Source organism: Papaver somniferum, chromosome 1 (assembly GCF_003573695.1).
Source record: "Papaver somniferum cultivar HN1 chromosome 1, ASM357369v1, whole genome shotgun sequence".
In the NCBI taxonomy this organism is placed as follows: Eukaryota; Viridiplantae; Streptophyta; class Magnoliopsida; order Ranunculales; family Papaveraceae; genus Papaver; species Papaver somniferum.
The window spans coordinates 25,022,459-25,094,547 of NC_039358.1; the positions used below are offsets into that span (position 1 = coordinate 25,022,459).

The following is a 72,089-nucleotide window of genomic DNA, read 5'->3' on the forward strand; positions in this document are numbered from 1 at the left end:
TATCTTCCTCAGCATCAAGAGAAACAAAAATGTCCTCCAACTCTTCCATCCTCTTATCCAAATCACCAAATTCCTACTTGCTCCAAAGCTTAAGCTTAGGCTTTAGCAATTGCATGTTCTTACAAAAAATGAAACCATCTCCACCTGAAACATTAAAAGAAGACCAAGTAGTGGAAATAAAATCAATGAAATTAGGAAGAGAGTACCAGTATGACTCACAGTGAAATGGACCAGGACCTGACTTAACACCATCACAGAAAAGAGCAATTGGAGAATGATCAGAGCAAGGTCTTGGAAGTACTTGTTGCATAACTCTTGGAAACTGAATTTCCCAATCAAGACACACCACCAATCTATCTAATCTGCTTCTTATAATATGGAATTGATTATTTTTCCAAGTAAATGAAGCACCATTTAGAGGCAAGTCAATAAGCTGATTCCCGGAAATAAAATTGTTTAACTTTCTCATCCCAGCAGTAATCTCCCCTCCAGTAGTTCTTTCATGTATGAATCTAATTTCATTAAAATATCCTCCAAGTACCCAAGGCAAATTCCAGTAGCTTCTAACTTCTTCAATTTCTCTCCAGAACAGTTTTCTTTCGCTAGTATTATTAGAATTAGGAGCATAAATACCAGTGAAAATCCATTCAAATTTAGTGTCATTATTCTGACAAAGAATAGTGATTGAATAATGACCAACAAAGGAATCAAGAACAATGATTTTGGAGTCATCCCAGCAACACAAAATGCCCCCAGATCTTCCTACTGAAGGAGCATCAAGCCATTTCACATTTTTATTTCCCCAAGTTTGCCACACAATTAAATCAGTACATTGTTGAAGCTTAGTTTCCTGAAGAAGAAAAATACTAGGCTTCCAATCTCTAACCCTTTTTTTTAATAATATCTCTTCTATTCAAATCGTCCAAACGCCTTATATTCCAGCAAACAATCTTAAAATCCATAAAGAAATAGAAACCAATAAACCCAAAGAACAGAAAATGAATTAAGTAAATTTACCCTTTTCTGCTTTGAAGTTCTTTAGATGGTCTTTCATTGTATCCATCATTACTTCTACATTTTCTTCTTCATCACCTTTAAAGAATAATCCAAGTCTTGGACCCAATTTGATCATTTGCGCTACAATGTCCTCAAATTGCCTTCTTAAAACTGGATCCACCTTATTTTTCACCATTTACCATTGACTTTGAGATGAATTGTTTTCACCATTATTTTTAGAATCATTTGAGGAATTAACAGTAGAATCTTCTAGAAGTAAAACTCCATCAACCCCTGCATCTAGTTTTTGAAGATAAGGTATAGAAACCGCATTTTTCAAATATTCATCAACATCATACTGAGAAGAAAAATTTAATGTAGTAGCCGTTGAAGAATTAGAATTTAAATTCATAGTACCGTTGAGTTGAGGTGGCATCTTTAAAACTGGTGGTGGCCCCAAAATAGATTTTGAGGTGCCCTGATCCAATACATGAATTCTTCTAGCTTTTCGTTTTGGCTCCATTGTAGAATTCAAATTCAAATTTGAATTCCAATTTATAACCGCAGAAGAAGAAATATTCTTTCCGTTATTCTTCCCATTATTCTCGCGCGAAGATTTTTCTGGGCATGAAACTTTGATGGAATTACTCGGAATTAATTGAGTTTGTTGCACAGTTGGCCACCCAATATGGAAAGAAGAAGATATCTTTGACTAGTCAAAAATTCTCTCAATAGGGTTAGATGAGGAAACCCTAATTTTTTTGAATTTTTGATCAGGAATTCCATTGATGAACTCTAGAGGTCTGATAAGAATAGGGAAAAATTGATCCTTGAATCGTAACATACTTGTAACTTCCTGTTGATTAAAATCTTGGACCAAAATACGGATAGCTGAGGCATCTTCCCATGTAAGTGTTGATGTATGAACCTCTATAAGACCTCCAAACTTCATTCCAATCATCTCAAAGACTTCATCACTCCATAAATTAAAAGGCACCCCTTTAACTTCGATCCATGAACCTTCTGGGATTTGTGATGATATTGATATTGTATTAACCGATGACAACCACGGGACAAGTCGAATATTAACTCCTTCCACAGACCAAAAACCCCTACTGAGAAAGATATTTTTTTCTCTGATGACGAAAAAAAGAAAGCTTTATTCTCATCAAAGGGAAATATATCGAACTCAGATTGAAGAGAAAACCTTTCGACAATAACACTTCCTAGCTGACTCCAAGAAGTGACATGATGAGATGAATCAATGATGATAACATTTTCCCAGTTATTATCTTTTTCTGTTACTGAAACTTCAACAACGTCTTTTGACACTGCAAAAGCCTTCTTCTTTTCAATCAACTTTTCTTTCTCTGAATCTTGTGTTGCTGATGACTGCTCAGAAGAAACTTGACCAGAGAGAATTATTTCAAAGTTTGAAACAAATCTTTTCCATCTATCAATTCCTTTTGCAGCTGGCATTATTGTGAGATGTTTTTTCTTATTTGAAGAAATTGAAAGGCGAAAAAATTCCCCATACTTGTTTGAATCTCGAGCAAGAAGAAGATGTTCTGAATCTTTATGAAAAATCCAGTGCCATGCCCCGTAAAAATCCTTTTTTGATTCCTTCCTCATGATATTTTTTACCCAAATCAAAGCAGATATGCTTAAGTAAAACTCAATCAAAAGCTTAGTATTTCTAGTTTCTTCTTTGAAGAGAAAACCTCTAGAATATTTACTTATGACAAAAGCTTTGTATTCACATTCAACACGAACTGATGAGACCGAATTAGATTTCTTTTTATGTAAAACTGGAATCCAACCTCCTTCTTCTTGTGTTTCATTAGTATCTGCATCTGTTACTTCTGATGAGCTAGAGACTTTTTTTCCTGAAACCACAACAACCCAATTTCTTCCACCTCCGATTTGAACCTTATCTTGACCAATTTGCTTCCCTTGCTGCCTCCCTTGCTGCTTCCCTTGCTGATCATCCTCCTTCTGCTCCCTGCTGCTGCTGCGAAAAATCAAATACTGAACCATTTTTGCCGCGAGAAAATCGGACATTCTCTATCCTATGACTAATTATCCCCGATTCTAAGAGTGTTTGTAACGATCACAATCTCTCTAGGTAAATAACCTTAAACTATTTGCTAAGTTTGCTTTTACAATAATTAATTGCCTCACAAACTTCTCTCCAGGTCTGTGTGTTCAACCTCCTTTTCTAGGTGTAAAACCACACTCTCTAGATTGTCTCAGCTATAAGCTAAACATCTCTATTTATAGCTTTAACGTTTTCCCAAACCTTATAGGAATCTATTTCCTTATCTAGGAATAATTCCCTTTCTAGCTATATTTCCCTTTCTAGGAATATTACCTTGTCTAGGAAGTATTTCCTTATCTTGGCATACTTCCTTACTTTGGTTTGGTTTCCCAAATCTCTTAGGAATTTATTTTCCTTTTATAGGAATACTGCCTTAAATCAGTAATCCTTCTTAAATTACCATTCTATCCTCAATACATCTTGAGGATCACTAGTTCCCGGGGAGAGAAAGATACACATGTATCACCTGGCTTAGAGTTAATCCCTGACTCAGACCCGTTTAAGCCAGGGAACAAAATCCCCTGACTCACATATATTTGAGTTAGTTAAGTCAGATCTTACTCAAAAAAACAAACACACTGAATCAAATCCAGATGAATCAGATGATTTCAGCCAGATTCGACCGAGTCAGATCCAAAAAAGACTAACATGATGGAAAAGAGAAGGATACATGATGGAGGAAGAAGAAAAGGAAGAGAAAGAAAGAGCGTGATGTGATTTTATTTCACACGTTTGGCAGACGATATTTCCGGGTTTTAACTTTTAAATGGTTTTTAGACATCCAGTTAAATACTTTCTCCAGCTAGACCCGATTAAATTCTTATGCGGGCTTTGGACCAAACTCCCAAGCATGATTTCCTATTCTAATCGAACCGTAATTTGGGTTAATACTCAAAACTTTTGTTGCATGCTGAACATGATAAACGGAGGTAATTAAATAGTAATAGTACATGATAAATTATCCACCAATTTTTCATAATGGTAAGACTGCCCTTAATTGATTAATATTTAATATCAGTGATTAGTTGATTTATGTATATTTAAATTTAAATGTAAATGTAAATGTAAATGTTTTTTCGTTTTTTCTTAATTTTTTTAAATTTTTTTATCCCCTCTCATTCCAAAGACATGTACAACAGAAAGCGTTTCCCACAAGCCCAAGTTTTTTTTCGTACTTTATTGATAGATTATATTTAAATCGAAAAACCAGGATTTTATGACAGCTACAGAGTGAAGTTTGGTTGACAATTGAAACAAATTATCAGCTGAACTGCTCAATGTTTTTCATTGTGAAGGTGTTGATAAATAGTTGGGCTATAATTGAACACGAAAATGTTAGCCGAACTTCACCTTATGAGAACTGCTAAGTTCGGGTGTCTTATTTTTTGCTCGAATCGCGTTGAACCCAAGTTCAACAATTACATAGTTAAGTTCAGTTGATAAAATGTGAACCAAACCTAGGTATGTTCTCCCAAAGCCTAGGCTCGGTTGACAAGTTATCTGTCGAACCTAATATTCTTCATATACGAAGAACACCCAAGGTTCAACTGACAAATTATCATCCCAACCTTGGTATCCTTTACGAAAACTTAGATTCGCTTGATAACTTATCAGTCAAACCCAGTTTTTGTAAATAAAAAATTAATTAAAAAAATTAATGATTTTTTCTAAATAAGAAGAATAATTAAAAACATAAAGGATAAAAAATGGTATTAGTGTAAGACAACCCTATTAAAAAAGTACGCCACAAAATTTTCTGGTACGTCCAAAGTTACGATTCATTGTAATGGGTAAAATACCAATAATCCCGAAAAAAAAAACAAATGTTTTACAACACTACTGGCTACTAGTTGCCATACTCTGTTCGTTTATTAGTTGGTGTGCCGAGGTTTGTGATCCACGAACGATACCAAAATATTTTAGCTATGTACTGCTAAAATACATTAAGGATGTGTAGACCGCAAAAAACTGTTTCCAAACCCATAAAAATATAAGACCATCTCCAATGAAGGATTTGTATCCTTATATTGGGGAAACGCTATCTCTTATGGGCTTGGGAATTCTGCTAAACTCGTACCCCATATACATGGAATTTGATTTGGGAAAATTAGGCTAAGGACCGATCCATGGGCTACCCATAATATCAAGCCCTTAAAAGAAATTTAAATCTAGTCCCCGAAATATTAGAAGATATTGATACCCTTATGCATATTGTCAAGACCATAATTAAATAAAATTTTAAATTTAGGCCCAAAGTTATTAAAATATAGTGTGATGATGTTCCAACCACCTCCGACCACCACAACCGCCGCCACCCACCACCGCCGACCACCACCAACATATGGATGTGTACACAGAAGTTACACATGCATATGGCATGTGTATCCAAAAGTGACACATTTATATGACATGTGTAATGCAAAGCTACACTTGTATATAGATGTGTACTCAAGTAGTTACACATGTGCACGCAGAAGTTACACATGCTTATGGTATGTGTAATGAGAATTTACACATGTGTATCTAGAAATTACACATGCATATCGCATGTGTATCTAGAAGTTACACATCCATATGACATGCGTATTTAGAAGTTACATATCCGAAAAAAACATACAAAAAATACATGTATTTCTTTTATATTCATTTATAAAAAAAAATTCTTCATTGATCAATTACAGTAGTCGGTTGTTATTGAACACAATAAACGAGTTTAAAACACTAGATACATAAAACGAAATCCTAGAAATAAGTTACAATATCTTTTAATAAAAATGTTCTCTGCACTTATTATCTTCTTCGATTCCAAAATGCTTATGTAAGTTGATGTGATGCTTACTTCACTTCTGAATTGTTCCATTCCAGTGCATCACCACAAAGGTCGTGACCCAGGAACTTCTTCAGATCAACCTCCTATCATACAATAGAAACATTATCATGCCAAACAAATCTAAGACGAAAACTTGTATAAACCACAAGTATAAGAATTGACCCAAAATAGTATAACTTACAGTGACATTCCAATGTGCATGATATACCTTTCCAAAAGGACCTGCAACTTATCAAACATACACTTCATATCCCATTGTTCAAAATGTGAAGAAACATTGGAGGGTAATGCTATCGGTAAAATTAAAATCATTCTGATTAACCAGTTCTCTGCTCCTAGTCATAAGATGGAACTATAAAAATAAGCTGTGAGGTGGAAGGTACTAGGAACAAGTAACAACAGTACATATTATATTACATGATATGATAAAATGAGAGTCTACATAAGCATTGTATCTCATGTCCAAGCAAGCAAAAACTAACTACAAGAGAACAAGTCAATTTGATGCTTACATAAACCAATTCACCTAGCAGTCTGAATATATTCCCATGTGATCTCTCATTATGCAACTTCATCCGTCACTGGAATGTTCCACTCTCATTTTGTTTGCAGAAAACTCAATATACAAACCTACTCAAACCCTTTCACCTTCATCACCAGTTCAGGTGCACCATTTACATAACCTTGTTGTTGGGTTCAACCACTATCCGGTATGAGGCATTTCCCAACATAAGCAGAAATCCTCTAACCACAAAGTATAATCATACTTAGAGCTACAAAATACATGTGTACACATCAAAAAGTATTAGCATATACAAAAGATACACATCCACATATCATGTGTAACTACCAATTTCACATCCAATTAGCATGTGTAACTACCAGTTACACATCCAATTAGCATGTCTAACTAGCAGTTACACATCCAAGTGTGTTGTGTTATTTTGGTGTTACCTTGGTTTAGTCATCTATTTCATTTGGAAGAGCGTGAAGGCCAAGTTTATCAGTGATCTCGGCGTCCTTTATTGCATTCGGAAAATCATGTTTTTTAGCAACTGTTAGCAAACACTAGAAGAACAACATCTCTCATCTCATCCTGCATATCACAATGATAAGAAAAACATCGTTAAAAATCATTTAGGCAAGCTCTAAACACTAATAAAAATATTTCTTGGCTCAACATTCTACCTCATTCAATATCCTATATAGTTCATCTTTAGCTTCAACCATACAATCACAATCGTTGTTGTCAACCACAAAGATTAGACCTTAGGTAATGTCTCCACAATAGTCGGATCTGAATTTTGCAAAAAATGAACAAAAACAGATTGAGAAAATGTTTGATAATTCCAAATATTATGTTCATACAAAGGAAATAGAAATGAATAAATACAAAAAATAACTGCATATAGAAATCTTTAAAATGTAAGCCAAGTTGTATTTCTTCCATATCAACCAAATGAAAAACTGAAAAACAATGAGGCCACATAAACTCTAGTTAAGTATTGATGTTAAAGCATCTAATCAACACTAGGTCGTCGATAAGCACATCAATTACGAACCACAAAATGCAAAGTATGCAAATCCATATTATTTGCATTTTGAAATGTATAGCATATGAGAAGAATCATTTAAGGATGGCATATATACATCCCTAGATACATGTGTAATCAGCAATACACATCCAAAATGCAAGTTTAACCATCAATTACACATCATAAAAATATGTGTAACTAGAAGATACACATGCTTTAGCATGTGTATCATATGTAACTAGTATATACACATGATTATAGCAACACAAAATTCACCAAAAGATAGGTTCCTACCAACAGGAGGTTCCAGAATTTTCCTATAATTCTATAGCAATTAGCATATAGTGACATAAATAGTCATAGATGATAATACGCTCAAAGTTCCTAGAGTTCAGCATAAATAAAAGAAGACAATTGATGTCGAGTATCTTAGTGTTTACCATTTTCCGGAACTTGCCGAGCAGTATAGTCCTGATGTAGGATCGTAGTAATATCCCAAACCGCTACTGTAACAGTGACTGAAAAAGGAAAAAAATATCAGGTAAGCATACTAAGGAGCGCATCTAACAATGGAGAATACTGAGCTAGATAAATTATGAATACACGTACGATACGACTCAATGAGAAAGAAAGCGAAAACCATTTCTAAGTGTGTGTGTGTTGAGTAATTACCTTCCATGAAGGCATTTGTGAAGATTGACAGTGCAGTCTCCAGTAACAACCTCCTACATTCTTCTCTCAATATTAACCAGATGACTTTTGATCTTCCATCATCTCCATTCTTCTTAGATTTGTTGTGCATCATCACATAACAAAATTCTTTGATTTGTGATTGTCATCAATTTCATCTGGTTTTGAAATTGTTTCAGCTTCAGATCTGTTCAAACAAATTGAACAACAACAATTGAACAAATCAACAACTGCATATCCACCACCAACACCACAAAAGATTCATTAATCAAACTCAAAATGTGTAGGCAAGATAAGCAAAATAAAAACACAAACAAATCAACAACTGGCTCTATTAGAATTATGAGAGATAGACGTTCTTATTAAATAAAGAATATCTTCTTAGCTGATTGAACTCAACTAGTATGATCAACAATTCAAACTTAAACAACATCAACAGAAACAACAATAATCTAAACATACCTAGATTCAAAAACCTGTTGATTCACGAAAAATCATGTTGTTCTGCTCCGATCTGAATAAAATCAACGAAAACAAAAATCAGAACCTAATCAAACTAAGAAAATAGAACTACTAAATGAGGAAAACATATTGAATCAAATTGAAAACCTTACCTGAAGTAGCTTCGAAACAATTGATTGATTCGAACTTGTAGATTGATGATCAATTGCTAAACCTATTTGAATCAAATCGATTAAATCTATAGATCGATTGAAAACTAGAATAATTCAACCAATACATGAGATATCTTCGAATCAACCGAAAAATATAGAGACTCAATTGTAACCGATAGAGAAGAAAGAAAACCCTAGAAAAATTGTTGTAGCTCTGATCCGAGATTCAGTCTAAAAACTAAAAATGAATGATTGATTTTGTTCTTCGGTTTGTAAATACGTAAACATCATCATCAGAGATTGATAGAGATAAAATCGTTTTCTTGCTCTTCGTAATGGTTTTCTTCGGTTTGATCTAAAAAACCTAATTTTCTTCAGAGCAGAGACGATAGAAAAAGAGAAAGAGAGAAAGTGAAAATGAAAATGAAATCTAATTATTAGTTTTATTACATATAAATACTAAAGGGCATTTCTGGTGTTATTGAAATTATGATTTATTAATAAGCCCTGAAATCTAAAGTTTTGGGCCTAGTAGTATCAAAATCTGAAAGTATGGAGTTGGTAGTGAAGGATCCATTTTGTGGGGTTTCTACATTTATGACCCGTATAGTAAGGGTTTACAATAGTTTTCACATAGACGAGGGAAATACATGAAATGTTAACTGATAGGTAAATAGTATGTCGAAAGGGGAATAAAATAACGATCGGTAAACATTTCACCGATTCATTTTTCCATCGACCAATTTAAACACGATCGATATATAGTTCAACGACCGACCATTCGGGAATCAATGAAATGTGCACTGATCGGTGCAGTAAATGAAGCGAACATCATAGAAACTGTTTGTACCCCATTAAAATGGTGCATTGTGTACAACACAAGCTATTCCATAACGGTGGTACACCGTTTATTATAAAACCCATTTGGTTTATGGTAGAAACATGTGGTTTATTAAAGAAACCCATGGCTTATTATAGAAGCCCAGTCAATTTATTTTGGAAGCCCATTCGGTTTATTAAAGAAACTCAGTTGCTTTATTAAAGAAACCCATGGATTATTATAGAAGTCCAGTCGGCTTATTTTGGAAGCTCAGTCGGTTTATTAAAGAAACCTTTGGCTTATTTTAGAAGTCCAATCGGTTTATTAAAGAGACCTAGTTGGTTTATTAGAAAAACCAATGGCTTATTGTAGAAGCCCAGTCGGTTTATTAAACAAACCTAGTTGTTTTATTAAAAAAACCCATGACTTATTATAGAAGCCCAGTAAGTTTAATAAAGAAACCCAGTTGATTCATTAAATAAATCCATGGCTTATTATAGAGGCTCAGTCGGCTTATTTTGGAAGCCCAATCGGTTTATTAAAGAAACTCAATCGGTTTATTAAAGAAACCATGACTTGTTATAGAAGTCCACTCTAGCTTATTATAGAAGCCCAAAAGTCTTATTTTGGAAGTCATTTTGGGATAGGCACATATCTTGGAAGATAGACAATGATCTTCCAAGATAGATACAAATCTTGAAGAGATAGACATGAATCTTTCAAGATAGATACAAATGTTGTGGGGATAGACACAAATCTTGAGAAGATAATATGGATCTTCCAAGATATTTTCAAATCCCATGAAGATAAAAAAGGATCTTGTAGGATAGACTCAAATCTTGAAGGATAAGTACAAATCTAGGTGGTTATTTTGAATAACTACAAATCTAGGGTTATTATGGAACTAGATTAGGGTTTTTTTTACCTATAAATAGAGGCCAATATCCAACTCCAAAGGTATGCAATTTCTATTCCGTTTCTCCACAACTCACCTGTTTAAGAACTCCTTCTGACTTTAGTATCGAACTGTCTTTGCAGGTACCCCCACCTTTTTCAGCATCAATCACATTTTTCATCAATATTTTTTGGAGAAAGTGGATCTATGACGAAGATTCAATCCATCTACACACATCTCGAAGAGTGTTGGGGTAAATATTTTTGCACCAACAGAAACCAAACAAAATTTCCAATAGCATAAAAGTGATTACAAACAACACATTTCCGACCCAAAAAAAAAGAGGCTACAAGCTTATAAATGTTAGTGTTAATAATTGTATTAAACTATTGGGAAGATAACTTACAAAAGAAAAAAAAAACTATTGGGAAGACGGTTCTCACTAAACTGTTTATCAATGGTGAAACTTTTTACGAATCACAGACTCGTTAAGCAGTGAACATATTTGACCACAATAAGATTGTTCCCTTAGTACTCTTTATACGGTGACTAGATTCCATGCCATCTCGGATTTTAATCTCAGACTTGATCTGAAGACCCCTGTTGGCTAGGGCTGCACAACGGTCGGTCAGTTCGGTTTTCAGGCGAAACCGCCGACCAAACTGCACAAGCCTCGGTTCTTACAGTTCAAACTGAAACTGAACTGTTCACTTACCTATTCGGTTTTAAACTGAACTGACACGGTTCGTTTATTGTTCGTTTTTAAAACTGAAACTGAACATCACCACTACCCTGTACCTATACATGCATTCAAATAAGAAAAACTGACTTCAAACTATGAACTGTCACCTGAATTAGATAAACTGATACACAGAGTATACTAAACTGATAAATTGACACACACTGTCTTAAAACTGATACACAAAGTCTTCAGCACCAAGGATTCTAAAATTCAAAAACAAGTCTTAAAGTTTAACATAACAAAAGAAAGGGAGCATCAAAACCAAGTAAAAGACTGCATTTGCATTTGCATCAGCATGAGCTTTAAACCAGGTAAAAGACTGCAGTCCAGCTCAATGGAATCATCCTTTAAATCTTCAACCTTCACATCTCTAGCAATGGACCTAAAATCTCTACAATACAAATTTTAAGTCAATACAAAGAAGAAAAGCAATACAAATAAGAAAAGAGAATGATTAAAACTTGAAAAACAATAAGAAAAGAGAGTTCATTACCATCCTCAATGCTAGTATTATCATCTGGTACATATTCGGATATGAAATCAAGGGAAACAGGCTGCTGTAACCAGCTTTGCACACAGATAAGTGCCTCAACGGTCCTGGAAGACAGTGAGCTTCTCCATGGAGTAAGGATTCGTTTTCCTGTGCTGAATGCAGATTCAGATGCAACCGAAGAGACTGGTATTGCCAAGATATCCTTCACCATGAGCGATAGTACCCTGTACTTGGTACTATTAGCCTGCCACCAAGCCAAAATATCAAAATCCTTTGTAGATGCTTCATAATCATCCCTCAAATACCTTTCAAGTTCCGACCTTGGCTGAGTACAATTAACATTCATTCTTTTCTTTTTCTTCCTTGACTCAAGCATATCCTCAACACTTACTTCTTGCACACAAACTACTGAGTCATCCACATCTGCAACAGTTGAAGACCCAATACCTTCCTCTGCATTTGAATACATGGTCTTGTACTCTTCATACAGATTTCCCATATCTTGTTTAACAGCTTTCAAAACAGTTAAAACCCTGTACTCATTTTGCTCATACAAACATTCAAGATCAAACTTCAAACCAGACTCTTTTTCTCGAGATCAAGTAACTTAGCAAAAAAAACAAAAGAGTTTATGTCATCGTACTCCCCTCAATATGTGTTGTACTTCTGAAACATGAGATCGGCCATCCTAGAAATGTGAGGATCTCCTGTAGTTTCTCTAAGACGAACCAGCTGTTCATGTACCAAAATAGGAAACTGCTTACTAAGTTAGATAGAGGTGGTGGTACTCTTGAATCTTGATGGAAGTGGTTGGTGAGGTGAGTGGTGGTGGTGGAGGCGACTCTGGTAGTCGAGAGAAAAAAAGAAGAAGAAATGCAATGAAGAGAAACTGTTGGTCTGCTGCTTATAAGTTTAGAGTTTCATAGTTTTTCAACGGATATGATTCATCAAGGTATAATATATCTACGGTCATTATTAGTCGGCTTAGTCGGTTCAGTTCGGCCGGTTTCCATGGTCAAACCGTAACTGAACTGACAGATCAACGGTTTTCATGTTAAGAACTGCGATCGACCTTTGGATGAACGGTTCATATCGGTTCACTCGGTTCATATCGGTTCTGTGTAGCCTACTGTTGGCTTCGGGAAGGGTCCATCTCTGCCTTACTCATGTGTCTTATTTATTTATTTATTATTTTTATTTTTTTAAGCAACTCTCTTGTGTCTTACAGGTTTCCACTTTCCAGGATTGTTTTTTTACGGTTTCTCTAAAAACACGCGCTAAAATAAGGGTACCAACTCTTAAATTAGTGAATTTCCAGAGGGGCAGGAAACTGCAAATCTCAAAATTCAATCCTATCAGCATCAGACAGACTACACGCCTCCGGAGTTAGAGAGAGAAAGAGAGTCAATGATTTCTTCTTTTTCTCTCTCTATGCAGCTTCTTCTCCAAGTCAAATAAACCTTCAAATTACAGTCAAAGTTTTGTCTTTGTCAATTCTGTCGTCTCCTATATCTTCTTCTCCTCCTCCTTCTCCTTCTCCCTTGAAATATCCACGACTCACCATCACCTTCTTCTTCTTCTTCATTTAAAAAAAACCCTAGGCTTTTCTTTCCTTCCAATTTGCACAATCGGAAACCCTAGAATGCTCCAAATTTGAGTTGTCTGGTGGATATGTTTCTCTTTTGAGGTAATTTTAATAAACCTTAGCTAAAATATTATCGATTCATGTTTCAATTTCCTGAACTAAACGGAGAAGTTAGACTCAGTAGATCTGTAACTTTATTTTGTTTGACCTTAGTCTCTTGGGTCTTAAAAAAGGATTTACTTGGTTTAATTTGAAGAAATTGTTTGGAGGTCAAAATTAAGAGTTTCAAAAGACGGATTGGATTGAATTCAAGGAGTTAGTAATCATTTTGGAATCTTTATTGATGCTGGGTATGTGAGGAAATTGAATCTCTGGGGGAATTTTTGTGGAGGTAGGAGATGGTATATAGTGATTGTAATTTTGAATTTGTAAGCTGAGAGTTAGTTTTAAGTTTTAGGATGGATGGTTCTCAGGGAGGTACAAATTCCCCGCCTCCTTTCCTTACAAAAACATATGAAATGATCGATGACCCTGCCACAGACTCTGTCGTCTCGTGGAGTCAAACAAACAATAGCTTTATTGTGTGGAATCCACCAGAATTTGCTAGGGATTTGCTGCCCAAGTATTTTAAGCATAACAATTTCTCGAGCTTCATTCGGCAACTTAATACTTATGTAAGTGAAGCTGAATTATCTTTCTTATTGATTTTAGTTGTTTCCCATGTTCTGTTTAATCTATTATCACTGTGAAGCTCATTGATGTTGTTTCACTTTTCTCAGGGTTTCAGGAAAGCCGATCCTGATCAGTGGGAATTTGCAAATGAGGAGTTTATAAGAGGTCAGAAGCATCTTCTAAAGAACATTCATAGACGCAAACCAATTCATAGTCATTCCCTTAATAATCACCAAGGGCAAGGAAGTTCTTCTGGATCGCTAAGTGAATTAGAAAAGCAGGAATTTGAAGAGGAAATTGAGAAATTGAAACATGATAAAAGCTCCCTTGTATTTGAGCTACAGAAGCACACACAGGAGCAGCAAGTTATGGAGGTTCAAATGCAATCTATCGAGGAGCGTTTGTACGTAATGGAGAAACGCCAGAGGCAACTGATGGCTTTTTTGGCTCAAACTATGGGGAAACCTGGATTTGTCTCCAATCTTATTCAGCAATCAGAAAAGCATAACAAAAGGAGAAGGTTGACTAAGCCAGATTACTTCCACGATGAAGCTGATAAGGAAGAGACAAGAATTGTAGTATTCAAGCCTGTTGCTGCAGAGGACTCTGACCTTATTGCTTTCCCTGTAGTAAACAGGGAACCACTTGAGAAGATGGAATCAACCATGAATTCCTTGGAAACTTTTCTCTGTGCAGTTGGTCAAGTTTCTGGTGAAGAAATGCGAAATACTGCAGTACCTTCACAACCTTCTGCTGTCTTTTCTAATGAAATAAACACATCCTCAGGAGAACCAGATATAGGCTTGCAACCCCCATCACCCAGATTGCATCTATCATCGTCTTGCTCTAGGGATATCCATTCTTCTCCTGAGTTGGCAGAATCAATAAGTAATGTGGAAAGCCGTATTATCTCTGCTATTCAACTCGTTGTAGATGTTAGACCTAACGAATCTGGTATTCATGTTAATTCCAGACCAGCTACTTCTCCAGAGGTCTACTCTGCTAAAGAACCAAAAGTCGGAACCACTGCTCCTGTACTAACAGGGGTTAATGATGTGTTCTGGGAACAGTTCCTAACTGAAACTCCTGGTTCCTCGGATACACCAGAGGTTCAGTCAGAAAGAAGGGACATTGATGAGAGGAATACTAGTAAGCCTGTTGATCGTGGGAGATTTTGGTGGAATATGAAGAATATCGATAACCTTACAGAACAGATGGGCCATCTCACTCAAGCCGAAAAAACATAATGCTGGTTGATTTCAACCCTTGAAGTGTCTCGGTTTCGCCCGTACTTTATAAACATCAAAGAGGTACAATTTGGTTTGATCTTTGTAGTATATACACACTCTCAATTTGAGATTATTGTTCCAGTATTACCCATATGTTGTCTATCAGTGTCAAGGGTTTCACCCCTTGTTGTTCTTTTGAACTCTATGTACAGTGCTTATTTACATTAGGCTTTTTGGTTCTGAGAGGTTCTTTTTCTTTTTTATTCATTGAGAAACATGGTTTGAGCATTCCTTAACTAAACAAAATAATTTACTTAATATGTAATCATGGCTTTTAAATTTTAACTTGTACTTTTACCCATGTCTTGTGTTTTCAGGATAAAAAACAGATTGTTCTCATGTTATATCATTAGTAAGTTAAGACTAGGCGCTTTGGTTTATGTTTTAGAGCATTCCATTAATCAATTTAATCTGATACATTTCTTGGGTAGCTGCAAACTAGAAAGTTTACTTGAGACACCAGAGTGCTTGGAGCTAAACGTAGAAGCCAATGTCAATAACTATCTTGGTGAATCCACCATTGAGGAAATTATTAGCTCGAATCTCTTTCTGTAGTAGCTTTTGTGTGACATAACTGCAGCATATTTTATTATTTTACTCAGCGATTGCCTTCGGGAGTGATGCAGTTTGGAGGTTTAGATCATTTACATTGGCCATTTACCGTGCTTAGATTATGTTCCTGGAGGAACACAACAAAGACTTTTGGGGTAAGATACTGCTGGGTTACTTATACAGATTGGGCACTAAGATTCAATATTAACTTTAGTTCGTAGAAAAACTTCGCATCTTTTATCATTGACGGACTTTTCTGTATGTAGTTTTAATGTTTATGAGATTTTGTGTCTGTGACTCCTCACTGGAACTTCAAGATGAGATGTTAGAAGAAAGTTCATATTACTTTTACATATCCGCCTCTAGTTGTACTTTTTTAGCCTCTAGTTGTACTTTCTAAAGAAGTACAGTAAAACTTCAATAAATTAATAATGTATTAATAATGTTGGGACTGTCAAATTCTATCAATTTAGCGAAGTATTAATTTATCGATAAATTAATAAGTTATTAAATTATCGAAACATTCTAAGTTTAAGTTTCAAAAATAAAAGAAAACGAAATATTTAAATTAACTTAAAGTTTTCTCATAACAACAGATATATTTAAGGTAAATGGGAAAATTAAGTTCATAATAAATCAGTGTCCTTGCGAGGCAATTAATACTGCAGTTTCGTCATGGACAATATATGTTCAACAAAAGTCAATTGCAAATTGTTTCCAACGTTGTAAACTTCGGTCACAAGAAAATGAAGATATACCAGTACTCGTTGAAGATGAAGGTATTAATGAACTTGGATTCATAATCAAGGAGTTGAATTACCGTAATCAAATAAATGCCGACATTTTGCTATACTATCCAGGTGAAAATGATAACAACACGGAAATTTGGACAGACGAAGAAATTATTGGGAGTGTTATATCAAATCCCCAAGAAGAGGATCTAAAGGATGATAGTTGCGTTGTGGAGCCAGATTCTCGTAAAAAAGAAATTTTATCAATAGTAAAACTAAATAATTTCCTCCTACAATTTGAAAAAGGCACTCCTGAAGGGACTACAAAATATCATAGATAAAGTCCAATGTTACATTTCTTTTTTTTTTGAAAATTACTTGTATTGCAACAAAAGAAAGTTACACCTGATTTTCCAAACTGTTGGTTTCCCTTATCTCTTCTAACTGGGTAGAGATATTGGTATCTACCAACAGATTGTTACCCTTAATTTGAAAGCTAGAATTGAAAACTGAATTTGAAAAACATAAATCCTTCAATAAAACAAAGTTTAGGAATTGCGGCATTATCAACCAATGTTGTTTATGTATTCCTCGTTTGCGCTCTTCTTTTGCCAGATTGTCTGCAACTTCATTGCCTTTCTTATTCTTAAACAGAAAACCCAAAAAAATTTCACAAGTCCTCAGAACTTTCACAGCTTCTGCGACTAATCCTTGGCTCCTCCAAGAAATGTTACTTTGCTTGTCTTGAGCCTAATGAATCAACCTCTGACAATCACCTTCCACCCAGAAGTTCTTTAAGTCCATGCTCTTTGCCCAAGTTGTTGTTTCCAGCAGACTCAAAGCCTCTGCTTCTTCTGTTGTGGCTGCACTGAAAGTCCCAGCTGTAGCTTGTATGGCATCACCTGTATCACAACGAATAATTATACCATATCCAGTCGGAGTACAAGAATCAATCCAAGAAGCATCAAAGTTAACTTTTAGTTGATTTGCTTGAGGTTTTGACCATCCTCTATTATTTGTGTCATTCTGAGTTTGTACTACAAATGAGGAGATAGAGATTACTCCCTGTTTTAAGTGTCTCAAGGGAGCCCAAAATGCCATATGTCTCTGCACAGCAAGCGAGAGTTGTAAACTAGTGGTTGATTTGGATTGGAAGATTCGAAGACATTTTTCCTTCCAAATCAACCAATATTTCGTGGCCATAACTTCTATTGCAGAATTTTCATATTCCCCTGTTATCCAGTTAGAGTACATTTGTGCAAAAGAGAAATCCAAATCATTACTAGCATTTATACGTACCACAGGAGGCAATAAAGAAACAAATTTCGCATATGGGCCTTCAAAGAACAGATGCTTTAGAGACTCACATTCATGCTCACAGAAAATACACTTCATGTCTATAATTGTCTTGTGCTCAGCTAGTTTTTTCCTAACAGGTAAAGCATTATGTATACACTTCCATAAGAAATTTTTTATTCTTTGAGAAACGTTTAAGTTCCAAAAAGATTTCCAAAAGAGTTTAATATCAGGATCAATACTATCTATCGCAGGATTTTTAAGTTTTCGGTACATTGAATTAACAGTAAAGTTCCCATCATTTGTAAGTAACCATCTTAGTCTATCATTTTTCAATTTACCTTTTGTATCAGTGAAGATTCTAATTCCTAAAATCTTGTCTGCAATTTTCGGAGCAAAATTGTTTCTAACTTTCGTAACATTCCACATTTTGGTATTTGAGTCTATCAAGTCAGATACAAGTGTTAAAAGGTTTAGTTGACTACCACAATAATTTATGAGATTTTGTTCCATACCTGGAATCCATTTATCTGTCCAGATGTGGATTGGCTTACCGTCGCCTACCTCCCAACAACTGAATTTGTGAATCAGAGAAACTCCCTGCATAATGCATCCCCATATCCACGAAGCATTATAATGCTTCTTGGAATGGAAGATATTTGAGTTTTTAAAGTATTTGTTCTTAAGAAAAGTACCTAAGAGGGTGTTCTGCTGAGTTGCTGTCCTCCAAGCAAGCTTAGCAATCATCACTTTATTCATTTTGTTTGCTTCTTTAAAGCCTAGACCTCCAACTTCTACTGGTTCACACATGAAACCCCAACTAATATGATAATAACCCTTAGAGTTTTTTTTTGTTTACCCCACCAAAAATTTCTTTGAACTGCATCTATCTTGTCTGTGATTTTTTGAGGCAGAGAAAAGCACCCCATTTGATAAATAGGCAAACTAGACGACACAGAATTAATTAGGACCTTTTTACTTGCCTTGAACCAAGGTTGTACCATTCCAACTTTGCGCTTTGTTTTCCATATTAGTAACAATCTTATCAAAAGTCTTGATTTTTGATCTATCAACAAATAAAGGAGCTCCTAAGTAAGAGTCAGTAATGCTTATGTTCTTTATTTTCAAAAGCCTAATCATAATTCTTTGATGTTTAGAATGGATTCTTCTACTAAAAAAAATACCTGATTTAGAGAAATTTATGAGCTGACCAGAAGCATTACTAATTTGATTTATGATGTTTAAGAGATTTTTACAACTCACAAGGCTCGCCTTTGAAAACAGCTGACAATGGTCTGCAAAAAGGAGATGAGAATAGGGATATTATGCCTGGATATTTTTATTTCAGTTATATGTTTGGTTTTTTCCTTAGCAGAAAGGAGCCTAGAGAAAACGTCCATACAGATTAGGAACAGGTAAGGAGATAACGGATCTCCCTGCCTTAACCCTCTGGTAGGAGTGAAAAAGTCACCAAGCGAACCATTTAAAAGAACTGCTATGGAGGCAGTAGAGACACATTGGTGGATTAAACTGCACCACTCATTACTAAAGCCGAAAGCAGATAAAGTTTGAAGTAAAAAGTTCCAATTGACCCTGTCGAAGGCCTTGGACATGTCAATTTTAATACCTAGTCCACCATTTTTTGTTTTCATTTTCTTAATTGAGTGAACTACCTCATGAGCCACCACAATGTTGTCTGCAATTTGTCTAGAAGACAAGAATGCAGATTGGAAGAGAGAAATCATGTTTTCTAAATGAACTTTTAATCTATTCGCTAATAGTTTGGAAAGAATTTTATAGGGGGTATTACTCAGTCCTATTGGTCTGAAGTCGCCAGGAGTTTTAGGTTGTTTTATTTTGGGAATCAAGAAAAGAAAAGTCTCATTCAACTTTGGGTTAATTTTTTTCGTTACAAAAACATTTTGAATTATCGCAACTATCTGGTTCCCGACGAGAGACCAATTATGTTTGAAGAAGCTCACCGGGAAACCATTTGGTCCCGGAGATTTATTCGATTTCATTGATTTAACTACCTTCCAAACTTCATCTGAAGTTGGTATTTTTAAAAGGTCTATATTATCTTGTTCAGATATAACTTTAGGAATTAGATTCATAAGTTCTTGGTAAGGAACATTCGGAGATTCAGTAAAGAGAGTTTCGAAGTGAGATTTCAATTCCTCAGTAATTTGGGATTTCTATTTCAAAATTTCCCCATTTTGGTCTAGAAGACAATCTATTTGATTTCGTTTCCTTATTTTTAAAGTTTTTATATGAAAATACTTTGTATTTCTTTCTCCAAGTTGAACAAAGTTATCTCTGGACAATTGTTTGTGATTTCCTCTTGAGTATCGTAAAGGTTTTCTAGGTCTAAGAGTTTCTGGTTTAGAAGTTGTTGTTTATTATGGTCTCTATTAGACGACTGAATTAAATCAATACTAGTTAGTAACTTTTTGATTTTCTTTTTAGGAATTCCAAAAACATCTTTGCGCCAAGTAGTAAGATTTTCTCCTAAGAGTTTTAGATTATTTAGCACTACATCAGTAACATTGAGCAAAGAAGAATCCCAAGTGTTCATGATTAACTGAATACAAGAGTGTTCTTTAATCCAAGTGTCGAAAAACTTAAAAGGGAAATTAAGATTATGGGCCGAAAAAGGAAAAAGGTTCAGCCTAATTGGACTATGATCAGATCCAAAAGAAGGATGATGGGTTAAAAAGGATTCATAGAAATGAGATATCCATTCATCATTTGTATAGGCCTTGTCAAGCCTTTTCTGAATGTTTCTATTGCCATCTCTATGGTTATTCCAAGTGAAAGAGTTCCCTTGAAAGCCTAGATCCGATAAGTCGGCTCTTTGAAGCAACCTTTTAAAAGGTTCAGCTTCCATACTATTGAAAGGTAACCCTCCCAATTTCTCAGCGGACTAAGAACCTAATTGTAATCACCAATTACAACCCATGACATACTTGAGTGGGATATTCTAATATATCTTCTAGAAATTTCCAAGATTCAAGTTTCGTATGTTTATAAGGGTTTCCATAAAACGTACTCAAAAGCCAGAAGTTATCATAGAAGTTTGTTTTGATCAAAACATTTAACATATTAGTGTTTGAATGTACAATTTCAAAGTGAATACCATCGACCCATGAAAAAGCAAGACCACCTGCTTTACCAATTGGGTCTACAAAATAGCAGTTAGGGAAATCAGTCAGTAGGTTTTTTAGAAAGTGCCTCTGAGACTTAGTCTCAGATAAAAATAAGATTTCTGGTTTTTCTGTTTTTATTATATGATCTAAGTGTTGCTTAGTTTTCTTTGTTCCGCACCCTTGGGTGTTCCAAGCTATAATCTTCATTTTGTAAGACAAGAAACTTTAATTAAACTAAAAGCTATGACCCGAATGTAAAGACCAAATGAATGTGGAGAAGCAAATATACACACAATATGTTTTCAGGTGACAAAGTGCGAAAATTGAGAAACTAAAGACAGAAAAGGGAGCTAATCTACAATTATCAAATCATATGAAATTTTAATTAACTAGAAAGCTATAAGAAGTTATGACCCTAATGTAAAGACCAAATGAATGTAGAGAAGCAAATAGTGACACAGTATGGTTTCAAGTGACAAGTATGAAAATTGAGAAAACTAAAAGACAGAACAGGGAGCAAGTCTACACTTATCAAAGCATATGAGACAAGATTGAATTCAACCATCAAAAAAAAATGTAACTTAATCTTAAAAGAACAATGTATATAAGAGGAGATTAAGATTAAGAAAAAGTACCTGAGCCCTCTGGTTTCCTTCATCAGCAGCCTTTGTTATGAAAACAATTTTCTCTTCAATTGGGATTATAACTGACACCAAATTTTTTGGTTCTCCGAAGAAAGACTCATATTGATTTCATTTTGACTCGAATTAGCCTCTAGATTTAAAACAGGAGGAGGAGGAGGATTAAAATGATTTGAAGAAAGACCACAAGGAGCAAAAGAGGCACCCGAAGTAGAAGAAACATTTGAAGAAGAAATTTCACTTGAAGAAGACGAGAAAGTAATTATGAAAGCAGGTTTCACAGGGATATCAACTTCTGGAGTGAAATATTGCTCATCAGAGAAGTGCGGAGATGAGAGATCTATAAAATCCCTATCAGCAGGAACAGATTCACCTGGACCATGATAGATGTGATTATTACACGCCGGAATAACTGAAGATGATTCACCGAGACAGTAATTTTCCTTTTCGACTAAGTCCCCTAAAAGACCGTCTGCCCTAATTTTGAAATCCCAATATGAGATTTCTCTATAGTCGGGTAAAGGAGAAAAGATAGGTGTAACTGGTGAAAGTTCCGAATATGGTCTCTTACCCAAATTAGACGGATATCCATCCATATCTGAATCCGACCCGACAAGAGAGACAGCTAGATCATCTGACTCAGCTACATCCGAAGAAATAAATAGAAGAGAGTGAAAGCTAAAATGAAAAACAAGTACATGCCACGTAAAAGAGAGAGACAAAAACCTATGCACTAGAGTTAATGCTTCCTATCAGAAAGGCAAATTAAAAGATAGGTGTGGATGCACATTCGTCAAAGCTTCTTTTTGGTCCGAAACATTTATCTTCTCTTTTACTTCTACGAAGGGCAGCAAGTGATAAACCCCTAGTTGTTACAGTAGAAATTCGATAAATTAATTCGCCCTAAATTAATAATTTCGCTAAAATAATATTTTTTACCGGTCCCGAATTGGGCCAGTGTATTAAATTAATAACTTCGTTAAATTTATAAGATAATAAAGAATTTAAGTGTCGAATAGGACCCAACACTGAAATATAAATTAATAATCGTTATAATAGCACTACATTATGATGCCTTACTAAAATAAAATTCCAAAATTGTTTGTTTCTTGTTCACATCTATGTAACATTGAAATATAAATTAATAATAGTTATAATAGCACACAAAAAAAAAAAGAAAAAAGAAAAAAAAAGATCATGTTCATCTGGTGCACCTAACTCTCGTTAAATGCCACAAGGAGGAAACCCATTTCATTTGACGCCTTCTAAATTCATTTTGGAGTTTCTTTGTACACTAGCTCTAGTTAAAATTAGGCCTGCACATCGGCCGGTCGGCGCGGTTTTTGGCCAATACCGGTCACCGAGCCGACGATAGGACGGTTTTCCAAATTGAAACCGTGGCCGAGCCGACCTTCCTTCGGTACAGTTTTTAACCGTTTAGAAACCCAAAAAATAACGAAAATCAAACAATTTATTAATCCATACATCAAAATTAAAATAGGTTGTAGGCATAAAATTCAACTTTAAGCTTCATCGTTAACGTTAAATGAATCAATCCATGGAAATGATTCCTTTACTAGTATATTTTTCTTCTAAACCTAAATGATTGAGAAGAAGAAGATGATGGAGAGCAGATCGTCGTGATGGAGGTTGGTGGTGTCTGTGAAAGCCTGAGAGAAGAAGAGGCGCTGAAGAGAAGAAAAATTGAGAGAGAATGTGATTTAGTTTTCTAGGATTAGGTTAAACTTAATATTATATATGTAGATGGAGGGTTAGGATTAAAAGTAATACAGAGATCAATGGCCAGAGTTTTTCCGGTTTATATCAGCTCGGCTCGGCCGGTTTTGGACTTGAAACCGTGCACCGAGCCGATAGATCAACGGTTCTGATTTTTAGAACCGTCACCGACCGTTGGATGAACGGTTCAGCGCGGTTTTTGTCCGGTTCTGTCGGTCCTGGTCGGGTTTGTCGGTCCGGCCGGTTTCCTATGCAGGCTTAGTTAAAATGAAACGAAGCACTCGGATGATTTCTACAATCATCACTCGAAAATAAAAATAACAATAAAAATGAAAGAATAGAAGAAATTGGAAGAATTTACCCATGTGCATTTCTTTTAGTTACAAAATTTGTTTGGCAGATAATATGGCATGGGTTTCCGTTTGTGTGGATATTTTCGGTATTGATTTTTCAAGATAAGATTATCACGATTTATAAAGACACCAGTATTATTTAGGACAAATAAATATTAACAGATCCTGACCGTTGGATCACTGAATTGGTATCACCCCGCTAATAGTGGTATCCCCAATTATAAATCATGAAGATTATGGACGGATTCACGGACTCTGGCTGGTTAGAAATAATCTGCCTACTTCGATCCTCTACTGTGAGCATCCTATTGAGATAAACCCAGCACGTGGCTATTGCTCATTGGCCATAGACATGTGTTTTGGATAAGATAACATTTGAACCTTCAAACCCTGCACCACCTTTCATTCTGTTTTCCCCAACTCTTTTATACTGAACTCAATACTTGTTTGGGTGTGACATCAAAACACTGCAGTGTTAGGGCAAACAGATTGAGTGAAAGAGATCAGAGATTCGGTGAGATAGTTAAGAAGAAATCAGATGGCTTCACTCACCATGACAACCGTATCCTTATCAGGGATAAACCTATCCGGGAAACAATCAGTCAATGGCCGGCGTGTACTCATCGTTGCAAAGGCATCCAATGCTAGTGAAGCTGTGCCAGCAAAGTTGAGTTACAACAGTAATGCTGGCGACAGCAACAAAGAAGGCAAAAACGCAAGAAGGGAGATAATGTTGGCAGCTGCAGCAGCTGCTGCTTGTTCTCTTGCTGGAGTTGCGTTTGCCGACGAGCCTAAGAATGGGAGCGCAGAAGCTAAGAAGGCATACGCACCCATCTGTGTTACCATGCCAACTGCTCGCGTTTGTCGCGGCTAAATATGAGTTTATTAAACATTCTTAATCTGTACCAAGGGGGAATGTACGTAGATTTACAATGTTCTTATATTTATGCAACTCTATCTCTTTGAACTGGTGAAACAAAAGCTTTTTAATGTTGTTAATTAGTAAAGTAGATGGCTTTAAAATAAATTAACCAACAAACCCATAAACTGTTAAAAATAGTCCAAAGAAGGTCTGTATAGGTCGGATTAGTAGTAAATTTACACAGAACATTGAAGATGAATCCTCCATATAAACTAGTCCGAAAAGTTTACAGCAAAAGAAAGAAGAAGATTTGACCAGTAGTCAATCCAGAAATTGACCATTTAAATAACATCTTTTCTTCTGTAAGTAGAGGGATGTGTGATCCACCCAGGTTTTGTACTGTTCTTATCAAAACAGACGACGAATGAGCAATAGTTCACATGTATTTCACTTATTCGCATTCGATGCATCCGATATAAGCAGCAAGCTAATTTAAGTTTCGAACAAAAACTAAAACGTTACAACAAATCATTACTGTATTATTACAACAATTTCCACACGTATTTCAGGGGCATTTGGGAAAAACCTTCCCCAATTGATCAAACTTGACGTTGTTGCATAATGCTTTTGCTTGAGTTTCTCCTGCCCGTACAAGGTTAATATCCTGTAGCACAACAACACTACAAGGAAAACTTTTACTACAATCAAGCTTTACTGCTGCAGCTGTATCACGTGTTCCTTGAACATTCTTGTACACCACACTTGATACATGTACAACTGATTCCTAAAAAGAGAAGATAAGATTTTACATTTGGAGGAGGATGTTAGTTGATAGTATTGTTAACAATGTACATGTGATTGTAAGAAATACCTGCTCATTGCAGGGATCAGCCTGATCACAATAGTTCTGATTTATGATTATAGGGTTGGTCACATTCTGCATTAAAATGTTTTGAAAGACGATGTTGTTTGCTTTGCCTTTTCCTCCCTGCAAAACAAATTAAATATGAAAGAATGAAATAACAATTGCAAAACTATTGGCACAATCTAGATAAAAGATCCCATCACCCTGTATTTGTTGTGCTCGGTCAAGTTTCTAGCTCCACCGTTGTACATAGTTGCAAAAGGACACACATCTATCTAAACATTAAATATAATTTTTCAGATATGAGTTACCTGCCATGTCTTGATCCTGACTCCGTTAGTGGTTCCTGTGAGTCTTGCTGTATCGACCAATATATTTGAAACATGAGCCTCTGATTTGCCAGCTCTTAAGCTTTCAATACTAACGTAATAAACAAAAAAAGAAAAAAAACGGAAATATAAGAATTAGAACATGCAAAATGTCAAGAAACTAATTAGGGGGTTAGAGCGTGCACAGTGGTACGATCAAAACCAAAGATCAAAGACCAAAACAAACGATCAAATTTGAGTTTAGTCTGTAGTGTCACGTTAAGGCAGTGGAGTATATTTAGTCGGGCGGATGTATAATCCACGCTTGCATGTGGAGCGTTGGTATAATCTTCGTTTGGGCCGGGCGGAGATATAATTAACGCTGCTTGTGGGGCGTTGATAAAGAATACGCTTGTTGTGGAGCGTACATATATTTCACGCTCGGAGAAGGGGCGTTTGTATAATCTACGCCTGGTGTGGCGAACGTATAATCAATGCCTGAATGAAGCGTTTGTATAATCAACGCCTGACGTGGGGCGGACGTATAATCAACGCCTGTATCAGGCGTACGTATAATCAACGCCTGACGTGGGGCGGACGTATAATCAACGCCTGTATCAGGCGTACGTATAATCAACGCCTGACGTGGGGCGGACGTATAATCAACGCCTGTATCAGGCGTACGTATAATCAACGCCTGTATCAGGAGAACGTATAATCAACGCCTGTTTTGAGGCGTAAGTATAATCAACGCCTGTTTGAGGCGAACGTATAATCAACGCCTGACGTGGGGCGTACGTATAATCAACGCCTCCTCTTCTCTCAGGCGTACGTATAATCAACGCTTGGTTTGCAGGCGTACGTATAGTGTTGGACTTCCATTAACACACGTATCTAGCACGTGTGGCATTAAAGCCCGGCCAATCTCTAACCACCACGTATAGCCCACGTGTTCACTTTCCCTTTACCCTAATCTTCTCCGTCTTCTTCTTTTCTTTTCTACCTCCTCTTTGTTTCTTTGTTTCTACCGCCCACAAACACAACACAACTTCTTAACAAAAACATCACAGTGAAGAGCAGTAAAAGAAAAGAAAAAACCAAGATACTTGATGAACCCGGGTTAAAAAAGAGGTATGTTTTTTTTTCTTAATCTCTTTTGTTTTATCCATATTGTTTGTATAATTTATTTAGGGTTTTATTTGTTAAAATTAGTTTATCTAAAGTTTGGTTTTAACGAACAAATAAGAATATGAAATTGGTTAAATTTAATTGGGTATGTGTGTTTTATGTTTTTATAGAGATTAATATGTATGTGAAAAAAACCATATTTGATGATTATGTAAATTTGGTTGAATTTTTTTTTAAAATAGTTAGAGCTTAAAAAAATTTGTGATTAATATTTGTGGGTATGTGTGTTTTATGTTTTTATAGAGATTAATATGTATGTGAAAAAATTGGGTATGTGTGTTTTATGTTTTTATAGAGATTAATATTTATTAGAGCTTCCACAGTGGTTGTAAAAATTTATTTGTGGGTATTGTAAAAATTTGATTTGTGGGTATTGTAATTTTTTTTGATTTATAATCTATTCACTAAAATTTATTAGAGCTTCCACGGTGGTATTGTAAAAATTTGATTTATATTTTTGGGTATTGTAAAATCCGTGGTTATGTAGATTATTGGATAGTTCTCACCCTTCAACTGTTTCAATCAACCTATTTCAATTGAGAGCTTCCTTTTATTGTTTTTCTTCATGTTGTCTGTTGGTAATTAATTTTAGTGAATATGGTTATCAATAATTGTAGTTATGTAAATTATTGGATTAATTTTAAATTATTGTAAATTATTGTAGTTATGTAAATTATTGGATTAATTATTGGTTTTCTGCATGTTGTATGTGAATATGGTTACCAATAATTGAATTTGTATTGTTTTTTATTGAATTTTGAGGTGATTAATTTTAGTTATGTAAATTGTAGTTATGTAAATTTTGGGAGTTACATATGTAGAAGAGCTAATTGCGTGAGTATGGAATTGATTTTTTAGTGATTTTTATGGAATCTTGAAGTGATTAAATTGGGTTGTGGAATCTTGTAATGATTTTGGAAATGCATCGGTGACGATTTAATTTGTGTTTCTGGAATTATAGAATTTGGAATTGATATGGTTTGTGTTAAGGATTTATAGTATTTGGAATATAAATGGTGATGGACTAATAAAAATATTCGTTAATGAGGGTTGGTCTTTTAATAATGTAACTGCATCTATATTGTGTGTGCACAGATGTTGAACAAATTCACAGCGCGTTTCAATGGTCGCGTGAAGACGAACAAGAAACAAAAATCTGTAGCCGAAGAGGATTATAACTTAATCGCTACTGGTACAATTAAGGAGGTTGATATTCCCCGGTTAGGGAGGTTTCCTATACTGCAAGATGATAAACCGCACGCTACTACGGACATCACATTTACAGGGGAGCACAAATTGAAGTATCAACATCGTGGATCTTTGGCATCGGTAATTCATCACTATCAAACTATTTCACAACACTGTCCTAGAGCTAAATATATTATTGAAAAAGCGGGATGGCAAAATTTACTGGACATACAATGTAGCGAAACCAACCATTCAATGGTTGATTATATTGCTGAGCGGTTTTGGGATACAACAAACACTTTTCACTTCCCATTTGGTGAGATGGGATTCACCCCTAGATTGGCTCATGTTGACTGGACTGAGTATCGGTGATGGGCCTGATGTTCCTTATGATTCGGGGAAGTACCAATTTGAACATGTTCGTGAGCATATCTTTCCGGATATCCAAGATGTCACGCTCTGTCCAAAAGCACCGTCGTGGGTTTCAAATTCAATTACAATTAAATATTTAAGGTCATATTTCATCGAAGACAAGTTGGTTGCGGCTGAAAATGATAGCACCCTGGCTCATAGAGTAGCAATTGCCTTTTTCATGTATGTTTTGGGACATTTTTTCTTTTCTAATGCAAAGACTTATATTGATGCTGGATGGTTAGCTGCTTTTGAAAATCTTGATGTAGTATCCACGTATGACTGGGGTGGTGCTGCGTTTTCGAAATTGTATGCGGCACTCCGTTTATCTGGGAGGAGACAGAAGGCACTATGTGGTCCATTCCAAGTATTAGAGGTATTCTTTCAATCTAGTTATTTTTCCTCTCATTGTTTATTTTTTGCTAAGTTATTAAATTGGCTAATTATTTTGATGGAGTAGTTTTGGGGGTATGAATACCTGGGCATATGTCGACCAGAAATCCCAGAGGCGAGTACAGAACAAAAATGGCCCGTATCTTCTAAATGGAATGTACCGAAGAATACAAATGATATTTTCCGTTGTAGGGATTTACTAAGTAAGCTTACTGCTGAACAAGTGACATGGCGCCCATGGGAATCATACAGAGAAGTTCTTGCATCTGATATGGGATGCACGGCTACGCGGCTATCAGACTCGAGATATATATTTTCTTACATGGGCATTGTGAGTTAATTTGTAAATTTTATTATATAACATACTTTTTTCCTATATAACATACTTACTAAATTCTTATTCCCTTTCTAACTGTACACACAACATGTATCTTGGTGAAAGGTGTTGGCGGCAAAACCATTGTACTTTCGCTGTTCCTATAAGACTACACACAGTTATAGGGGATATTGGCAATATTCAAGCCGAACGCCTAAAAAAAGAAGGTTTGGTCGATGCAACAGAGATAGTGCAAGTTGTTAAAGATTATGATATAATTTACAATACTGGACAATGGTAACCAACTCCAAAGATTACGTGACTCATCCTATTTGGGAAGCCCAAACATATGGGTATGTCGGTGACTTGTATACGGTCCCAATTGAACAACCTGTTGAACATGTACATATCCCTCCTCCACATCTATTATCCCACGTAAGTGTACTTTCGACTTTTTATTGTACGTTCGATTTTTGTTGGTATATTTGTACTTATATATTTTATTTTTTCTTCACAGCATGAAGCTTACACATTATTTCAAGAAAATGCTGATTTTAATCAACAATTTCGCGAATTTACATTAAAACAAACGAAGGAGAGGATGGACGTTATCATGTCGAAAGAAGCAGAAATACAAAGGCTAAATAATGCGAACGTTGATTTGCAGCAACAACTATCTCTTTTCCGTATGCCGCACACTGTCCAACCTCAGCTTGGATACGGTTCCTTTTCCCAAACCCTGCCATCACAAGTTTGGAGTGGTATGAATCAGGGATCAGCTTCAACAATGTCCTCAGTCAATACCAATCCGAGAACGCACATGCCTTTTGTGGCACCAAGATCGTCCACTTCGGATAATGATAATATGAAGGGTTAATTTGTTATGACTATTTAGATGAACTGTCTTTGGAGTTATCTTTTCTTATCTTATATAGTATAGTCATATCATATATAGTATAGTCTAATCATATATAGTATTGTCATATCAGGTCACTGAAAAACTTTATCTTTTTTGGAAAACACATTTGCGTGAACCCAAAAAAATATCTATTTTTTTGGTTTTTTTAATGCTCTTGAAAATGGGTTATAAATTAAAGACTGGTTTCACTCAATATATGAATAACAATACATCTCTTCTGCTTCATATAGCAATGGAACAATATGAGAAAACCGCTCATTATTGCTCTTCTGTTTCTTCTTCATCTTCTTCTTCTAATAGTAGTTTTTATTCCTCGGATGATGATGCAATAGCAATTATGCAAAATAACATGGCCGTTAGTTTGGGAGTCCTTGTTACAAATTCAAAATGGCCTCAAACTCGTATCAGAATACCAAGAGATCGTGAGTCAGGGGCTGAACTTCTATGGAACGACTATTTCTCTCCGTACCCAAACCAACCACCCAATGTTTTTCGCAGAAGATTTAGAATGCGTCGACAATTGTTTAACCGGATAGTGGAAGGTGTTACCAATGCAAACAGATATTTTGTTCAAAAGCCCGATGCTTGTGGAGTTTTAGGATTAAACCCTCATCAAAAAGTAACAGCAGCAGTACGAATGTTAGCTTACGGATGTGCGGCAGATGCAATAGACGAGTACTTACGCATAGGAGAAACAACTGTGTTGGAAGCTACTCGTAGGTTCTGTAAGACGATTGTGAATTTGTATGGGAAAGAATATTTGCGTGAACCAACGGCTGGTGATATTGAACTGTTGCTCAAGCAAAACAAAGACCGGGGATTTCCTGGGATGCTGGGTAGTCTAGATTGCATGCATTGGAATATGGGATAAATGTCCGTCGGCAGAATCTGGGGCTTACACCGCGTATAAAGGGAGCGAAAGTATCGTGTTGGAGGCAGTGGTGTCGTATGACCTATGGTTTTGGCATGCTTTTTTTGGTATGCCCGGTTCTAACAACGATATTAATGTTATGAACCGTTCATATGTTTTTCGAAGTCTTGTAACAGGAAAAGCACCGCCGGTGAGCTATGAGGTGAACGGACATTCATATGATATGCCGTATTATCTAGGTGATGGAATATACCCAGAGATTCCTACTATTATTACGGCCATTAAACATCCGGTGGGTAGGAAAAAGGAAATATTTTCATCGATGCAAGAGGGTGCAAGAAAAGATGTTGAACGGGGATTTGGTGTACTTCAACAACAATTTGGAATCATCAAACAACCTGCAAGAATGTGGAATCCAGATGTGCTTGCCTATATCATGAAAACTTGTATTATCTTACATAATATGATAGTCGAGGATGAGCGTCTACCCGGTGACTGGCCACATGTTTATGAACAACGTAGCAACGCAGCACCGGTTAATATATTAAGAGGCAATAGTGACGAGTTTTCCCAAATTAGAGCTCAGCAACGCCGATGTGCAATGCGTAACAAAGATGCACATATTCGCTTGCGTGATGACTTGATCGAATATATATGGGCAGAATATGGGAATTAAAAATTGTCGTTTGTCATTTCCTTTCTATTATCTCTTTGTATGTAAACATCCTCAAGTTTTAATTAAGGTCGTATGTTTCAAAAAAGTAGAAATTTAATTCAAATCAACGGAAGTAAATTTAAAATCCAAAAATTACATAATAATAATGCTAATTGTTCAGATACTAAGAAATTTAAAACATAATAATACTAATAATACTACTAATCACTAAATAGGAGAAATAATTAAGGTTTGAACTATTCCGCCTTTGTGTTAAGATTGGTTTCTTTTATTCCGAACTATGTCCGCCCTGCGAAGTCGGAAGTACTCTTGTTGTACAGGTTCCATTTTTTCAAGATCCATCATAATGATGCGAAATTCTTCGTCTTCAGCTTGCTTGGCTATTTTTGCAGCATGTTCAGCTTGTTTTGCTGCAAACTCTGCTGCTCTTTGTTCCATCTTGAATCTTGATTGTGCTTGGTAATGAGTATTGAAATTTTGTTGTTCTTTAATAATTATTCCCATCAATTCCTCTTGGTGACTGGATTTCTCTCTCCCTGTTTTCTTCAATCTTTTTGCTGCTTTTTTCCCCATCTTACGAAGATATGTGTTCTCTATGTCTCCCCCATCTGTATCGTTACCGGTCTCTCCTTGAGTTGTTGTTTGCGGTCCTTCATCATCTTCCTCGTTATTCTCATAAGTGTCCAAATCATGCGTCGTATCGAATACAAAAGTCGATCGTCGATTATATTTTATATTTTCTAACACAACTTGGTAGCACTCTTCGTGCTTAAATTTTTTCCCATCGTTGCATTCCTTGAACCTCTTGTTAACTTCTTCAAGCTGTTAATGTTTTTAAAAACACTTAAGTACATGGGCGCTTATTAAATATTAGAAAACAATGGTTGGAAAAATCAAGAATGCTTACCTTCTTTTCAGGACCCCATCCAGTATGATATTCACCTTCAACTTCTGCCTCTTTTGCCGAAAATAACGCCACATCTTTACTTATTCCCTGATATCGTTTTTGCCAAGAACTCCAAGACCGCTCTGGATTATTAGGTAAATGAAGTTCAATATCATCCTTGATACGAGTCCACAACGTCGCCTCTGATTGATCAGCTCCAACACTAGAATCTTGAGATATAGATAAATGAATTTTACACATTGTTACATCTTCGATTGTCGTAAAATTTGGACCTCGTGCTACTCTTGGTGCCATTGTAAGCGAATCCGTGAAAATTTTCCAACTGATTTGAAAGCAGAAACAATATTTCTTCTTATTGGTGTGGATAGTTTGAAGTATTGGTCGTGGGAAAATGTCACAGGATCTCATGTGTATATATAGGTGTTTCTTCCGAAAAAACCGAAATGTCTTCCAAACTTTCCAACGTTCCAAATTATCCAACGTTCCATTTTCTTCAACGTTCCATTTTCTTCAACGGTCGAATTACCAACGGTATAAAAAAATTTCAAAATCAATTTTGTCTAAGTATTTTTTTTTTTAAACTCAAGCTTGGGGCGTTAACTATATAAACGCCTGCCGTGGGGCGTTAACTATATCAACGCCGGGATGGGGCGTTAATTATATCACCGCCTGGCATGGGGCGTTAATTATATCACCGCCTGTCTGGGGCGTTAACTATATAAACGCCTGGCGTGAGGCGTTAACTATATCAACGCCTGAATGGGGCGTACACTTTATCAACGCCTGGCGTGGGGCGTACACTTTATCAACGCCTGGCGTCGGGCGTTAAGAATATCAACGCCGGGCTGGGGCGTTTGTATAATCTTCGTCTGAATGGGGCGTTCATTTTATTAACGCCTGACGTGGGGCGTAAACTTTATCAACGTCCCAACGGGCGAACATTTTATCAACGCCTGAACCGGGCGTAACTTATATACACGCCTCTTTATGGGGCGGTGACTTTACTTACGTTTCACAACAGGCGTAGATTATATATACGCCCGATGCCAAACGGTGATTATACCTCCGCTCCACTATATATAGTTCTGGTCTTGGTCCCAGACCAAATATGGTATGTAATTTGGTTTTGGTCCAGATTTTAGTCTTTACTCCGTCCCGTTGCGTCTCGTCCCTGGATCATAATTATAGGTTTACTCGTCCATTGCAGTTGCTCTTAGAATTTGGGTATATATGTAGAACCTGATTCCATGTCCTGGTCCACATGTTATGCCCGTGGCATGAACATTTTCAGACCCACATACCATCGATATGCAATCATCACCTTCACCAACAAACAACAAAAATGGAAGTACCAACAAGAATGAGAATCATAAAAAAAAAACAACGAATAAACAAATTAAAGTCACAATGTTAATTGTGTCAAAGAAATGAACATTTGTACGTATTCTAACCAAGACTAATTAACTTCTACTTAATATGTTACCTGTTCTTATAATGCAATTCCGTATTTGCATTTTCCGGGTGTTACCAACATGAATCCCATCAGTGTTTGGACTTAATCCTGGCGCAGAAATCAAAAGATTGATAGCTTCAACATCCAAACATTTTTCAAAAGATGTATGTATTTGTTGTGAATGTCTGGTTCTTAAGTTCTTTACCTTCAAATTTTGGCATTGGTAGAAGGTTAAGGCCTAAGAAATTATAAAAATAAAATGGTATCAATATATAATAAATAAACTAAATATAGTATTTTAATAATAACATACATGTGTAGAGTGCGGAATACTGGGTCGTTGCTTCTGCAGCTGTTGAACGGGTTCATAGACATCAATTTATACCGCAAAATTGATATATATATATATAGTTTTCTCAAGGTAACCCTTGAATCTTGTGATTATGCAGTAGCTGTCCATATAAAGCATACGTGGTCCAGTTTTGCATGAGAGGTCAATGCAAATATTCAAATTTGCACTTTGCTTGAGACAAGTCTCTCATCGCATGCGATCTGCCATACCTCTATCAGTTTCTTATGTCAGCAAGGCTATGTAGCTACTTAACACTTATATACAGGGCATCCCATCTTACAACAGGGCGTCCCATCTGCTAAGCAGTAATATGATGCCACTTTAAATATGTCGATCAATTGGGGTAATTACCATCTACACACACATATAGTTACGTACCGTTGGTGCAGTGACGCAGGGATGCAAATCCACATAAGACAAACAAAAGTAATCAGTAACATTATACTCGTATTCAATCTTCGTTACACTGTCATTCATGAATAAGTACTGACGCGAGATTTGTCAGTTTTGCACGAATTTTTCCACCAAATATCTCCTTTGCCATTAAAAGTCCCCCCTCCTTCAATTTTCAAGTTTTGAACATTCTGGAAAAGTATCCAGTGTCTACTGTCTCTTCTATAGTCGGCTCGATCAGTAGAAGCGTCAATAGTTCCATAAACCTGTAAAGAATTACATATACGTAGATTAATGACATGTAATTAACTTTGTGTCTTCATTACCGATCAAAGAAAAAAAAAAAAAACTTTGCGTCTTCTTGATACTTCATCGCGAAAGTACTAGTACAGCCGTAGAAGATGAGGCAAAAGTACTGGATACCAAATTTCCTAGTACATTTAGCGACATGGTATATCTCAAAATTATATGGTTCAATTATTTCTTCATTTTATTGCGTGTTGGTGAGTACTAGGACTTAAACTCAATAAGTAATATCACAGGCATTACCATCATTGTAATCGGAGACTTGCAAGCACCGGAGAATTTGATTGGTTTAAGAAGATATATCTTGTTTGAAGGAACCAAAATTAGAACTGCTCCCGTCGAGGATGAACAAGCTTCCTTCCAGGATTTTTCAAATGCCTATACATGCATATTCAACCAGGCTTGAAATAACAAAGCTTCGCGAAATAAAATTCAAGGGTAAATTAATTGATCCTATTTTCGAATATAATAATTCATCTTTCTTGTGCCGATGTACCTCGTTAGCATCTATTCTGTGGCCATTACGGTTAGCCCCGAAATCGTCTATATATATTAATCACTCTAACAGAAGATGAAGGACTACCAATTTCATCGGAGCTGAATTCATCATCTGGAGCAAGTTCATCATCATAACTGGAAAATCTATTACCATCAGCAAGTTCATTAACAGGAAAGAAGTCGTCCCGATTTAGTTCGCCAACGGTCTCGAGGTATGTAGGATATGCATGATTATAAACAGACGAGATCTCATCATCAACATCATAATAAGTAGTGCTGTAAAGCGGGTCCTCTAAACTGCTGCCATAACATGAGTGATAAGAAAACACCAAAATGATGACAAATTGGAGCATAGTGCCCATTTATTGTTGATGATCAAACAATAATACGAAGTACTTGTAAAATAACAAGAATTTCTTTCGGATGGTCGATAAACGTGAGGTGCTGTAATAACTATGTCATGACGATGAGCCTTATACTTATAGAAGAAAGAAACAATTATGTGGTTCTGTTATTGCATGTCAGAGAGAGAGAAGGAAAGAGATAGAAGTACGTTTTGTAGCTGGAAATCTACCTGCGCAGCAGCTAACTATAATAGACTTCCTTTCTTCTCAATCTCTTCATGAGAATGGAGCTATATTTTTTAATATGTTCCCAAATGATGTTATTTATTACTTATTTTTTAGTCACAAGAGTTTATTAAGAACTTAAACGTTTTCCCTCATAGAGGGAGAGATTACATCTGTGTCTCTAGGGTAAGCCATCAAGTCCTTACAAAGAAGATTAAACAGATTGGAAGTAATAGTCGTTGCATTGTATGTTGCTGTTTTTCCTTTCCTTCTTTCGCCAGAGCATCCGCAACTTCATTTCCAGTTCTTTTAGTATGCCTCACCGAGATGCTAGAGAAAAATTTAGCTAGTTCCTTTACTTCTTTGAGTATGTTTCTGCATTGCCATTCCATATTCAAAGTCTTCCCTTCCATGTAGTCCCTGATATCTTGGTTATCTTCTTCCAGTATTATGTTGCTCAATTCTTTATGTTTTGCCCATTTAACCGCTTCTTTCGCCGCCAGACATTCCGCTATTAGGGGAGAAGTAGCCACTGTCGATATTGTATTTGCCGTCCCAAGAGTCCCTTTGTGATCTCTGTCCAGAAAACCCAGTTCTGCTGCTATCTCCCCTTCTTTGTATGTTGCATCATAGTTTAGTTTAGTTGTTCCTTGAGGAGGTGGGATTTGTGGTTGATTTCCTTTCTTCTCATTCAATGTCTGTGTTCCTTTATTTTCTTTTCCGAAGGCATCCTTGTGCACCGCTATTTCACTTTCAATTTTCCTGATCAACATTGTCGGAGATAGTTCCTGTTCTTCAAGAACCCTATCACATCTCGTTTTCCATATATTCCATGTTACTATGCTACACACCGCTACCCAATCTATCATATCTTCCTCCCAATCCTGTGGGTTAGTTAACCAGGTTTTAATCCAGCCGAGAAGGCTTTGTTCATTTTCTATTTGGAAAGATCTCCCTAACCCAAACCAGACTGTCCTAGCATACGCACAATCCATCATCAGGTGATGAACTGTTTCCCTAGATGACTCGCACATTGGACACATAGTTGTTTCTAAACCCATTCTAGCCGCTAGAATGTCACGAACCTGGAGACAATTCGTAGCACACCTCCACAGGAAAAGCTTAATCTTATGAGTGCTTTGAATGCTCCAAATTTTGTTAAGAGGGTCGGGTTCCAGTTGGGTGTCTTCAATTTTCTCCATTTGGTCATAGACCAATTTTGTTGCGCATATGCCATTTTAGTCAGCCGCCCTCTGTATATATCCTCTCCATTCATTCTAGGTCGAAAGCAGGTAATTTTGTTGATTGTTGGGGTATCAAATAGTTTTTCCAGCAGCTCTATGTTCCATTCTTGCTTAGTGTAGTCCCACAGTTGGCCAATTCGGTTAATCCCCAGTTCTTCCACCTTTTCCGATTCAGATTGTATGAGTTCATCCATTCCAGGGACCCATTTTATCTCCCAGATACTGCTTTCCGAGTTCAAAGCTAAATCCAGACCCCAAATTGTATCACATTTCCTAATCCAGCTATAATTCCACTCCATGCTATAGATCCTGGTTTTTTAACATTGTCCTTCATAGGACATTTGTTATGAAAGTATATAGACTTATACAGTTTAGCCATAGCGCTTCGGGTTGTGAAACCATCCTCCATGCCATCTTAGTTTGCATCGCCTCATTTACAAATTTTAGTTTTTTGAAACCCAGCCCTCCATTTTTCTTCTTTTTGGTCATTGCTCCCAAGCTTTAATGTAGCAACCTCTTTTGCCCCCTTTCTTTCCTCATCAAAAATCCCTTTCAAGGCCTGAGCGAGTGTTAATAATTTTGACCGGAATAGGAAAACATGTCATTTGATAGGTTGGTATAGATTCAAGGGTTAACTTAACTAGAACCGACCTAGGGGTGTAAATTGGGCCGGGCCGGGCAGTCCGGCCTATTTATTAAATGGGACGGTATAGGACGGGCCGGAATATCTCTTATCCACGAAATTAAAAGGGCCGGGCGGGCAGGGTTATTTATCTACAGTAAGTACCCATGGCCTACCCAAGCCTGTTTTGTAATTTGGGCTCGGGCGGGTAGGGCCGGGAGGGCCTTGAATATTACAAACAAATATATATTATACATATATATTGGTAAAAATAAAAAGAAAGTAGTAATAATACACAAGTTTTACTTAAAATTAATAATCAAATACGAGAATTGAGATGGGAATAAGATAAACCAAACTTCCTATAATTTTTCCTGAATTGAATCATCAGAAAAGGAAAGTGCCTTAGATTTTGCTAAATATTTTCTCTATATGGTTAACAAAATTAGACTCCTATGGAATAAAAGTTAAGAAATACATATGAAAACTATGAGGGTTGACTGTATTAAGTATATGTACCAAGTATATTCTAGGATAAAACAAAATTGGAACAGTCACTTAGGCTAGGTAAATGGATAACACTGGCGGGTAGCATTGACGGGATAATAGGGAGGGTATTGGGCCGGGCAAGAAAATTTGAATTGTGGCCTATGCCCTCCCTCTTATTTAAATGGGCTAGGTCGGGCCAGCCCGTAAAGGGCCACGGTCACCTATGGGCTGTCATGGGACAGGGCGGACGGTACTAGGCCTCGGGCTGCCGGGCAAAATTTACACCCCTAAACCGACCTACTGTCTGGTTTAAGATAACTTCCCAACCCTTTAATCTTACTTTAAATTTTGCTATCAGATTAGTAAATTTTAAGTGGAGAGGGTTCTAAAAGAATAAAGGGGCTTCGAGATAGGAATATTTCAGGTTCATCTTTTTCATACGTAAAGTTCTCGTTAGAGCTCTACTTAGTTTAGGGGGGAGGTTTGGGATATGGAAGACTCCAAATTTGTCTAATTAATCAGTTGCCCTGAAAAGTCATCAAAATCCTTAAGTATGTTCATTAGGTTCCTTGACTCCTTCATATCATCTTTAGTAAAGATGAGAATGTCATCGGCGAATAACATATGGTTAATTGGTGGGCTATTTTTGGCGAATTTTATTCCGGATATCTTCTTTATAGATTGAGCATTTTGGAGCATATGAGAAAGGACTTTCATACTGATGATGAAGAGATATGGCGACATAGGGTCTCCTTGGCGAATACCGCAAGTTGGGTGGAAAAATTTCTATGGGTTCCATTTAAAAAGATCGAAATTGCGGTTGTACTAATGCATTGGTAAATCAGATCGCACCAATGGTCCGAGAAACCCATCTTCCTAAATTTTTTAACCAAGTAGTTCCAATCGACCTTATCAAAAGCTTTACTCATATCAATCTTGAGACCTTGATACCCCAACTTACCTTTTTTCTTTTTCCTCATAGCTTGGGTAATTTCATGAGCTATTAGGATGATATCGGCTATTTGGCGACCCAGAATAAAAGCAGCTTGGTACAGAGAGATTATGGAGTTTAGATAGGGTTTGAGCCTGTTGACCAGGATTTTTGAAATTATTTTGTAAACAGTGTTGCACAAACTTATTGGCCTGAAGTCTGTCGGAGTTGTAGGATTTTCCTTTTTCGGGATTAGAGTGAGAAAAGTTTGATTAAGCTCTTTAAGGAAAAATTTGGTCGCGAATAAATTTTTGATGAGGGAAGTGACTTTTGGGCCCACAATATCCCAGCTCTTCTGGAAGAAAATGATGTTATTAATTAGTACAAGAAATTGGATTTTTTTTTTGAATGTTGGGTATATGATACTTCTTGTAAAACTCAAATCAGCAATGCTTGGGCGAAGCATTTTAATGGTTCCGTTTCATACTCTTTGGTTCCAGTGAGGTATGTTTGTCGTAGTTGGATGGGTTGCAGTGTCTGTACTTTGCTTAATCTTTATGTTTTTCTATTGTGCCTTTATTTAACATCTGTAGACACTTTGGAATTCTAACAGGACTGAGTATAATATCTTGAAAAGTGCAGGTACACCGAGCCTTCCATATTTCGCAAGCAACATTGACCATCTTAACTATTCAATTATCCACTAAATCATTCATACCATCAGTGCACCAACTCTTTATCCAAGTTGTTATGTTGCTTTCCATTTCTTTGTATATTTTGGCATGCCCCTGGAACTGTAATCCAAATTTCTCTTGAGAAACTATATTCCATGAGAATATGCATTGTAGTTTCTACTCCCTGGTTGCAAATATTGTAGGTTTCTCTTCCATATCCCATATTCCTTGCCAGCCTCTCATTTGATGGAAGAATATCAATCACACACTTCCTAGTGCTTTATTTTGGGCAGAGTGTCTAAGCTCCACAGTTTTTTCCAGAACTTTGTTGTTTCTGTATCATATAAACTAGCGTTGTTGTGCTTTATTTCTTGAAGCTTCCTGTATGCAGATTTAACTGAAAACTGACAGTTCCTTATTAAGATCCATATTAAGCTATCTTCAGCTGAAATTGGAATGCGAATATGAAGAACTCGTTCAACCTCTTCTTGACTGAACAAATAGTCTACTGGATGAACTTTACAAGATCTAGTGTCTTAGTCAATTAATTCAGAGACTAGATTGTAATTGCTTGCTTCCGTAGATGAAACTATTGGAACAGGTGGATAGTTGCTGCCAGGTAACCAATTGTCTTCTCAGATGCAAACTTTGTTGCCATCACCTACAGACGTCCAAATACTGAATTTCTGAATGAAGTCCATCATATTATAGATACTCTTTCAGGCCCAAGTGGAGTTCTTTTTCTTATTTGCATTTAAAGCACTGCAATCTGGAAAGTAACATTGCTTTAAAGCATTAGACCATAGTTGACTTTGTGATTGCAGAATCTCCATGGTGTCTTGGCTAAAAGTGATTGATTGAAACAAGAGAGGTCGCGAAATCCCATGCCACCTTGAGACTTGTCCTTTATAACTGAAGGCCATGATACTAATATAAACCCTTGCTATAATTTTTTTCCCACCAAAATATACGTTGAACCTTGTCTATTTCTTTAACCGTAGTTTCTGGAATCTTGAAGAAAATCATGTGGTGCGAAGACATTGTGCTGAGTGTACTCTTGATCAAAATAGATCTACCAACTTGATGTATAAACTTTTCGTTCCATTTAGAGAGTCTCCTCTTCATTTTGTCTATCAAGCTTGAAAACGAAGTTGTCTTCTTTCTATTTAAGAATAACAGAATTCCTAGATATTTTTCTTCTAAAGACAACTTCTTCATCTTGAGTCTTCTCAGTAAGATTTTGTAATGTCGTGGATGTATATGCTTGGAGAAAAAAACCCGCATATTTTTAAAAATTAATCTGTTGTCCTGACACTTTACTGAAATTGTTAATAACATCCAGAAGAGTGTTTAAGTTTTGTAAAAAAGCGGGGGTATAACAACCACACCCAATAATTCGTTCGACAATCTGTATGAACTAAACTCCAATAAAATTCCGAAAGCACCAACTTAAAAGTTGATAGAGCACTGCTCGGTCGTACTCGCAAACGTTGCTATCTCAAGCTTGTTTGTCAAGTTTAGGTGATCAAAACTATAAGTCTTGATTTCTAGTTTACTTATATCTATGTCTCGGATTAGGATAGAATGTGTAGTTGAGATTTAGACTTCACGACGTTCATTGATTGAAGACGAAGATCTACTCAGGAGAGCTTGGAGGAACTTCCTCAACAAAAGGTATGTGGAGACTAAAACTTATCTATCACTCAGAAGTCTATTCAATTTTATCTCATATTGAGACTAAGTCGTATATATATATAGACTTTACATTATACACAATTGATATTTCGAGCTGAGTTTAACTCGCTTATATCTTTCTTGAAATATGTATTGAAAAGCTTTTTGCTCTAACTACATTCATCATTATTCTTGACGAGTTTAGTTGGAAACAATTTATTTGTTGGAAACTAAACAATGAGTCAAAAGATGATCATGTGAAAATTTCCTTGAAACATCTTACATGATTTGTGTGAGACAGTCATTTGATGTAGACTCAGAATGTTTCGTATTGATCATTCGATCACTTGAAAATTACTTACAAGCTAGTAGTTTGTGTGAGACAGCTATTGTCGTCTTCTAAGGATGTTTCAATGATTTAAATGGGAGTTTAAAACAAATAACCATTGTCTGGATATAGCACAGTATGCATACCAGTATGCAAACTGTTGTAGTGTGATTGAAGTCCGGCAACCAAGTATGCATACCAGTATGCAAACGTTTTTTACTGTCAAAGTCCGGGAACCAAGTTTGCATACCCGTTTACAAACGGTTTCATCTGAGTTGCGATCCGATACGAAAGTATGCATACCCGTTTGTGAACTTTCGGACAAGACCAATGTCCGGAACTTAAGTTTCCATACATGTTTGCAAACTAAGTTGGTTTAAGTTATAAAATAGGTTAAATATGATTTCATACTCATGAAAAAATACATATATAAATTAAGGAATGCAATCTTTGCAAACCGTGGATTAATGTTAATGAATTGATTCTCTTGAATCAAATATGATTTTGTTTCAATTGTGTCTTGTATACTTCTATGAGAATATAAACAATTGAACAGTTCTATGAGTAACACAATTAGATTCATTTGATTATCATTTGATCTAGAAGTGTTAAATAAATTAGGTTAATAGAAAAGTGTTCATATGGCTAACTTCGGTTAACTGTTATTGAGCCAACTCAATATACACGTTTAGGTACGGTTACCCATATCTAAATGAAGGTATATTTTATTTGTGTATAACAAGCTAAGACCATCATACGGTGAGAAATATTTCTTTGATTTTAAGCAAACTTAGCTTGAATCTTAAATCAGGTTTTCATCTAACGGTGAATACTGATTGCTATGTTTCAAATTTATCAAACCCCGATTTGAAGACTATATAATGGAGAACTCTAGCAACTGGAAAACCTAATCCCCACACCTCTTGTGTGATATATACTAGTTGTGTACTAGAGTTGATTATCCTCTAACCTAGGTTTTTCCTAAAACCATTATAGGTTAATGACTTGAAGACTTCATTGGGATTCTGAAGCCAGACCCAACTATTTTCTCTGTAGTTGCGTGTTCTAATCTTACTTGTTTTATCGTATTGAGCACTATCTTCTCTAATATTTGCTCGAGATTTATCTCCGATAGGTAAGATATAAAAAGTAATAACAAAGCTATTCGTCTCATTCTTTATGATTCCACAATAACTTGTTCTACTACCATATAGTTAAGTTACTGTAAGGTGATTGATATTTCTAGGATGTTCTTAAAGAATATAAGACCGGATTATCAATTGGTTCCTGTTCACCTTGATTTATCAAAAGACGAAACAAAACTTCATAGGTATTTTTGTGGGAGACAGATTTATCTATCAGAATAGACTTATTTGTGTGAGACAGATTTATATCAAGTCTTCGACTTTAGGTCGTAGCAACTCTTAGTTGTGGGTGAGATCAGATAAGAGAATCAAGTGCGTAGGGTCCTGCTGGGATTCAGAGGCGTAAGGAACGCGACTGTACCTTAATCGGTGTCAGACTTGATTAGGGCTCAACTGCATTCTAGTCTGAAGTTAACTTGTAGTAGGCATGTGTCTTTAGCGGCTTAATAAAGTGTGGTGTTCAAATCTGGACTAGGTCCTGGGGTTTTTCTGCATTTGCGGTTTCCTCGTTAACAAAATTTCCGGTGTCTGTGTTATTTCTTTTCCGAATTATATTTGTTTATATAATTGAAACTAGAAAATGACCCGTGCCATAACGGCCCGTGCTTTAGGTTGTTGTTTTCACTAATTAAGATGACCTTACTAATTCATTGTTATTATATAGGTGCATAGGGGCAAAGCCAACTTAAATCATTATGTGTAAGCCAAGCCGGTTTTCAAGCTTTTTTTTTTTTTTAACAAAATTAGACTTCCAATCCCATTTATACTTGATTATACCTCTATCAAGTATCAAGTATTTTTTTTTCTTCTCCAAAGCAAGATTTGATAAGTCTATTAAAATGATCCACATCAATTTCTTCTTTCAATGCATTCCATGTGGTATCATTTCAAAATCAATCCAAAAAGAAATACATCCAATTCAAAATGATGGTAGTCATTAGTCATCCTTAACGCCTCTCCATTAGGGGATTTGCTTGCTCTGACTTCGCCTGGCACTAAGTAAATTACCAATCATATATATACATGCGGTCATGACTATGAATCTATCATCTTGTAGTAAGTTACAATACTGGAATTTCTCTGCCAATAATTGAGGAGTTCGTTTGAGTCCTATATGACTCCTTATTCCCTACTAACCATGTTATCACAACCAATGCCAGAGGTAACTGAGACAACATCTTATAAACTACATGTCAATACACTAATATACAAATTCCAGCAGAATAATACATAGACTTCTATACATCAATCAACCCATAGATTTCCGTAAGATATTTTCTTTTCGATAAGTATAAGAAATACATCCAAAAATAAGAAGGAACTATCGGACTTTCCAAAAATAGAACTTCACAAATTCCAATATAAAGTATATGTTAAAAATTTCAAAATGAAGACCTCTAGGCTATTCAAGTCCATGACACAAAAAGAGTTTCTCGTCATTTATAGATTGCAGCACAGCGTCCATAAAACTGATTTTCTGTTTGACGTGTTTCAAGTCAAGTAGTGGAAGCCGTTGATAAGTTTATGAAATTAACTAATGATTCCTGAGATTCCGTAATGAGGTGATATATTAGCAAATCTTCTATAAAAATAAGATGAATAATCAGTGTACAAACAGTCACTTCAATTAAGAACCCTTGTCAAACTCGAATAAATATAATGGAAACAACATGCGACTCTGAGTTACAAAGTTTAGCAAAAACGACTTTCGTCCAAGCAAACGAATCCCTTACATGATGAATTGATATTCTATATATTGCAACGAATGAATTGAAAATTAAAATAGTTCCACTGAATCCAGTCAGTTAATTTCTTAAGCGAACAAAGGGTCCTAGTTGCTGACACAAAAAATGTTTGTTACAAATTTGCAATTATTATCTCACGAACAGAAAACTTCAAGAAGCACAGAAAAATATCCAACGATGTCTTGTAACCCAAATCATGTATCCATACAAAACTCAAGATTTCCCTAAAAATTGGAAAGAGTTTAATAAATGGAGATCAAAATAAGGCTACAAACACCTGGATATTAGGATTATAAGTCAAATGTAAAGTCTTGGTCAGTATTAGTCCTGGTCAGCACTAGTCAAGGTCAAGGTCAATGTCCTGTATTGTTTTGGTTTCAATGTTGCGTATTAATATTGTCTGAAACCTTTGTGTCTGTAACTTGAACATTAATTGTAATAATAAGAAAACTTCTTTTCTCTACTTTCTTGCTTTGATATTTCACATGGTATCAGATAGGTTCTGATCCAAACCTAAAATTTTCTAATACATCGTTTAGAATCAAGCAAAACAATATTTTTCAATACCCTTTTCTGATTGATTCTTAATCAATTTCAACAAATTTTATCAATAAATTTCCATCATCTTTGTTCATGACAAAACCTAATCTTGAATTTTCTTCGATCTATTTGTGAATTTGTGTTATGCTCGTGTACACCAGGCGTAACTAAGGTAATTCTAAAAATATCAAAACCAATACTCATACAGATATGGCTTCCGCTGCAAAAAATTCTGATTCTGGTAACTCTGTGAATTTTACTCTACCTTTCACAAATATTTCGAATTTTTTTTCACTCAAATTAGATTCCTCAAACTTTCTTTTATGGCGTGATCAATTTGAGTCAGTTTTAATTACTACTGATCTTTATGGTCATGTTAATGGTGATTTACAAGAACCTGAGGAGAAGATTTTGATTAATGGGGTTCTTAGTTTAAATCCAAAGTGGATTCAGTGGAGAAGAATGGATTGTTTTGTTATCAGTTTTTTAAAAGCTACTTTTACAGCATCTATTTCTGGTGATGTCTTAGGATTAACTACTGCTAGAGAAATTTGGGAATTTCTTGAAAGTACATTCAAAACCCAACATATGGCTCGTAATAATATGTTAAGACAACGATTGTATGGTATTAGAAAAAGGAAATTTGGCCGTTTATGTGTATTTGCAAAAGATTAAGGTTATTGCGGACTCTCTTGCTGCTATTGGTGAAAAAGTGAGCAATTCATACTTGTTAATGCATGTGTTGAATGGTTTAGGCAGAGAGTATGATAATTTAGTGATATCTGCTCAGAATAGAGAAACTTCTTATACTTTTGGTGACTTGAAGGAAAGATTAATTACACATGAGCAATGGCTTCTTGATCAAGAACATGACAGTACTGTTGTTTTTGATGCTCAACATCAAACTACTTTCTATGGAAGAGGTGGTGCTAGTTCTAGCCATAATTCTCATCCTGGTAATAATTAAGAAGAAGAATGGTGATTCATATGTTAATAACAAATCTAATGGAAATAAGAATACTGTTGTTGGTGATACTAGAACTGGTGCTAGTAATGGTGCTTCAGTCCATAATGGTGATGGTAGAAGAGGTCAATGGGATTTTTCTCAAGTTGAGTGTCAAATATGCAGGAAGAAGGGCCATTATGCAAGCAGATGCCATTTACAATATTATCCTCCTCCTACTTCTATTTTTGTGGGTGTAACTGAATCTCATTCTCAAGGCAATGATAATATTCATAATAATTCTTCTCAGGAGTTTACTGGTCTGCATATGAATACTATACCCGCTAATGATGATACTTCCTCATCTACTCAATGGCTTTCAGATTCAGGTGCTTCTGCACACATGACTGGTGATTCTCTCTACTTCAAAATACTGCTTCTTATAAAGGCAAGGGAGGAGTTGTTATTGGCAACGGTAAGTCTTTACGTATATCTCTCTCTGGTGATTCTACATTGAATATTTCTGATACTAGTTTTAAGTTGCAAAATATTTTACATGTGCCAGACATGAAACATAATTTGCTATCTGTAGGACAGTTTAGAACAGATAATCATTGTTACTTTAGACTATATCCAAGGGGTTATGAAATTAGAGATTTGTCTACTGATATGATTTTGTCGAAAGGAAGAATAGTAAATAATCTTTATCCTATTTCTTCTTCTCATTTTCATCATGATTTTTATTCTCTACATGTTTCTTATGAGTTATGGCATAGTAGACTAAGACATACATCATCTAAAATCATTCATCAACTTCATTCTTCAAAACACATTGTTCTAGATTCTTCTCTTCTACAATATGTCATCCATGTCAGCTTGCTAAGAGTAAAAGATTGCCCTTTTCCACTTTTTTATCTCATGTAATTATTCCTTTGTCTTTGATTCATTGTGATGAATGGGGACCTTCTACTGTGTCTTCTTTGGAAGGATATAGATATTATATTCTTTTTATATATGATTTTAGTAGGTTTCATTGGATTTATCCAATGGAGCTGAAGTCTAATGTTTTAAAATGCTTCATACATTTCAAAACTTTAACTGAAAAATTATTTTCTACCAAAATTCAATCTTTTCAAACTGATGGGGCCAGTGAACTTATTAAAGGTCCTTTAGGCACTTGTCTTGCTACTCATGGAATTAGTCTTAGAGTATCTTGTCTCAAAACTCCAGAAAAAAAGGGCCTTGCTGAAATAAAGCATAGGCACATTACAGAAATGGGTAATACTATTCTTTTTAATGCATCTTGTCCAAAGCATTTTTGGTTTGATGCTTTCTTAACTGCCACATATCTTATTAATAGAACTCCAACTCCTGTTCTTCAAAATAAATCTCCTTTTGAGGTTCTTTACAAAACTTTACCTGATTATGCTTTTCTGAGAGTTTTTGGAACTGTATGCTATCCTTTTTTGGGTCAATCTAGACAAGATAAACTTTCTCCTAAATCTGTCAGATGTGTTTTTCTTGGTTATATCTCATTGCATAAGAGTTATAAATATTTTGATCCAGTTCTTAGGAAACTTCATATTTTCTACGAATGTTGTCTTCTCAGAAAATGAATTTTACTATTCTAACAATTCTTTGCCATCTCCTGTCATAACTGAATTGCCTCCTGGTGAAAATTCTTCTGGTACTTCAACCACTATTAATACAAGATCTATGAAAGGAATTTCAAAACCAAAACTTTATCCTGATCATGTTATGCATGTTTCTATTAAGCATCCAATTCCTTGTGTTTTTACTTCTTTGTTAGATATTCCCCTTGAGCCAAAAACATTTAAAATATCAGTTAAAAAATCCTAAGTAGAAAGTTTGAATGAAAGAAGAACATCAAGCTTTGAAGGACAATGACACTTGGGATCTTGTTATACCTTAACCACATATGAATATTCTAGGCTGCAAATGGATGTATAGGATTAAATTGAAAGCAGATTGTACTATTGATAGATTTAAGTCAAGATTAGTGGCTTTAGGATATAATCAACAAGATGGAGTTGATTACACTGAGACTTTCAGTCCTATAGTCAAGTTTACAACAGTAAGAGTAGTTTTGGTGTTGGCTGTTACACATAATTGGAGTGTCAAATAATTGGATGCGTCAAATGCTTTTTACATGGTTTTTCGAATGAAGATGTTTATATGGCTCAACCACAGGGTTTCATTGATCCTAATCATCCATATTATGTGTGTAAATTAAAGAAGAGTTTATATGGCTTGAAACAGGCACCAAGAGCTTGGTTTGATAGATTTAGCAATTTCTTGGTCAAGTTTGGTTTTGTCAGGTTTATTTGTGACTATTCCATGTTTATATATACTTCAAATTTTTCTGTGATGATTCTGCTACTTTATGTAGATGATATCATTTTAACTTGCAATGATGATACTCTTATGCATAAATTAGTTACATCTTTAAGTACTGAATTTGCAATGAAGCAATTGGGTGATCTGAATTATTTTTTGGGGATTGAAGTAATAAGAACAATGGATTCTATGGTCTTAACACAGAAAAAGTATGTTTTGGAATTGCTTACTAAGGCACATATGTTAGAATGTAAGCCTGCTAATACTCCAGTTGTGAAGGAATCAAGAGATTTTATACATGATGGAGTTTTACTTGAAAATACAGCTGAATGTAGGACTTTAGTTGGGAGTTTACAATACTTAACAATGACAAGACCTGATGGGTAAATTATGTATCTCAGTTTATGCATACTCCAACAGATGTGCATTTTTTGTTAGTTAAAAGGATTCTCAGATATTTGAAAGGCACTATTGGATTAGGAATCACTGTAAGAAAAGGTGATATTTCTTCAATCACAACTTTAAGTGATTCTGATTGGGCTGGTTGCCATGATACAAGAAATTCTACATCAGGAAATGCAGTTTTTATGGGCAATTCCTTAATTTCTTGGTCTAGTAAGAAACAACCTATTGTGTCAAGATCATCTGCTGAGGCAGAATACAAATGCTTATCAGTCACTGCATCTGAATTGGAGTGGTTGTATAATCTTTTTAAAGAATTACATGTTTCAATCACTTATCCTTTTACAATCTACTGTGACAATACTTCAAAAATTTTCTTAGCTTCTAATCTTGTGTTTCATGCCAGGCCAAAACACATTGAGGTGCAGTATCATGTTGTCAGAGATTTGGTCTTAGATGGTTTTCTTAAAGTTCAACATATTGCTTCTCGACATCAACTGGCTGATCTTTTTACTAAAGGACTATGTCTTCCAGCTTTTTCTTCTTTACTTTAACAACTATTGGGAATAACTGATGTTGCTGCTACAGATGTTGAACAGTGTCAATCTTCTACTGGTGCTGTTGCAGACTCTACTTTTAGTTCTCCCTTTACTAGTTTAGCTTTACTTAATGATGTCTCTTAAGTTTGTTTTTCAAGTTCATACATGTGTCTGCCTGCATGAACTTGAGGGGGATATTAGGATTATAAGTCAACTGTAAAGTCTTGGTCAGTATTAGTCCTGGTCAGCACTAGTCAAGGTCAATATCTTGTATTGTTTTGGTTTCAGTGTTGCGTATTAATACTGTATGAAACCTTTGTGTCTGTAACTTGAACATTCATTGTAATAATAAGAAAACTTATTTTCTTTACTTTCTTGCTTTGATATTTCACACTGGGAGGCAATACCTAAAGGAAAATGTAAGGAATCGGGGCAACTTGGTGGAATGGAACGAAAAAAGTTTCCAGGACCTACAACACACAAAGGGAGGGAGCATGACATAAAATGATAAAAGAAAAATTGAATTAGATGCGAGATAGAAGATTTTCAATGTTGTAGAATCGCCAAAGAAAATTTTGAAAATGAAGAAATAAAGAATCACTTGTGTGAGAGCCTGGAAATGATGGTGGCAATTGGTGGTAAAATATAAGTAAGTTGTTTCTTAACCTCCAAACCATAGGAGAAATAACGACTCATCTAGGCTGTAGTGACACGGGATGGTTAAATGTACTCCCGTGAGCAGAAATATATATGGGGACATGAATAACATTTGATAAATTTTAGCATTTTAATTGGAGTGCAAAGAAATAGTAGTTTGGATTATAGACCTAATAGTAGTTTGTAACAACGTTAGGGAAAAAGAGGGTGTAGCTTCCTCACGTGTTGATTTATAGGCAATTTATTGTATTACACTTCGTTTACACTGAATACTTGGCTGGACGTTAGTAACGCCCAGTTAGGTGGAGAATACATTCGTTGGTGTTACTTGATAACCCTAGCAGAGTTGAAAAAATAAAACAGATTGTTCGTTTTCTTCTGCATCAAACCAATTGATTTCTTCCCCCGTGAGAGCTTTTCTCCTGCGATTTTCTTCTCCAGCAAAACATCGTTCTTCCACCATGAAATACCAGTTATAGCATACCAGAACCGTTCTTATCTCCAGCAAACATGGTTCTCCCACCTGAAATACCAAGCTTAAATAACCAAGTCAACAAGCTTGCTAGGGATCCCAGTTTCAATTTTGCTGCGTAAGCCCTTTTATATGCAGTTGAGATCTAAACGACTCCGTCACAATGCTGAAATTGACATGAGAATCTTTGATATCGATAAGGGTTATGCATCAATTCTTACACCTATAAGAGGAACAAGTAAAAAACATGCAAAAAAATAATAATCTAAGCTAGTATGTAATTGATTCAGCTATCAATATAGCAGATGCTGCTGACCATGATATGGATTTGAAAAAGCGGGGGTCTAACAACCATACCCAATATTTTCGATTAGCAATCTGTATGGACTAACTCCAATATATTTTCTAGAGAATCAACTAGACAGTCAGACTCAATCTAGAGAAAAGTATATCGAAGAGTTAATATCTCTCTCTTGATTTGATTTTTACTCAAGCAAATAGAAATCTGCGAGTCTTTATCAAATATAGGGATAATAAACTTGGATGGTACCAAAGACCAATATCCAAGGATCAATCAATTTCCAATCAACAACCAAAGGTTGGATTTCACAATTGATCGATACAAATGCACAACCTGTGATATTTCAATTATATAACAAAATATAATGCGGAATAGAAATAACACAGACACCAGAAATTTTGTTAACGAGGAAACCGCAAATGAAGAAAAACCCCGGGACCTAGTCCAGATTGAACACCACATTGTATTCAGCCGCTACAGACACTAGCCTACTACAAACTAACTTCGGTCTGGACTGTAGTTGAACCCTAATCAATATCACACTGATTCAAGGTACATTTGCGCTCCTTATGTCTCTAATCCCAGCAGGATACTACGCACTTGATTCCCTTAGCTGATCTCACCCACAACCAAGAGTTGCTACGACCCAAAGTCGGAGACTTTAATAAACAAATCTGTATCACACAGAAAAGTCTACGATAATAGATACATCTGTCTTCCACAGATAAACCTACAAGTTTTGTTCCATCTTTTGATAAAATCAAGTGAACATGAACCAATCGATAACCCGGACTTATATTCCCGAAGAACAGCCTAGAATTATCAATCACCTCGCAATAATCTAAATCGTATGGTAGCGAAACTAGATATTGCGGAATCACAAACGATGAGACGAAGATGTTTATGATTTATTTTTATCTTGCCCTATCGGAGATATAATCTCAAGCCAATCTTACAATTGAACTCGTACGATAGAAAATGGCAAGATCAGATCGCTCAACTACAAGAGAAGTAGTTTCGTCTGGCTTCACAATCCCAATTAAGTCTTTAAGTCGTTAACCGACAGGGTCTCGAGAAGAAACCTACGGTTAAAGGAGAATCGACTCTAGCAAAACAACTAGTATCACACAGGAGGTGTGGGGATTAGTTTTTCCAGTTGCTAGATATCTCCCTTATATAGTTTTCAAATCAGGGATTGCAATCCAAGTTACCTTGGTAACAAAGCATTCAATATTCACCATTAGATGAAAAACCTGATTTATCCAAGCTAATATCTTTCAACTGTTAGATCGAAACTTAGCTTGTCACACACAAATGAAATGTATTCATTTAGGTTTGAGTAACCGTACCTAAATGTGTACACTTAGTTGGTTCACAAATAGTTAACCAATGGTTAGCCATATGAGCACTTTCATATTAACCGTATTCATCTTTCTCATAACTAGTTCAAATGACTCATAAGAACTAGTTCAAGAGTTGTTCAATTGTTTAGATTTTTATACATAGACACAATTGAAACAAAATCGGTTTGATTCACTTGAATCAATTCATGAACAATATAGCCACGGTTTGCAAATATTGCATTCCTTATAAATTATTGTTTTAAGTTCATGAAACTACCGATTTGAGAATTAACCAGCTTGGGTACGCGTACGGGTATGCGTACCTTACCAGATTTGAGTTTAGAAACTCAGCAGAAATTTTCGGTTCGAAAACTTCCGTGGGTACGCGTATGGGTATGCATACCTAAGGTGACTGGTTTTCAGTTTGCAAACTTCACAAACTACAGCAGAAATTTTCGGTATGAAAACTTCCGCCAGTACGCGTACGGGTACGCGTACCTAACCTGTCTCCTTCATCAATACCGCATGCACACATATACACGCACTTGGTTCCCGGCACATGGATTTATATACTAATGTGCGAAACACTATATATGCTTATATCCGTAGTTGGTTACGTAATCTCAACTCCACATTTCAATCATTGAAACATTCTTCTATAATGTTATAATAGTCGTTAGACATAAAGAATCGACTATCTTCATCAAAGCTATTTTCAAGATTGAAACGTCATCATGACTTTCGTCACGGGTAAAGATGAAAATGGTTAAAGCAAAAGCTTACCAACACATATTTCGAGAAAAAGATAGGCGAGTAAACTTGGCTCGAAATAGCAAATGTGTATGCATGAAAACTATCATACTTATACGACTTTTGTCTCAAGAGTAGGATATAGAGCAGATAGACTTTTGAGTGACAGATGAGTTCAAGTCTCCAATACCTTTTGGTCGGATGAAGTTCCACTGGTTCCTTGAGTAGTTCTTCGTCTTTGTAAATAATCTCCATGGAGTCTGGAGCTCAACTATTCCTACCTATCCTAGACCTAGACTTAGTTATAAGTATACTAGAAATCAAGACATATAGTTTTGATCACTAACATTGACAAAGATGCTTGAGATAGCAACGCATGCAAGTTCGACCGAGCAATGCTCTAACAATCTCCCCCTTTGTCAATTTTAGTGACAAAACTATCAATACATATGGATTACAAAATAGATAAAATTTTGCAGCTTCTCGTCCACATGTTTGATATCCTTGGTGCTTCAACATTACTCGAAAACTTCGTCTTTTCAGCATCATAGTCTTTTCAGCATCATAGTTGTTGAAGTTCCGTATCCATAACAATGAGAAAACAAAAGCTCTCGATCATTATTATATAATGTCATAGTATTATTACACAACATCAAAGTTCTTATATCACAACTTCGACAACAATACTATCACTTCCCCTTAGTCAATACTTTCGTCTCAACATGAAAACCATTCCCCCTTACATAATGACCCGTAAAACACGTAAATCATATGTATTTGTAGTGTGAACTACATATTAATTCTCCCCCTTTTTGTCAATAAAATTGGCAAAGGTACGAAAACGGGATCCTAATGAAATTTCCACGAAGATGCTTCAAGACCAAAGAAAAGTACATATCAACTTATTTAGATGCAATCATAAAGCCGAAGCTAAATGCATTCATCAAGGAGTTTATAAAGATACAAGATAACCCCTAAATAATTCCACAACCGCACTCCCCACAAAGATATGGAAATTAAGCGCAAGTTTAAAAGAACTCTCCCCCATTTGATGTCATTCCCGAGAGAACAACAAGAGCGACCTTACTTTTACAAGAAAAGAAGGATTCTATTGGACACCAAAAACCATAATGAAATGATTTTCTATATCCAAAATTCTCAATTAAACTAACCACAAGTAAACCCATGATAAATTTAATCGGAATACACTATCAAATTAAACACAAAAGTGATCAATTTAATTGAACATTCTCGACATAAGAGAACTTACGGAGCTACGACTATGTTAACCATAAAAGAGATTAACTCAATCATTTTATGCTCAACACAAGAAAACCTTATGGAGCATTGCAGTATACACATAAGATATGGATCAGGGAAAGATCAATACTGCGGAATATACAAAGATTCATTCTATTTTCATCACTATTTGCATAACGACATATAATAGACATAATCTTTGTAAACAAAAGATTTTAACCTATCTTCCATAAAAAATTGACATAATAGGCTTAACTTTTGTTTGTCAAACGTTCATCGATCTTGTATCAATACATGCATATCGACATATAAACGAGATAACTTTTGACATCGTATGGGACAATAATAGTTCACGAACGCAAACACACATATCCCATAACATATTGCAACATATAAAACCATAAAGATTAAAATTGCAATCATAAACTTCCAAAACAACTTTAGAATTTAAATAAATAAATCTAAAAACATGAAGATGAAAACGTTGGACATAGCTATGTGTACTCACAATAATGGCTATTCCAAACTCTAGTTATTCTTCTAAACAAAACACGAAAATAAAAGATTTACTAGACAAATAACTCAGTTTTCTTTGATTTCATACCTTTGAAAAGGTCCATCAAAATAGGAGTCACTGATATCCTTGATTTTCTTGACCGTAGAGTCGCCATGTTCATGAGTTAGAATGTTAGTTTTTCGGTCAACGATGCGAGCAAGATGCCTGGCTTTGACGCAATCAAGGATGACCTTCTTCTGGTTCCTGATCAAGATGTTTTGATTTTCAAGGATTTTCGCTTGTCCATCAATGAGTTGGTTTATCTGCAATTGAAGGTTAGAAAGTTCGTTCTTTACCTCAGTCTGGGCGAAGATTAAACCCTTGACAGGTTCTCCTATCCAAGAGTTATACTCTTTTCTTTCAAGCATCTTTTTCAGAATCAGATCTTGAGCTGGATCACATCCTCAATGTTTACTTCTTTTTGAGGTTCAACAGAGATTCCCATAGACAACTTTTTTTGGGAACAGGTGATAGGTGTTTAAAAACACCTCTCTAAATATCGATTGTTTATGCTTTCTTAGCTAGTTTTCTTGCGAAATTGTGCTATTAGCTTTGTTTTATATTTTATGGGAATTTTGGAGCTTATTCCCGAAAAGAACAAGAAATCGTCCAATTTGCCAAAAGAGAGGCGGAATTGTTATTGTATGGAAATTATTACGGGCAGTCACGTGGACATATCGAACGCCTGAAGCTCGTGAAGTTAATGGGTTGGAGGTACCCAGTCTGTTGTCTACAACATGGGCTTAATATGGGCTATATGGTTCACATACATTTGCTGGAAGAAAGTGTAAACTCTATGGAGTTCACATCAAGGGTAGTGCACATGTGTGCTGGTGGAAGAAATGTCTAGCCAAGGTTCGATGGGTTGAGACAATATTTGAAGCTAAGAAGAATACGGACCAGGGGAAGAGTTTTGGTTCGGTTTGGTTTTGAGTTTTAGTTTTACAGGGAAGGAGAAACCAGTTGAGACCCTGGTTGTTTTTCATCACTGAGTCGAGTTTGCTGGCGGCGCAGTTGAAGTTTAGGAAGATGTGGTGATGAAGTTGCTGTAAAGTTTGGTTCTGCCGGAGTTTATTGATGGGTTGCTCCCAGTGGAGCTCGAGGAAACAAGCTGCTGGTGATATCGGTAATGAAAATGGAGTTGTACTATGGCTGTTCATTGATCGGGGATGGAGAAGTAACACGAGTTTGTGATGTTGAATGGACTCTGTGGTTAGATGGTATGAAGAAGACTCATAAACGGGTTTCGTGGACAGTAGTCGAGAAAAGAGATGTGGAGTCTTGACTCTTGATCGCTAAGGCCATTGGTATTTGATATCGGTGACGGCAGTGTACTTGAGTTGCTTCTGTGGATGTCGAAGAAAGACATAATGAGCTCAAGTCAATACAGCGATGAGAATGATGGCAAGTTTAGGAAGTTCTGAGTTCGAAGTCGAAAGGAAGGAGCTGCGGGCAGCGATGAAGAATGGAGCTGTATCTAGGATTGAACTGTGTTATCGGTGATGGTAATGGAGCTGGAAGTCGAACTGCTGCCAATGCCGAGAGATGAGTTTGAGTTAGAACGAGAATGAAGGAGCAGAGCTTGGCCGAGTTTGAGAAGAATGAGGAAGAAGGAAAAGTGCTGCTCGAGTTTGTATGGGAATGAGATGGTGTATCAGATGGAAAATCAGGGAAGGTCATGGTTATATATTCAAACCGTAGGCAATCACATTCAAGGATACAGTGTGGTTATTCCACCGGAAGAGAACACAGGGTCGAGAGGAAAACTGGTGAAGGGAGAATGTCCGAGGAGACGAGGAGTATAAGCTGAACTGACAGTTGAGTTTAATGAAGTTTGCACTGTCATTCCCATGTATCCGACAACTGAATGGTGATAATGGGCTGGATTTCGATAGTTGAGCCCAGTAGGCTATTGAGCCAAAATATTTTACACGACCAGATTAAGGGCGCAACTATTTCAGAAGTTTCGCCAGGATTTCGAATGGGGTGTGATGCACGTACACAATTCTTAAGGAGGTGGGGCACTTTCCTATTTTTGCGGTTTTCTAGTTTCTGTAAGAAGAGGTTACAAAACTCTATATATATAGAAGCCTAGATACAATTTGGAATATATCTTCTTTTCACCGTTTTTCTCCCCCTTAGGGGGAGAATTATCTCTTTTCAATATTCTTTTTATTGTAAGGATGAATTCAAAGTTCTAATTGTGAAGCTCAATTATTTACAAGTTTGTTTCAAGTTTTAAAGTTAATCATTGTGGATTGTTTTTACTATATCGAAGGTTTATGATTGATTCTTAGATTGGTTTGGGTGGCCAACTAGATTAGTCTATTAATCATTCTAATGCTAGTAGAGAGTTGAGTCAATCCATAATTGTCGCTTACCTCCTACATAAGTAGAAATGCAAGACCTTACGGAGAGATTCTATGGAGCAATTGCGAGTAAAGACAACACCAGTAAGTGGACCGAGCGTACCGAGTTTAACTGTTGGGATCAAACCTAAATTCATAAATCTTAATGCGTTCGGGGAATTACATCTTGTAAGTGAACCTCAAGGTGGTTCTTTTGAATAGAATCCGATAGTCGAGCGCTTCCGTATCCGGTGATACAATGAGTTTTGGGGATAGCTAAGCGTACCTGCTATTATACGGTTGGTGACAATTGATTATAACAAGAGATAAACGGGTACAATGTTGAGCTAACGGTTAGTAACGACGAAGGATTTCTTCATTATCTTTTTCTTATTATGCTTTTTATCCTTGTTTTATATTCTCGCTGATTTAGATACCATATCAATTGCATTACTCCTTGTGGGAAAGATCCTTACTACCACTTTATTACTTGTTAATTAGTGGGAAACATCTTATTATTTTGTTGAGTAAACGACGCTCACCAACAGAGTAAACACATATAAGGTATATATATGTTGTCAATCAAGAGAGACACTCTTGATAGAAACCCTAGATTTCCTTAGAGAAGACTTGGACGTTCGTGGACCTGGAAAATATATTAAAAACAAGAAGGACCCAAAAGGAAATACAATCTGTTTCTCAAAATGTCTCTTTTAAACAAGGCTCAATATCTGAAAAGTTAGATAGAGCAAAAGAGATACCTTAGATACAGAGAAAGTATCAGAAAAACTCAACTTGTAAAACAGACATCAACAGAATGGATGATCGTCCTTAAGACTTGAGCATCTCATAAACAGATATCCTTGTGACTCTCAACTTAGACACAAGGATGTGAATACCTATAGTTAGGTAACATGATGAGACATAATCTCACCATGAGTGTTTGGAGATATAGGGATATCATCAGTCAGTCTGTTTTTTGTATTCCTTTTATCTCTTTGACTATTTTTAACTCCACTGGAGTTTCTTACAGTCCTTTGAGAGAATCCATTAAATGGAACCTTTTGATGACTAAGTCTAGGACCTCTATAAATTGGTTCTAGAGGATTAACTGAGATAGGTCTCCACCTTCTAGACTTAGATCTACCAGTTTTATTCTCACAGACACTGGGAAGCTGTGTTTTTGTGATGTAGTTTGCACCATGAGTAAAAACACGATTCCGGTAAAGATTTTGAAAAGAGTGATCTTTAAAAATATTTTTATGAGAATTCTGGTTTTTTGTGGGAGTGAGATCCATTGTTGATGCCGCCATATGATTAACTCGGTTTACGGTAAATAGAAAAATATTTTGAAGATCGGAGATCTGTTTCTTCCTAGCAAAACAATGTTTATCACTATGATTCCTTTTCCCACAGAAGGAACAATTTCGTGGAAGAGAATTGTTGAAAGATATCTGATTCAAACCCATGTCCCGTTTGGAAGTTTGGCATTTATATTTTGAAGGGACTTCCTTTGGTGAGTTTTTCTTCATGTCAGGTAACTCAGCGTGTGACACAGAAGAATTTCTCATTATAGTGTTTTCCTTAGTTAAGGAGACAGACTGTTTTTGGGCTAGGTGAAGGGATGCAACAATTTTCTCTGTTTCAACACGAAGTTTATTCAAATCAGAGAAGTATGTTTCAATCAAACGTTTTTCTCTAATTGTTCCCTCTCTAACAATATTCTCAAGGATACTAATCTTTTCTTGTTGTAGCATATTCTCCTGAGTGAGTTGTTTAATATTGTTAGAAAAGGACTCAATAATCTTATAGAGTTCACGTTCTCGACTAAGAGACTTCTAAAATTCATCCAAGAGTTGAGAATGATCATGAAAATCAATTGTCTCAGTTGGATTTTCTTTAGTTCTGGTGATATTCCTTTCTTCCTCTGACACCTTGTCAATTGTCTTGTTTCTTTCTCTGGATTCGGAAGAATCAACTAAGGACTTATCCTTTGAGGAAAAACCAAGACACTTGACATAGTCAAAAGTATGGGAAGACATAGACTATGCGTAGATAGGAGATACTACTTTGTCTACAGAATCAGATTGCTACAAACACAGACTGTTGAGGCCTTTAAACATGTTTGCGTACTCTGATACCAATTGAATAAGCGGCGGTCTAACAACCACACCCAATATTTTCGATTAGCAATCTGTATGGACTAACTCCAATACACTTTCTAAAGAATCAACTAGACAGTCAGACTCAATCTAGAGAAAAGTATATCGAGGAGTTAATATCTCTCTCTTGATTTGATTTTTACTCAAGCAAATAGAAATCCGCGAGTCTTTATAAAATACAAGGATAATAAAATTGGATGGTACCAAAGACCAATATCCAAGGATCAATCAATTTCCAATCAACAACCAAAGGTTGGATTTCACAATTGATCGATACAAACGCACAACCTGTGATATTTCAATTATATAATAAAATATAATGCGGAAAAGAAATAACACAGACACCAGAAATTTTGTTAACGAGGAAACCGCAAATGCAGGAATACCCAGGGACCTAGTCCAGATTGAACACCACACTGTATTAAGCCGTTACAGACACTAGCTTCCTCACACTGATTCAAGGTACAATTGCGCTCTTTACGTCTCTGATCCCAGCAGGATACTACGCACTTGATTCTCTTAGTTGTTCTCACCCACAACCAAGAGTTGCTACGACCCAAAGTCGAAGACTTTAACAAACAAATCTGTATCACCCAGAAAAGTCTACGATAATTGATAAATTTGTATCCCACAGATAAACCTACAAGTTTTGTTCTGTCTTTTGATTAAATTAATGTGAAAAGGAACCAATCGATAACCCGGACTTATATTCCCGAAGAACATCCTAGAATTATCAATCACCTCACAATAATCTAAATCGTATGGTAGCGAAACTAGATATTGTGGAATCACAAACGATGAGACGAAGATGTTTGTGATTTCTTTTTATCTTGCCCTATCGGAGATATAATCTCAATCCAATCTTACAATTGAACTCGTACGATAGAAAATGGCAAGATCATATCGCTCAACTATAAGAGAAGTAGTTTCGTCTGGCTTCACAATCCCAATACAGTATTTAAGTCGTTAACCGACAGGATCTCGAGAAGAAACCAACGGTTAAAGGAGTATCGACTCTAGCAAACCAACTAGTATCACACAGGAGGTATAGGGATTAGTTTCTACAGTTGCTAGACGTCTCCCTTATATAGTTTTCAAATCAGGGATTGCAATCCAAGTTACCTTGGTAACAAAACATTCAATATTCATCGTTAGATGAAAAACCAGATTATCCAAGCTATTATCTTTCAACCGTTAGATCGAAACTTAGCTTGTCACACACAAACGAAATGTATTCATTTAGGTTTGAGTAACCGTACCTAAACGTGTACACTTAGTTGGTTCACAAATAGTTAACCAATGGTTAGCCATATGAGCATTTCATATTATCCGTATTCATCTTTCTCATAACTAGTTCAAATGACTCATAAGAACTAGTTCAAGAGTTGTTCAATTGCTTAGATCTTTATACATAGACACAATTGAAACAAAATCGGTTTGATTCACTTGAATCAATTCATGAACAATATAGCCATGGTTTGCAAAGATTGCATTCCTTATTGATTTATTTTTTAAACTACCGATTTGAGAAATATAACCAGCTTAGGTACGCGTACGGGTACGTGTACCATAGAAACCGGACTTTGAGTTTGAAAACTCATCATAAATTTTCGGTTTGAAAACTTCCGTGGGTACGCCTACGGGTACGCATACCTAGGTGACTGGTTTTTCAGTTTGCAAACTTTACAAACTACAACAGAAATTTTTGGTATGAAAATTTCCGCCAGTACGCGTACCTAACCTGTCTCCTTCACCAATACCGCATGCACACATATGCACGCACTTGGTTTCTGGCACATGTATTTATACACTAATGTGCGAACACACTATATATGCTTATATCCTTAGTTGGTTACGTAATCTCAACTCTACATTTCAATCATTGAAACATTCTTCTATAATGTTGTAATAGTCGTTAGATATAAAGAATCGACTATTGTCATCAAAGCTATTTTCAAGATTGAAACGTCATCATGACTTTCGTCACGGGTAAAGATGAAAATGGTTAAAGAAAAAGCTTACCAACACATATTTCGAGAAAAAGATAGGCGAGTAAACTCGGCTCGAAATAGCAAATGTGTATGTATGAAAACTATCATACTTATACGACTTTTGTCTCAAGAGTAGAAGATAGAGCAGATAGACTTTTGAGTGACACATGTGTTCAAGTGTCCACATACCTTTTGGTCGGATGAAGTTCCACTGGTTCCTTGAGTAGTTCTTCGTCTTTGTAAGATAATCGCCATGGAGTCTGGAGCTCAACTATTCCTAACTATCCTAAACCGAGACTTAGTCATAAGTATACTAGAAATCAAGACATATAGTTTTGATCACTAACATTGACAAACATGCTTGAGATAGCAACACATGCGAGTTCGACCGAGCAATGCTCTAACAGGATTATTTATTTTTTAGAATTCCATTGTATTCTACTATTCACTTGTCATTAATTATTTCATTGTATTACAACAGGTGTCAAAAAGGATGCCAGGACATATGTGATAGATTCTTACCATTCAAGCAATTTAACCGTGTTAATCAGTGATTGAGTTGGAAAAGCTTGATATCGGAGGACCAACTGCAGTATGCCCCCATTGTCAAGCAATGATGTGGGATGAGGAGCGGGTCAACAAAATCCAAAAGAACAGACCACCAGAATTTGCCATTTGTTGTGGGAGAGGAGCTGTGAAATTATCTCTGCTGAAAGAGACTCCATAATATCTAAAAAAAGTACTGAAATATATCGGTGGTGGGCTGCAAGCCGCAAATTTCAAAATAAACATCAGGGCATATAATTCAATGTTTGCATTTACCTCACAAGGTTCTAAAGTGAAAAAAGAACTGAACAATGATGACGCACCATGGGTATTTACAATGTATGGCCTTAATCATCACTTCATGGGAGCTTTGTTGCCGCTTGATGGTAGACTACCTGCATTTTGTCAGATGTACATTATAGACACTGAAAATGAGGTGAAAAATAGGATGTCAACTATTACAAAGCAAAAGAAGGGACATAAACAAGATGAAAATTTAGCAGTTGAATCTTCAATGAAAGCCATAGATGAATATGGAAAGAGTACACGAAAGAAATTGGATGAGAAAATTGTTGCTTGCTTAATTAGAATGCTGGACAACCACAATTGGATTTGCCAAAAATTCAGAATGTGGAGGGACAGGTATGAACAGAATGAGCTAAGTAACGTTGAACTGCGTCTTATTGGGACCTGGAAAAGGGATGCAAAGCAATACAATTTGCCAACTACATCTGAAATTGCTGGGATTGTAGTTGATGACCCAGAGTCGGATGAAAAAAGGGATATAATTATTCAGGAAAAAAGTGGTTTACTCAAGGAAATATATGAGTTGCATCCAAGGTACATGACATTGCAATATCCACTGTTGTTTCCTTATGATGAAGATGGTTTTCATATTGATATTCCATATAATAGGAAACTAATACTATGCGTGACAATGAAATCGACGATGATAAGAAGAGAAAGCATATAACTATGAGGGAATACTATGCATTCAGATTACAACAAAGGGAAAATGAAGGACATACCCTTCTCCAGGGAGGGCGACTATTCCAGAAGTATGTAGTTGATGCTTACTGTTTGAGGGTGAAAACCGTTTCTGCTGATTTTGGTAATTTTGGGCGTGTGTGGGTGAAAAACGAATCTAAACCCTAAACAATGTACTGAACGAGAGTACTTTTGATTCGAGAGATCAATCTGTACAATCCTGGCCTAAACCAAGAAATGGCTGTTCTAGGCTTGCTTCGGTCACAAAGTGAAGGAGAAGGGTTGGTCTTAGGGAGGGAACCGAAGAAAGTGTTGAGACCAGAATAGTTGATTCTGGAAGTGTGGGCGTTTTGTGACTTGTATCAGAAAGTAGAACTGGTAAGCCGAATGGAAAGCTACCAGGTGATTTCTAGATGCTGTGTGTTACCGACCAAAAAACCCTTTTTTGTGGAAATAGGTGAGACCTATTTATACAATTCATAGTGAAATGTACCCTGGTCTCGTAGGAAGTGGAAACGATTGAGTGGTGGAAGAAAAGAGTAACGTGTAACTTCCAGACGTTATGCTTCCATGATGAAGGAAGTAAATTTGTGTAACCGCCGGTCATTACTCTTCCATGATGAAGGAAATGAATTGTTTACACCGTTACTTTTCACCACCACTAATTATCCTACTTCATGACACTTTCTTGTAACGGGCGCATTGCACGCTGTAAACCGCCATACCAATACCCTGATGAGCATCCCCCAGTTTGTGAGATATTTTGATGTCTCGAGTTTTTTCGTGGAAAACATGTAGCACTTTGCTACGTGTGGCAAGTTAAAATCGAGTGGCTTGCCGCAGGTAAATAGCATGTGATGCTAGGCTCGTCTTGGCTAGGCGCCTAAAACTTGTCGCGAGCTTACCGGTTGTGTGGAGAATTTCGATGGCCGAGATCGCATCTTATGAATAAGGGTAGCCATTGATTGTGGCTACCTCGTGTTGGCGCCTGAAAATGGTGCAGCGCTATGGCTCGTGCATGCCAGTGGCACGATGGTGCAAGTGGTGCCTGACGTAGCCATGGTCGCTGGATTTAGGCGGTTGGTCACCTAAAAGTTGCCACAAGTCCATAAGTTCGGTGGCGAACTTGGATGACTGAGATTGCATCTCATGAAGAAGGATGACCATTGATTATGGCCACATCTTTTTGTATAGTGAAGTGGCGTCAGCCACATGCTAATGGCATGCCGGCATGCTAGTAGCCGCGGCATAGTTGTATGCAAGTGATGTTGCGGCATGGACAAAGCTAAAAATTGGCTCCGCAGCCAAAATTAGGGTTTGGCGTCGTGGAAGGTTTTGGCGTGGCCAAGTCTTGGCGCCGTTGGAAGGATTTAGCGTGGCCAAGTCTTGGCGCCGTTGGAAGAATTCCCCGTGGGAGAATTAAGGCTTGGCGTGGCCAAGGAGAATTCCCCGTGGGAGAATTAGGACTTGGCGTGGCCAAGGCGTCGTAGAGTCGGACCCACATGTGGTGTGGCAACATTGGCCATGTTGCCATGCCAATTCCATTGCTCTGGGAACGTTATTTGGCTTTGGTAGCAATTTGCTCAAATTAGGGTTTGTCGAAACCCTAATTGGTGTACGTGGCATGCGGTTACGGTATGGCATGACTTTTGTACAATTGGCGCCATGGCTATGCCAAAGGAACCATGGCAAGGCCATAGTGTAGAAAGGACCACAGGAGTAGGAATTGTCGTGGGTGGCTATTTATGGCAGGTTGCCACGAAGTTGGCATGTTGCAAAGTTGCCGCGCTAGGGTGCCGTTTGGCCTTTAATGCATGGTGGCAAGTTTAGAGTAACGTGATTGGCCACAAAAGGGGGCCGGCCAAACATAAGGCGCGACCACACTTCTGGTGAGAGTGTGGCGCCTTTAGGGCGATCTGATTGGTCAATGGGAAGTGGGGCTAGCAAGCTAGGGCGTGGCCTTGTTCGGAATGCGCGTGGCGCATTTAGGGCGACCTGATTGGTCGATGGGAAGTGGGGCCGGCAAGCTAGGGCGTGGCCACACTTCCAGCGCGTTGTGGCGGATTTAATTAATTTTGACAAGCAAGGTCTGGTATATTGCACGAGGCGCGAAATCCTAACTTCTGCAAGTTAGTCAGGTTGACTGAATTCTATGTGTCGACACGGAGCTCTTTTAAGTTCGTTGCCAGAGAGAAGCATGCTTTTCTGATTGAATACCTTATGCAAAGATCTTATTCTTGATACTTGGAGATTTATGATACTCTGCTGCGAGTGAACACAAATCGTCATGCCATATCAACATTAAGAGTTCAGCCGGAGAACATAGCATATAAGGCATCTAGAGGAACTTATATTAAGTGAATATGCGCGAGGCGCCAAAATTTACAGAACATCTGGGATTCGCTAGTCTGGATAAATTTCATGTAAATATATTGAGCGGCTCAATAAATTTTCCAGTGGAGAGGTTAGCACACGTGGATCTGTTTCCTTGCAGAGTGACGTCACATCAGATGCAAGGTTTTACGATTTTAACCCCAAGCTAAAAACCACCATCAACACTTACGCTACAATAGAACAAAGCAGATTGCAGTGGGTTAAAACTCATCAGAGAGAAATACGATGTGACTTATACAATGGCATAAAAGAAGCAGTAAGGGATGGAGACACCAGATATGGTTCCGCAGGCCGAGTAATCTTACCATCATCTTTCACTGGTGGACCGCGATATATGATACAACATTACCAGGATGCAATAGCAATATGCAGAGAGTTAGGTCCGCCCGACTTATTTATTAAATTCACATGTAATCCAAAGTGGAATGAAATTACAGAAGCTCTCAAAATGTTCCCTGGACAACATCTAAGTGAGAGGCCAGGCATAATCAGTCGCGTATTTCACATCAAACTCAAACTGTTAATGTCTGATCTGGTGGGAAGCAGGCATTTCAGAGAAGTGCAAGGAGGTATATTTCAAAATTATGTATTTGGAAACCCAATAAAAATTGAATTATATTACCTACAGATATTTGGTAACATATTAACCTTTTGTTTAAAAACTGCAGCACTTTACACTGTTGAATTTCAAAAATGAGGTCTGCCTCATGCTCACATACTGCTGTGGCTTCAGCCTAAAGACAAGCCAAGATCAGCATCACATATTGATTCAATTATATCGGAAGAGATCCCAGACCCAGTGAAACAAAAGGATGCATACAAAGCAGTATGCCAGTATATGCTCCATGGTCTATGTGGAAAATCCTAGCCTAGCTCTCCATATATGTGCGACACAAAATGTACGAAGAAATTTCCAAAGAAATATAGAAACAAAACATATGTTGATCAAACTGGATTCGTAATCTACAAGAGACGTCAGACTGGTTGGGGTATGGAAAAATCCGGAGTCAAGTTAGATAATAAATGGGTTGTGCCGTACAATCTCGACTTGATAATGAGATATGATGCTCATGTCAATGTGGAGATATGTAACTGCAGGGGTATGACTATTAAATATCTGTTCAAGTACATCCACAAAGGGAAAGACATGATAACTGCTATTATTGCAATATTTCCACCAAATAGCAGGAATTCCAACAAATGCGATGAATTCAAGCAACTGCGATGCGAATGACACAGTACCAAAAAAAATGACGAGGTAAGTACATATCTTGAGGGACGATATCTATCAGGTTGTCAATGTATGTGGAGAACACTTGGTTCTGAAATTCGTTGGTGCAAGACGACCGTAAAGAGATTTGCATCTCGACGGGGAACAGTTAGCATACCATGGAGATGATGATGATTTGAGAGATGTTCTGGACAAAGCAGATCCAGATTCATCAAAATTCATTCAGTGTATGAAAGCTAATAGGCACTTCGAAGATGCGAGAAAACTGACGTATGCAGAGTTTCCTAATTGTTTTTGCTAGGTCAAAGTGGTTTATTGAAGAAAAAAAACGTAATTACAAGCATTACAAAATGGGAGGCTCGAGGCCTCCCCACCCCCATAAACCAAAGGGGCAAAAAAATAGCAACAAAAAAACGCTAAAAACTCATAAAATAAGCTCCTAAACAGAAATAAATAACATAAAGAGGAAAACTAGGAACATTACTATCGTTTGCGCCCCTTATTTCCAACTCTAAAATTCCTCTTCTTGGGAAGAAGACCAGCAATTATTTGTGTCAAATCAGGGTCTCCATAAGGCTCCTTGTATTCATCTTCATAAATATCATCATATTCATATTCATCTTCATCTGAAGCATAATTACCACCAGGAACAAGCTTAATAGGAGATTGAGCTTTTTTCTTAGTTGACATTCTAACCATTAGCTAAGCATTGGAGGTGGGACCAAGGAGACAAAACCTGGAAGGTAAGGCAAAGGGGAGTGGGAATGAAATTGGGCGTATCTACTATGTGCATCCCACTGCAGGTGAGAAATATTACCTACGGATTCTACTGAATGTGCAGAAAGGATGTCAGGGCTACAATGATATTAAAACAGTGGCCAATACAATAGATAGTACCTTCAAATCCGCATGTTTAGCACTAGGATTGTTGGAAGATGACGGTGAATGGCACCTTGCCATTAAAGAGGTAGCAGAAACATATACAGGCAAAAGACTGCTGGAAATGTTTGTTATGATTTTGCTGAATTGCAAGGTAACATAGCCTAAAAAACTCTGGGATTCCAACTGGAAAATTGTAGCGGAGGACATTCAGTACGGCAAACACAGCTTTATGGAGATTCAGCACCGAAGTTGAGTGATGAAGTTTTGCAGAATTATACGCTACAAGAAATTGAGAAGATTTTCTGGAAACATAATCGAACTTTAAAGGAAGACGAATTTTCATATATACCATACCCAGACATGTCTAACATGGATGTTCCTAAAAACAACTTGATTCATGAAGAAACAAACTATGACATTAATGTTCTACTACCAGAGGCAGAGAATCTGAAGAAAGTGTTAAACACAAAACAAAAAATTGCATTCAACGAGATTTCGAAATCTGTAGAACAAAATGATGGACGTCTGTTTTTTGTGTATGGAAGCGGTGGAACATGTAAGACATACCTCTGGAGAACCCTTATTACTTCGCTCAATTCACAGGGTAAAATTGTACTAGCGGTTTCTTGTTCAGGGATAACATCGATACTACTACCAGGTGGTCGTACAGCTCATTCCAGATTCAAAATTCTATTGAAACTGAATGAAACATCATGCTGCAATGTGTCTAAGAAAACACCTTTGGACGAGTTATTGTGCAAAGTAGATTTGATTATATGGGATGAAGCAACAATGATACACAAGAATGCACTTGAATCAGTTCAAAGAGCTCTTGCTGATTTAATGATGGAAACAAATAAAGGGAAGTTATTGTTCGGAAAGAAAGCATTAGTCCTAGGTGGTGATTTCCGACAAATTCTACCTGTGATTGAGGAAGAAACAAGAGAATACATGGTAAATGCTTTTATAAGTAAATCAACATTATGGAAACACTTCACAGTTTTTGAGCTTACAGATAATATGAGACTATCCACCGGAGATACATCCCAAGACAGAAGGGATGAAATAGAGGAGTTCGCAAAATGGATACTTGATGTTGGGAATGGTAAGGTACCAGGAAAAGCTTCGATGGATTAGAAGACAGGGATTGGATACAAATACCATCAAATTTACTAATTGATTGTAAAGAAAATCACATTCAGACAATAGTGGACACCATGTATCAAGACTTTATAAACAAAAGATTGGATAAAGAATACCTTGTTGAACGGAGTATACTGGCGCCCACAAATGAATGTGTACACAAAATAAATTCACATGTCCTATCATCTGTACTAGGTAAGGAATTTATATATTTACCTTATCACACTAATATACTATTTTGACTTTCTCGAAATATTATTATTCACATGCCTTATCATCTATACCAGGTGAAGAGCGTACGTATTCAAGTGCAGATTCAATTGGACCAGAATCGTCAGAGTATCACTCGAGTGTTGTTTTCTACGACAAAGAATTTCTTAACAAACATGAGGAATCTGGAATGGCAAGCCACAAGTTAACTCTAAAAGTTGGAGTACCAATTATGCTTCTCAGGAATCTTAGCAACGCAGATGGATTATGCAACGGAACAAGGTTAATTGTGAACCACTTGAGACAAAGATGCATAGAAGCCGAAGTACTCACAGGTCCAGGTATTGGTAATACAGTTTTCATCCCACGAATAGTTATGACTACACATGAAACAAGTTTTCCATTTATTCTTCATAGAAGGCAGTTTCCAGTAAGAATTTGCTATGCCATGACAATAAATAAGTGCCACGGTAAAAGCCTACCAAATGTGGGGGTTTACTTGGAGGAACCTATTTTCTCCCATGTCCAACTGTATATGGACATTTCAAGAACCACTAGAAGACAATGCTTGAAAATATTGATAAAAAAACGGTGACGAGCCTGACGGGTATACGAAGAATATTGTGTTTGAAGAGATATTTCAAAATCTATTGAATTAGTTACTTTCTCTGATTTACTTCCTGAACATTGTTTATGATTATTTTCAGGTTATGGTTTCTCAATGGATTCTAATTTTTCATTTTGTTGAATATTTTGGGTTTAAATAACAAATTAGCTCAGATTATTTAAGGCTTTCAGAGAGTTCTATTTTATAAAAGACTATTGTTGATCAGAAACTGATAATATAACACCAGAAAATTGCTTTTCTAAGGAAAGACATAATAGCAGTTCAAATTTAGACTGCCAACCATAACATGTAACTCCCCCCAACTAATTCTGAAAATTAACAGATACAGATTTGAGCTAATCAATATATTTGCTATTATATGGATTTTAATATGATAAGTATAGATTTAAATATGATAAGTATATATTTAAGATAACTACAAATATAATAGGTGTATATTTAAGATAGCTACAAATATAATAGGTACTTAATCATATAAACCCTAAAAAAACTATATAAACATCTCATTGAGCAACAATAAAACCATACGATAGGTATATAGATTTTACAAAACCTGTTCAACAAGGTACATTTTTTCTCTATGAAATTTGTGTTATTCTTTTTTCCTCTATGTATCATCTTAATTGGTATAACAGTTCAATAGTTCATGCAGGTAAAATAGAACAAAAATAATACAGATCCTGATGGAGAAGAATAACATACCAGCAATGCAATTTAAGGAGGCTACTCCCCATGAAAAGAAAAACATATCATTGGATATGACAGCAGAATGACTGAAAGATGTGCACACCACTACATGGTATGAATGGAATCGACAACAAATCATTGCTAGAGATGAGGCCTACCAGAATATGTTACTGAGACAGTTTTCAGATTGGAAGACCTGTAAAAAAAAAGAAAATAGATGATGAAGACAATGAAGCAGACTCATTCTATCAAGAATGGTCTAAAGCCACCTTCACTGAAGAGAAGACCAAGGTTATCATTAAAACAATGCAGCATTACGGATGTTAAATAGCACTTAGCATTTGAATTTTGAGTTATTATTCTTCTGTAGCAACATGAAAACCAACAAACAGTAACAACACTTAATTCTTACTTTTGTCACAGATAACCCTAGCATCTACAAGAAAACAACCCAACCCTGATGTCCATTCGGACGAAACTTTAAGTGACGCAGGGCAAACCCTACATGTGGACAAAGAAACCACACGATTCCTTTCAGAGATGAAGCCTTGGATGGTCGAAATTTATCAAGCTTACAAATCACAGCAAGATGCAGATGGAGATGAAGCCTTGGATGGTATGATCGCATTGGATGAACATGCCTTTCGGAAAGTGCTTCGATGCATGGAATCGGTGGAGGAATTAGACTAGCGTGAATATGTCTTGATATTATAGATTTAGATTTAATCTATTTGTTTGAGACTTATCTATGTTCTTTTATCATTCGTTTGAATTATTCAACCACATGTTTAAAATTTTTCTAGAATCTAATATACATTTGAGCTCGATAAACAATCCACAAATATATATTATAAGGTTAAAATTTATTCAATTCTACAGGTTTATAATAAAATATAAAACAATTATACAGTAAACTTACGCAAGGATGAAGCCAGAAATTTCTAATATCCATTAACAATTTCACAGTATGAAACAAAAAGGTATGGTTGTAAACAAAACTAATTATCAGATCCTACACGTTTCTAACAAAATAAAAATCTGAAATAATTGTAATAATGATAATAGCTACCTAATTATACAACATATTGCATCCAATACGATTCAGAGATTCCTCATTCCCAACAACGACTCCATTAATCGATTAATGATGGTCTTCTTCGAATTTTCTGTAACCCAAACCCTAACATTTCAATAAGAAACAGAGTGTAGTTAGATTCATACTCATTTCCAATCTCATCGAAATGGAGTGTAGTTCGATGGATTAGTCATTTGATTTTGAAATGGAGTGTAGTTAAATTTTGGGAACTGAATTTTCATTTTCATAATTGGAAAAGGGCTTCTTCTATCATATCGAAATAAGAACTTGAGAAGGGGCTTATTCTATCGAAATAGGAACCAGTACCGACAAAATTAAACCAATTCCATCCTACTCTATTTACCCGTCCAAAATTAAACCAATTCCATCCTATTTTAAGTTATCCTTTTGTGTTGATTATTAAACTATTTTTTTTTCTTTTTTCTCTCTCCTAAATTTTTTCCCATTCTGGCGAAAAGTTTAGGGTTTTCAAACTTTTTTCGTTTTTTCGTAACTTTTCTCAATCATCCTTGGGTGATTTGAGATGGGGGACGATACTGATCCTCCCCAAACGATAGCTCTTACTTGTGATGAAAAATTTTTAGGCAAAAAACAACTACCGACAATAACATTGGATCCGAG

The 72,089-nt window shown here is 36.3% G+C and overlaps 1 protein-coding gene, 1 long non-coding RNA gene and 1 pseudogene across 2 annotated transcripts; 1 reads left to right on the top strand and 2 right to left on the bottom strand.

Moving 5' to 3' along the window:
- Positions 1-13,082: 13,082 nt before the first annotated feature.
- On the top strand, positions 13,083-15,560 carry LOC113281501 (heat stress transcription factor A-4b-like). Its single transcript, XM_026530275.1, has 2 exons — positions 13,083-13,972; positions 14,078-15,560. Exons 1-2 carry the CDS (start codon positions 13,757-13,759, stop codon positions 15,215-15,217), a joined length of 1,356 nt encoding a protein of 451 aa, XP_026386060.1. The 5' UTR covers positions 13,083-13,756; the 3' UTR covers positions 15,218-15,560.
- An 8,651-nt stretch (positions 15,561-24,211) lies between these two features.
- On the bottom strand, positions 24,212-35,983 carry LOC113360137 (annotated as a pseudogene).
- Positions 35,984-70,202: 34,219 nt separating this feature from the next.
- LOC113281513 lies at positions 70,203-71,920 on the bottom strand. The gene is made up of 2 exons (XR_003326208.1): positions 71,442-71,920; positions 70,203-70,568 (listed from the first exon to the last, which is right to left on the bottom strand). It is a non-coding gene; the product is annotated as an uncharacterized LOC113281513 (long non-coding RNA).
- Positions 71,921-72,089: the final 169 nt, after the last annotated feature.

Excerpts from the sequence above, each read along its gene's own strand:
- LOC113281501 (XM_026530275.1), top strand. The coding sequence starts at position 13,757 with ATGGATGGTTCTCAGGGAGGTACAAATTCCCCGCCTCCTTTCCTTACA. Across the intron at positions 13,973-14,077 it reads TTCGGCAACTTAATACTTAT|GGTTTCAGGAAAGCCGATCC; the intron begins GTAAGTGAAGCT and ends CACTTTTCTCAG.